The 72,089-nt window shown below is 37.7% G+C and overlaps 1 protein-coding gene across 1 annotated transcript; it reads left to right on the top strand.

Moving 5' to 3' along the window:
- Positions 1-21,465: 21,465 nt before the first annotated feature.
- On the top strand, positions 21,466-52,159 carry LOC149799906 (pleckstrin homology domain-containing family B member 2-like). The gene is made up of 6 exons (XM_089959359.1): positions 21,466-21,562; positions 29,416-29,507; positions 30,784-30,929; positions 35,841-35,947; positions 41,385-41,530; positions 46,763-52,159. Exons 2-6 carry the CDS (start codon positions 29,465-29,467, stop codon positions 46,957-46,959), a joined length of 639 nt encoding a protein of 212 aa, XP_089815485.1. The 5' UTR covers positions 21,466-21,562; positions 29,416-29,464; the 3' UTR covers positions 46,960-52,159.
- Positions 52,160-72,089: the final 19,930 nt, after the last annotated feature.

Below are 72,089 nucleotides of genomic sequence, written 5' to 3'. Positions count from 1 at the left end.
AAAGGAAGGAGAGTAGTCCGTAGGCTGGTCTGAAGGGAATTTTCTAATGACCCCTCGCAAAGCTCTGACGAAACGTTCCATCTGGTTAGTCTCTTCCATCGTTGTGCTCGGCTTGAGAGTGAAATGAATAGTGAAAGGACAAGACACACACCCTTTTATATACGCTGGTCTGCTATGACTATCAAGTAGCTTATGGTGTTTGAACTTGAGTCATTTGACTTTTTGCTTTCAAGATGAAACGATCCCATTCATTCGAGAAGAAAGAAGAAGAAAGAAGTAAGAGGCAGAAACGTGATCTATCGCCTCGTACCAGGGCTGAAATCTTGGCACAAATTCATGCCAGTGATTTTGAAGAGGACATGAGTGAACCAGAATTTGAAACCTCTAAACCAAGTCCATCACCCTTTGACAACCCTGAAAAGTACTATTCCATTCGAGAGACGGAAAAGCGCTCCTCTAGAAAATTTAGAACCACGGCTTACAAATACACGGTGAAGTTTAAAGATTTCAAGGCTGAAGTACCCTTAGAGAAAGCAGAAGTGTTCATCACCGAGGTGTGGGATTCTTTGCTCACCGCACTCAAGCGACAATGTCAACCCAAAGAAGACGATCGCTTGAGACTTTCCATACAACACGACGGTTTGAAATCCCCTGTTTGGATCGAGTTTAGCACCCCTGCAGAATTGACTGCTTCCAAAGTCATGGACAAGATTCAACACGTACAACAATCTAATGATCAGTTTGACATCACCGATGGTAAAGCCACACTGGACATGACCCACGTCTCTCCTCCTCAAGGGACAGGACGCAAAAAGATGTTATTGGTGGACGACCTTCGCAACACCAAAACAAGTCTCGTCCGAATTGACAACCCTCATGACCAGATGTGCTTAGCCCGTGCCATCGTGGTGGGACGAACCTATGCCAACAAGAACGACACGGTAGAATGAAAAAGAACCTGGGACACTATTCAATGTTCCGACCGAGCCAAACAACGAAATGAAGCAGAACTCCTGTTACAACAAGCCGGACTGCCCAAAGACACACCCTGCGGCATTCCTGAGATGCAAAAATTGCAAGATGTCCTAGCTCCACGATACACCTTGAAAGTGCACCCTCAAGAAGTGCGCGGACCTCTATTGTTTCGAGGGCAAGACTTTAAGGACGGAAAATACATTCATGTCTATTATCACGATGACCATTTTGATACGATTACCACTATCACTGGATTCCTGGGATACAGTTATTACTGTGAGAAATGTGACCATGGTTATAACAATCGAGAGCAACACAAGCATTGTGGATCGAAATGCACAGGATGTTTGGCCTCTTCACCCTGTCTGAGCGAAGAACCAGTGCCTTGTTCAACTTGTCTGCGCACGTTTGTCAGCCCTACCTGTTACCAACAACATTTGAAGACGCAAGGTTCACAGAAGAAATGCGCTTGTCAACTGCTGAGATTGTGCTCTACGTGTGAACAAGTCATACGTACCAATAATACCAAGGCACACGTATGTTCAGGAAAGAAAAAATGTCACATTTGTCACCACATCGTGGACTTGGAACACCAATGTTACGTGCAAAAATACCAACCCCCACCAGAGAAAGAGGACGGTCACAAGAAGAAAGGCAATTTCATCTTTTTCGATTTCGAATGCATGCAAGAGACCGGCATTCACATTCCTAATTTCTGCGTGGCTCATCGAGCGTGCGAGAAGTGCATTCAAGAACCTATCTTCAGTCATTGCCCTCATTGCAGCAAGATTCCCGGAGGGCGTGAAAAAATCTTTCGGGGGCCGAACACGTTAGCCGATTTTGCCCAATGGGTCTTAGACCCCGTCGACAAGACGTGGAGCCAAGAGGACATCGAACGTTACGGAGATTGTCATCGTCATGCCACGGTGATGGCTCACAATTTCTCCGGATACGATGGACAGTTTCTTTTGAGGTACTATACGGAACAAGGCACCGAACGTCCTAAAGTGACTTTGAACGGAGCCAAAATCATTTTCATGCAAGTGGGACAAGTACAGTTTAAAGATTCGATGAGCTATTTGGCCATGCCTTTGAGTCGAATGCCTAAAACGTTTGGAATGACAGAAATGGCTAAAGGGTACTTTCCACACTTTTTCAATACGGAAGCCAATCAACATGCCGTTCTACCCCATTTACCTGAGGCTTACTATTACGACCCCGACAACATGCGTACCGAACAACGAGAAGCTTTCTACGCTTGGTACCAGATTCACGCCTCGGACCCTTTCGACTTTCAGGAAGAAATGCTAAAGTATTGTCGTTCCGACGTGGACATTTTACGACGTTGCTGTGGAAAATTTCGAGAACTGTTCATGGAACACGGAGGGGTCGATCCTTTGAAAGAAGCTTGCACCATTGCCAAAGCGTGTTCCTTAGTGTATCGACAACGATTCATGCCTGAAAAGACCGTGGCTGTCATCAGTCCTCAAACGACCCACTTTGTCAAACGTCAATACTCGGTCAAAGCCCTACGTTGGTTACATTACTTGTGCGACAAGGAAGACAAGTGGATTCAGCATGCCCGCAACGGAGGGGGCGAAAAGACCATCGGAACGTATTCGGTCGATGGCTGGGACTTAGAAAACCCCAAGATCGTGTACGAGTTTAACGGTTGCTTATTTCACGGATGTCCCGTCTGTTACCCTGACCGTGGCACCAAGAATCAGTTTTTGCAACGAACCATGGAAGACCTGTACCAGGACACTTGTCAGCGACGCCTAAAGTTAGAACAGCAAGGATACCAAGTGGTGGAAATGTGGGAACACGAGTACGATCACCGTATGAAAACCGATCCCGAGTTTAAACGCCTCGTGGAAAGTTACCAGTTCGTGGACCCGTTGAACCCGAGGGATAGTTTGTACGGAGGAAGGACCAATGCCACCTGTTTGCTGTACCAAGCCGACGAAGAGAAAGGAGAAGAAATCAAATACTTGGACGTGTGTTCGCTGTATCCCTACGTGTGCAAATATTGTCGCTTTCCTGTAGGGCACCCGCAATTGCTGACGGAACACATCGACCTGGTCAACATTCGACAATACGAAGGCTTGATCAAGTGCAAAGTTTTGCCTCCCACGAACCTCTACCATCCCGTCTTACCTCACCATTGTCAAGGCAAACTGATGTTTCCATTGTGCCGTACTTGTGCCGAAACGTGCAACCAAGACCAACCTTGTCAGCATACCCAGGAAGAACGTGCCTTGACGGGAACCTGGGTCAGCGTAGAATTGTTCAAAGCTCTGGACATGGGATACCAACTGTTAGAAGTGTACGAAATTTGCCACTTTCCCAAGACACAACAGTACCACAAGGGTGACCCTACTCAGAAAGGCATTTTCGCAGACTACGTGGATGCCTTTTTGAAACTGAAGCAAGAAGCCAGCGGCTATCCTTCCTGGTGTCACACTCCCGAAGACCAAATAAAATTCAAAGAGAAATACTACGAACAAGAAGGCATCACTTTAGACCACATCGAGAAAAACGAAGGCAGGCGATCGTTTGCCAAAGTGATGTTAAATTGCTTGTGGGGCAAAATGGCACAACGACCGTGTTTACCCAAGACGGAATATTTGACAGAACCTTCCCGCTACTTCCAGATGATTCACGACAAAACCAAATACATGAAACACGTGGACGTCGTTCGAGAGAATTTGATCTTGGTCAATTACGAAGAAGATCTGGACTTTGTACAAGACGACCCTTTTGGAAATGTCATCATTGCGGCTTACGTGACAGCCCATGCTCGCTTAAAATTGTACGAAGCTTTAGAACTGTTAGGAGAACGCGTCCTGTACTTTGACACGGACAGTTGCATTTACATCCATCACCCGATTCAACATCACCCTAACATCGAAGGAGACCGTTTAGGAGCCTGGACAGACGAACATCCTGACGACAAGATTCTAAGTTTCGTCAGTGGCGGTCCCAAAAATTACGGCTACGAATACCGGGACAAACAAGGAGAAGTGCACACGACGTGCAAAGTGAAAGGACTGACTCTGAATTATCGTACCAGTCGAGTGGTCAACTTTGGGGTATTGAAAGAAGCCTTGCAATCGGGAGAGGATGGAAACTTTAAAGTGACCACCTATCAACCTAACAAGATTGTACGTTTACCCACTCACCACATCGTCAGTCGACCCTTGGAAAAAGTCTATCAAATTGTATACCAGAAGCGAGTTCGACTTCCCAATCATTTCACCTTACCGTACGGTCACGTCGGTATTGGTCTGTATATAAAAAAGGAACCCTAGGCAAGATCGATAGTTCATTGTGACTACCAAGACCGAGCGAACAAGATGAATACTTTGAAAGAGGCATCGTTCCAGTTTGGGGATTGTAAAAAAGTTGTATCTTCCTCTAGTGTGACTAATATTGGATGGATAAGACCCATGCATTGCGACGGAAAATGTCCGGAAGGAAACTGCGATTGTCCATGTGGTTACCATTGTAATTGCGTAACGGAGTTTGCAGACGAGTGCGATTGTGAGCCTTGCGATGGATACGATGCTGTACCTTGTGACCTGAGCGATGCCGTAAAGCATCATGGGAACTTTGTTCTCACTGCCCCTATCATGGAAAGTGATGCTGTGCGTGTCAAACCTGAGGGATGCGAAAGCGATGCCGCTCGTCCTCTTAGACATTTTACCGGGTTTAAAGGGGAATGTCGACCTTCACGTTTACCTCCCTACGGATGTCATCCAGCCCTGAGCAAACTCCTGTTCATGTCACCCAACCCTCATCGAAACGAACCTGTGAAAGACGAATATTCGTTTCCTGTGCGTTTGTCGGAATACTGCGACTTTGAAAATCGTCTTCAATCGTTCAAAGGAAAATGGCCAAAGTATCTGGGAGGACCGACCCCCGAAGAATTAGCCAGAGCCGGATTTTTCTACTTGGGCGAAGGAGATAAAGTCAAGTGCTTCAGTTGCGGTGTGTCACTTCACCACTGGGAACCGCAAGATTCGGCCTACGTAGAACATGCTCGATGGTCACCGAATTGTCATTACTTACCCTTAGTGGGACCGAGACATTGAAGTAACTTCTTACCATAATAATCTGTTCATGGATACTTTACAAGAGAACATTTGTGCTTTGCCTGTGGAGTTGAGAGAACGCATTTATCGAGAACTGGTCAAAATACAAGTGAAACGTAAAGAACAATTGCATCCGTTACGTCACCGGTGTTTGAACCACTGGTACCTGAAAGCTATACAAGGATTGATTCAATTGAAAGTGTTCCATCGAACAGACATTGATCAACGATCCTCTAGTTTTAAAAAGGATTGGTTTGGTATGGACTATTGTAGTTACATCATTGTAAACGTACTGCATCGAATTCCAGAGGAAGAGTTAACGAATTACCAACATCTTGAACACAATGTCAACTTAGTGAAAGAGGAAACTTCTGAACGAATTGTAATGTGTAGATTAGTGACTCAACGATTTAAATTCGACACTGAAGTGAAACCATGTTTGTGAAAGAGTACATTTCTTGTGTCAGACCAAAGAGGATTTAGTATGACCTATTCATGGATACTTTACAAGAGAACATTCGTGCTTTGCCTGTGGAGTTGAGAGAACGCATTTACCGAGAGCTGGTCAAAATACAAGTGAAACGTAAAGAACAATTGCATCCGTTACGTCACCAGATCTTTAACCACTGGTACCTGAAGGGTATAAGAGAACTGATTCGTCAGAAATTGTTTCAGTGGTCAGACCTTGTTCAATACTTCCAGGCCCCCGATGATTCACGTGTTGATCATTTTGGTTACTTCGAGATTCACCTAGAGCAACCCATTGAGGAAGACGAGGTAAAGGATTACCAACATATTTTACGTGGAATCTACTTAGCGGAAGAGGAAACTTCTAATCGAACTCTGACGTTTCGGTTACAGTATGCAAGATTTACATTCCCCACTGGAAAACGAACATCACTGGCTAGAAAGTACGTGTATTCTTTTCGAAACAAAGAGACTATAAAAACAGGCAGCTATGCCACGACTTATGTCGTATGTAATCCAACAGATTCCGTGGAAGGAACTCAATGACCATATTCGAACCGTGGATCATTACCATCGATTATTACAAGAACTTTATCCATTCAATTTGGGACGACAAGTGGTGTGTGTCTTAGTGACTTGTTTTCTGGGATTTCGTTTACCAGCCGATTCTTTGTGGACTCTTTACGATCAGTACTTACCACCTCCATGGCCTTAAATGGTCACGAAAAACTCCTTTTGCTCAAAGCCTTGCGGTTTCATCTGGATACTTCTCGACCTCAACAGGAAAAAAAGATTCGTCAACTTTTAGCTACCCAAGACGTGTATGACGATGTGTGTGTAGCTTGTGACTTACACCCTCATTGGACAGATGTTCGTGACTGGAAAAAGGGGGGTTTTGAGGCTTGGACCCAAGAAGTGGCCCAGTATGCACAAGAGTTGTTCAAGGAAAAAAGTTACTTTTCAACCTGTGTTAGTGACGGTGCCAGAAGAACCCGTCACCGAGAACAACCACTCGCTTCAGGACAGGACTGTCATGGACATTCCTGAAAGGTCATTCCGGGAGGACACTTGTGTGACAATACCTCATGTAGAGACTGTAAGAACATTACACACTGTCCCTAGGACATCTTGGTTACCCAAAACATGTTGTACAGACACTTGTTTATATTCCACTTTGATCGCTTTGCTGTGTTTTATATTCCTGTACATCACTATTTGGGTTGTATGTATTTTTGTCTTTCGTGTTCATATTTGAAACATTCAATAAACGTGTTCTGAAAAAAGTATATAAACTCTTGTCTTGTTTGTTTTTCGTGTCACAAGTGACATTTCTCACACCATGGCTACCTCTGCTGTCTCTGCTCCCTCTTCCTCTACTGTCAAAGTCATCGACGAACACTTAGATCGTGCCAGTTGGGAGGCTTTGTATCTTCGCCATCCCTTTAACATGCTCATTGCTGGACCTAGCGGTTCTGGCAAAACCGAATTCGTCAAACGTTTGATCGAACATAAACATCATTTGATCGATCGACCACCTCAACGGATCGTGTGGTGTTACAAAGAGTGGCAATCGGCGTACAGCCTTTTGCGAGAAAGTCAAGGCGATTCCATCGTGTTTGTGGAAGGCATTCCTAAAGAAGACGACGGCATCGTCTCTGACTCCCGTCAAACCCATTTGGTCATTTTCGACGACATGTTAGGAGAAGACGAAGAAGAAATTAAATTGTGGTTCACGCGCAAAGGGCATCACCGTAATGCCAGTGTCGTTTACATCACCCAAAATTTGTTTCAACAAAGTAAAGCCCATCGCACCATCAGTCTCAATGCGCATTACGTGGTCTTGTTTAAAAGCCCTCGAGATAAATCGCAAGTGCAAGTCTTAGCCAAACAGTTAGGAACGCCTTGGCTGACTCAGGCGTACGACGATGCCACTCAAACGCCACACGCCTATTTACTCGTCGATTTGAAACCTACGACTCCCGAGGATTTGCGATTTCGTACCCACTTGTTTCACCACTGGTGCCAAGACGGAGGGCCTGTCCTGTACACGTCTCCGTCCTCGACTTCATTTCACTTCCCATCAAAAAATCTATAAAAACCTCAGACCCTTTTTCGTCTGTCTCACACTCAGTGCGAACATGACGTCCCTTCAGTCGCATCTTCCCGTCAAATTGATTCGTGCCTTGTATGGCATCAGTCGAGAAAAAGATCCACAAACACGAGCTCGTGTCTTAGAAGCTAGTCTCAAAGAAGTCTTACGATGGTTCACGGTGACGGCACGTCTATTACTCCAAGGAATCATTCAGATTCCTCATCAAACCCAACGCTTTTTCGATCGAAACAAAGTCGCTTTGGTCCAACTGGCCGATCCCCGCATCGACACTCAAACCAAAAAACAAATCATTTTGAAACCTGGAGGGAGCGGTACTCTAGGAGGGGTCATCATTCGCTCACTCTTAAGATGGGATCCTAATGCCCCCAAAGTTATCCCTAAGACAAAAGTTCAACGAAGCCCCAAGAAGAAAAAGACCAGGTCCCCAAAGAGAAGAACTTCTCCAGTGGCGGGACTCTCCTCTTACCAGACACCACCCCGAAAAAAGAAAAGAAGCCCCCAGAAAAAGAAACAGAGAAAAAGTCCTCAGAAAAAGAAAAGTCCACAGAAGAAGAAAACTAGTCGCAAGAGAGGCACTTCGGCCAGGACGCAACCTTACACTCGCAAACCACGACCTGCCACGGCAGTGACTGCGTCTCCGGCATCCTCACGTTTGTCCACTTCTCCGTTGATGACACCAAGAACTGAAGAGTACTTGGAGACGTTGATCACACCAAGAACATCTCCGTTGATGACCCCCAAAAGAACTTCCCCAGTGGCAGGACCTTCCCATTTAGCGGCAGTGGCTGCTGCTCACAAAGTACCTTCTCCCAAAATCAAAGTCCATGAAAGATCGGGCATGTTACAAAGTTTACTGGATTTGTCCAAGCAAGAACTGGCTCGATTTAGTCCGTTACGTACCCCTGCACGACGTGTCATGCCTGTCCTCAAACTGATACGCCGTAAAGACAATCAGTGGCGACGCGTTCCAGTATAAAAAAGGCCTGTGACCGAGTAGGATATCAGTGTTTTTTGGTGCTCCTAAAGACTCAAAGATGTCACCCTCCAGAAAACCCCAAGGAAAGAAAAGGAAAGGACTGCCACCACGTTTAGCCAAACATGGGGACATGTTATCTGTCCTGTCCAAAGCTTCTCCACCCCTACGAAAAAAACTCATTCAAACGGCCTCCAAAGAGGTCATCGATACCGTGTGCGAATGTTGTTTGAACGTTTTGAAAGGCACGATCCCTTTGTCCAAACACCAGAAACAATGCTTAGGCAAACATCGTCACGTTCTTCGGAAAATGGTTCAAAAGAAAATTCCCATTCGTCAAAAAAAGAAGATGTTGGTCCAACGTGGAGGCATTTTGCCTCTCTTGTTAGGCCCCATACTGAAAGGAGTCTTGGGAACCATGTTGGGAGGACTGGTGGGAGGAAGATAAAAAGGCCCTCGGAAGTCCCAAGATCTCAGAATCGGCCGCTGACAACCCATGGAAGGACGAAAACTAGCTTTAGTGCCTTACAAACGATGGATGGAATACCATCGGTGGCAAGAACAACGCACCCCGCATTTACCTCCCAATCCCAATTTGAGCGAGATGTCCCAGTTACAACACGAATTGCAATCCTTGATGGATCGCCAAGATTTGTCCGAAACAGAAAAATCGCAAAAGTACGGTCAACTCTTGCAAAGACTGCAACTCTTTCACCAGAAAGCTTTAGACGAAACAGCTTTACCCACTCTGAAAGATTTTAAGACCTTGATGAAAAGTCCAGCACCATCATCATCATTACCACCACCACCACCACTACTGTCATCCCCAACCGTCACCAGAGATGCTACCCCACGAAGACCTGAGGAAGAAGAGACGCGCGAAGTGTTTCAAACACCGTCAGCAGCTCCCATTTCGAGTAAGATTGCAGCATCCTTATTGACCCCGTCCCCCACACCCCAACGAGAAGAAATGAAAGCTTGGGTTAAAAAGATGATGTCCACACCTCCTTCGACAGAAGTGAAAAAGAAAGAAGGAAAACTAGAAGCGAAAAAAGAAAAGAAAACCAAAGCCATTCCATTGCCACCTCCACCACCACCACTACCTTCGACTTCTACTCCCGTAGCCCATCGGACACGTAAATCCGTTTCCAAACCACCCTTTCGACCCACCCAAAGTAGCATCACCGAAGAGTGGGTGACTTATTAACACACCAACCAACACAAAAAAATGGAAAAAGTCTTAGCCAGCATTTACTACGATCCCTCCCATCCTGCAGGTTACGCAGGAGTTCAAAAATTGTATCGTGCTGCCAAAACTCGACTGAAAAGTCTCCGTTTACCTCAAGTGCAACGATGGTTACAAGAACAAGCTACCTACACTTTACACAAACCCATTCGACGCAAGTTTGCCAGAAGTCGCACCCGAGTGGAAGGCATCGATCATCAATGGCAAGCCGATTTAGCCGATGTCTCTCATTTGGCCAGCTACAATCGTGACTACAAATATTTGTTTTGTGTCATCGACGTCTTTTCCAAATTTGCCTGGGTCGTGCCCTTGACTTCCAAATCGAGCAGCGAGTTAGTGCGAGCCCTGCAACGGGTGTTGAAACAAAGCGGTCGTCACCCTCTTCGATGGCAAACGGACAAAGGCACCGAATTTCTGAACCAAGCTTTCCAAAAAGAATTAAAGAAACGTGACATTCATTTTTTTACCACCGAGAATCCTGAAACCAAAGCCAGCATCGTGGAACGTTTTCAACGCACTTTGAAAGAACGCATGTGGAAATATTTTACGCATCACCACACTCTGAAGTACATCGACATCTTACCGCACCTGGTGCAAGCGTACAACCAATCTTACCATCGAAGCATCGGACGTGCCCCGCAAGACGTGACTCCCGACAACGAAGTGCTGGTGTTCGAGCGCCTGTTCGGTACGTCCCCGACGAGGGCTGTCCCCAAGAAAAGTGGAGAGTTGGCCGTAGGAGATTGGGTGCGCATTGGCAAAACCAAACGCACTTTCGACAAAGGTTACTTACCTAACTGGACGACCGAACTGTTTCGCGTTACTGGACGAGTGCATGGCCGTCATCCTGCCGTCTATAAATTGGAAGACATGAACGGAGAAGTACTCAAAGGAACGTTTTATTTGCCCGAGTTACAACTTGTCACCAAAAAAGAAGACGACGTGTACGACATCGAAAGCATTCTCGAAAGCAGAACCCGTAAAGTGGGCAAACGACGTGTCAAAGAAGTCAAAGTACGTTGGAAAGGATATCCACCCAGTTTCGATTCTTGGATCGACGCTTCGCAAGTCATCGACTATAAAAAGAAGAAGTGACCATCATGCCCTTTCACACATCAGACGCAGCTACGTCGACCACTCCTTCTTCCCCTAGTTCTTCTGTGCAAGATTTACAAAAACAACCCTTGTGGGTGTGGTGTGGAGAACGTGTGCCTAAAACGCAAATCGTCTTTTTCTGCCAAATCTTCGTGGTGTATTGTGTCATCGGGGCAGCCATCGCCAATTTGAGTTTGCAACAAGGAGACAAACAATTGTGGACCATTTTATTGAGCAGTTGCATCGGTTACCTGCTTCCCAATCCCTCCCTGAAATTCTCCTCGAACGGGAACGTTGTGTCCAGTGCCAGTGCCAGTCACCACTCCAACAACAACCACAACCAGAACCCCATTTTGGGCGGAGACACACCTCTGACATCCACTAATATTCCCTCGGACAGCCACAGAACTCTGGAATTATGAGTCACCAAAATCAATTTTACTTAACCTTACCCAGTGACAGTTCCATGGAGGTGTTTCCCAACAACACGTTGTGCTGTTACACGGCCAAATTACCTCAAGCCATCCCCTTAGATCACGAAGCCCATTGGGAAGTGGCTTTGGTAGAAATGATTCACCCGACCCAAGTCCTCAATGTCATTCCCCAGCAAAATTGTTTTAAGGTGGAAGTTCATGACTCACATTTGCAACAAGAGTTGGATAGGACTAGTGGCACATATACCAATAAAGCCTATGATGACAGAACTAAAACGTGGACCTACAACTTGTTGATTCCCCCAGGCTATTATTTCAGCGGTCAACATTTGGTCAACACCATAGCTACCAAGTTTAATAGTGTGTTTGGGGAAGCTTTTAAGAGTTCCAATGTCAATGTCAAGAACAAAAGTGTCACCATGGAGTACCACAAAGTAGCTCGTCGCTTCTTGATGAAATTTGAACGGACTAAAATCGTAACCATTGTATTTTGTCCTGGATTGTTTGACATGTTGGGCGGTGACACGGAGATGAGGAAGCAAGTAGAACAAAAAGGCGAATCACCAAGCATTCATGACAACGAGTCTTTTGCGAGGTATTTTCGTACCCCGGTAGAACTGAACCAGGGACTGAATTTGATGTTCGTGTACTCCGATGTGGTGGAGTACAACGTGGTGGGACACACCTCTGTGCCGTTACTGCGTGTCATTCCTTTCAAAGTGGATTCTGCCACGAACGCTGACGAGGAAGGTGGAAACACTTACCACGTCCACCGCGAATTTGTCCATCCTCACTATTTACCGGTCAGCAAGTCGTATTTGGACACGGTCAACATTGCTATAAAAGGAGATTTGGGACAAGATATTCCATTCACCAAAGGAAAAGTCACGGTGAAACTCCATTTTCGAAAACGGTTCTCTCACGATTAGTAAGTAAGTCATGTATCCAGTGTACCAAGGGATGGCTCGACAGCGAGGACACGGTTTAGGAGACATGTTAAAATCGGCCTTTCGTTCGGTGGCCCCGGTGTTGAAACCGATGGTGACACGCGGATTGCACGCCTTGAAAGATGCGGCACTGACGCAAGGCAAAGAATTTCTCCAAAATGTCATCATCGACAAACAAAACCCTAAAGAAGCCTTCATGAGGGCTGGCAAAAATGTCTTGCTGCAAACGGGCAAAGACATTTTGGGCCGACGAGAGACACCTATAAATGCCCTGCACGCTACCGAGTCTGGCATTCAGCAAGGACAAGGCAGAAAGAGACGACGAATAAGAAAACACCCTTTCACCAGACTTCAAGCGAGAAAGGCCAAGAAAAGAAGAACCGTTCGAGACTTAGACGTTTTCGATTATTGAGAAAGAACAGAACAAAATGATGCACCGAGAGTCTTGCGCCTGTTCCAAGACGGAACTGGATCTGTTTGCCATGCCCCCTACCATGATGACGATGCAAGAATCCCAATGGGTGGAATTTAATCCCGTCTCCACATTGACCGATTCCGCTCTCATCGAGTTTGAAATCAAAGGACAGCCCGAAGATTACATCGATCTGAATAGCAGTTACTTGTACTTGAAAGTCCAAGTTGTAAAAAAAGATGATAGTGGAGTAGAAGACACTGACGAAATAGCTCCCGTCAACAATTTCATGCATTCTTTGTTCAGCTCAGTGGATTTGTACTTGAATAACAAACTAGTCAGCAGCAGCATGGATACATACCCTTACCGTGCCTACTTGGAAAATCTCTTGACGTACGGAATAGATGCCAAGGATAGTCATCTCGATGCCTGCGTGCTGTGGGTAGCTGACGAAGCGACCAGGTTCGACACAATAGATGGAAGCAATTCCGGCTTTGAGGCAAGAGAAGACAAAATCTTAAACAAGAAAAGTTTAGAACTGATGGATCGTTTGCATTTGGACATGTGGTTGCAAGAGAAATATTTGCTGAACGGGGTGAATGTCCGCTTGAGACTAAATCGCAGCAGTGCCGCTTTCCATTTGCAGGCTGCTGATCCTGCTAAGGCTCCTAAAAGCATAATCCAAGAAGCCAAACTCTACGTACGACGCGTAGAAGTGTTACCCAAAGTAGGTAACGACATCAGTCAAACGTTGAGCAGAACGACCGCCAAGTATCCCATACGACGTGTGGAAGTGAAAACGTTCACCATTCCCAGCGGACTGCAATCCATAACCGAAGATCATCTGTTCCAAGGACAGTTACCCAAGCGTTTAATCCTTGGTATGGTCATGAATTCAGCCTTCAACGGAGCCATCAAAGAAAATCCTTTCAACTTTCAACACTTTTTAGTGAAGAAAATCGAAGTCAGTCGTGATGGCAAGACCTTGTGTACCCGACCTTTCGAACCTGACTTTGAGAAGAAGAATTACTTGAGATCGTACTTGTCCCTGTACGAAGCCACCGGCCAGTTAGGAACCAACACCAGTCACGGCATTGAGTACAAGGATTATGCAGGAGGCTATGCTTTGTGGGCTTTCGATTTCACTCCAGACCAAGGCAGCGACGAGGGACATTTCCACCCTATAAAATCTGGCCAGATTCGTGTGGAACTTCAGTTTGCAGAACCACTGAAACAGACAGTGAACGTCATCCTGTATGCAGAATTCGATAATACCATAGAAATCAACAGTTTGAGAGAAGTCATTCTAGATTATTAGAAGCCATGGAAGACTGTTATCCCTCTTTACCTAGTGGAGAAACTTTGGAGATGGAATGTGAGGAGACTGTGGAAGAAGAAGTGATCATGATGAAATCGAGATGGCCAGAACAAGAAGCCCATTTAGTCTCCTGTTTTGCCAAACACTTGGTCGACAAAATAACAGAATTGATCAAGAAAAATTGCTATGGATGTCAAAACGATCATCCCAGTCAAATTCAACACGATAAATGCCTGATGTTAAGTCAAGAAGAAAAATTGGACGAGTATCTGGACGAAGCTTGGAGTCTCATCTCGAACAAAGACGTGTTGCACCAGTGGTATAAAGACTTGCGTGAACATTCTTGTCCACCATTAACCACTCAAGAGATCCATCGTATCGAAGCTCTCCTGAATCAGAGTGAGGAAACAGAACGAATAACCGTTTATTCGTCAGACATTTTCAAGCAAAAAGTCAGGATCGAATTGACGACTTATTATTACCTGTGAAGAAAAAACACAAAACAATGGATACCTGGGAACTTTATTACCTTTTGAACCACAGTTCGTATACGGCTTCTTGGAATCCTGTCGTCTGTGCTAAAGATGAACTCCCTCATCGCAAACCTAAAGACCATCAAGCTTACGTGATCAACACGGACGACAGTCATCTCCCAGGAACCCACTGGGTAGCCGTCTACTTTCCTCAAGAAGGATGTGTGGAATATTTCGATTCGTACGGATTGCCCCCTTTGGAAGACGATATCATCGACTTTATGAGAAGAAATGCTCAAACCACCCGATTCAATAATGTGAAATTACAAGGCACAGATTCCTTGGTGTGTGGACAGTACTGTGTGTATTTTCTGCATCATCGCAGCCTGGGCTATTCCTTAGAACATTTAGTGACTCATTTCGATCCTCGTTCTTCTGCTAGAAATGATGTGAAAGTAGATCGATGGTTTTGTGACCATTATGCTTATCTTTTGTCTCAAGCTAGGAAACGTAGTGTCCATCAATGGCCTAATGATTTCCAACAGTGGAAATCACAATTTCATTCACAACGTTGTCAGCCCTGTTCAAAGTAGTTAGTAATTGAAGAAAAAAATGTTTGTGATTTGAAAAAAAATTGTTGGATGTTATAGTGTTGGATTATTGTTAAAAATGTTGTTGTTTAGTGTTAAGTGATTTTTGAATAAAAAATGTTGTGTTTTGAAAAAAATGTCTTTGTCTTTTGTTTAGCTAGAAGAATGTTGGATTGATGCTCTTTCATTTCTTACTGTCCCTCTCATGACATTCACTGAACGTTGCGGATCGAAAACCGTGTGGGGGATGTTTTCCTTCACGTCCGCGCTTTGACTTTAAGAACCGGGGTTGTTTCCAGTCTAACCATCCATTGTCGACTCATCCTCCTACGAAGATGTGCTCCAAACTAGCTAAGCTCAACGAAGCCTACGTGAATTTGCATAGGGTCAGACACAGTCTGATACCGAAGCCAGAAGAAATAGAGAATGTGAGAATGTTAAAAATCACTGAAGACCTAATAGAAGAGCTCTTCAGAGAAGAAGTGAACAGGGAAAAAGAAGAATGGACAGAGAAGTACAGACTTCAGAGACAGCAGCAACAGCAGCAACAACAACAACAACAAGAACAACAACAACAGCAACCTGAAGCTGACAGAGGCTTTGTCGATTGCCGTATCGACACCAAAGAGTTCTTCTTCTCTTTCCGAAGAAGCAGACCTATTGCCAGAAAGTCTATCCTCAGAGGACATCGCATTCTTAGAAACTAAAAAAAGAATGCCATAGCAAAACAAAAAAACAGCCCTTTTCAGGGCTACCCAATACTCTAGAAAAGAAATAACTATTAATTTGCCAATGTGAGTAGGTAGAGTAGTGTGAAAATAAACACTAACTCTTTCTTAAAAATGTGAGGGTATGTGTTTGTATTTGTAAGAGCTAACATAAGTTGGTGTGGATAGTAGATTAAAATGATGTTTTTTGGTGTTTGAGGTGTATATTTGGAGTTAGATTGGATTGTTTTGCTTATGTGGATAGTCTATTGAAGTGATTTATAAAAATTTTACAATAGTGATGGGTAGCATAAAAAAGTGAGTGAGTGTTTCTTTTAGGTCCGCGTGTTGTTGTTTTTACTTTTGGTCATGATCTAGGTAAGATGAATTTTATGTTATTAGGGGATGTTTTCCTTCACGTCCGCGCTTTAAGTATAAATTGAAACTCGTTCGGCAGTCCAGCTACCCTTGTTGATTGATCAACACCAAAAAATGAACACGAGACTTGAGAAACTGGTGGAGCTTCATGTGCATCTGGAATATGCCAGGCGCATATTAAATGAACTGGCCGCGGAAGCCATTGTCGAGGAGGGAAGGATAAGAGAGGAGGAAAGAAAAAACAAAGAAGAGGAGGAGAGAAGATATAAAGAAGAAGAAGAAAGAAGATATAAAGAGGAAAGAAGAAACAAAGAAGAGGAGGAGGAAAAGGAGAGAAGAAATTTCAAAATCCCAGAGAGCGAAAATTGGGATTCTGAAGCGACATATCCTGCCTCTGCTCTCTCCCCCCAAAAGGTAAAAAGTAACTGGGGGATAAGATGCGTATGTGGCGCCAGGCCTGGAAGGTGCCACCATTAACCAGGTGCCCATGAAGTTCCAAACAAAACAGCCCTTTTCAGGGCTACCCAATACTCTAGAAAAGAAATAACGATCAATTTGCCAATGTATGTAGGTAGAGTAGTGTGAATATAAACACTAACTCTTTTTTTATAAAAATGTGAGGGTATGTGTTTGTGTGATTGTGTGTTTGTGTTTGTAAGTGATAAAGTAGGTTGGTGTGGATAGTAGATTATGGGTTTCTTAGAGTATGTGAAGAGTATAGTTGGGGTTATATTATATGAAATGAAAAAATAGGGGGATGTTTTCCTTCACGTACGCGCGTTGATGGGTCATGATCTAGGTAAGATTAATTTTATGTTTTTAGGGGATGTTTTCCATCACGTCCGCGCTTTCACTATAATAACCCACAGTATTCGTCGTTCAAACCATTCTGCAAAGAATAAAAAGAAGATGGCGTCAAACCAAATGGACAAAATACAAACCTTGCAAGACGTTTTAGACAACTTAGGAATAATGGAACAGATGCTAATAAGACTGGTTGAAGACCATTATTCCTATAGTCCCCATCGTGTGAAGATGGAAATTAATAACTTAAGGAAAGCAAAGGACAAGATTAGTGGTGTAATGAAAGAGATCAAGGAGGAGAAGGAGGATGAAGAGGAAAGAATAAGAATACGCAATTGGAACGAAAAAATTGAAAAAGAAGAAGAAAATGAAAAGAGGAAGAAAGAAGAGGAGGAAGAGAAGAAGAAAGAAGAGGAGGAGGAGAAGAAAAAAAAGAAAGAGAAGAAGAGTGTAGGAGATAAAATAAGAACTTGGTGGAGGAAAAGAAGAAATTAGAAGAAGAAAACCCAAAGGCCCTTTTCAGGGCCAGCCATATTTCTCGAAAAGAGATAGTCTTTGAATTGCCTACCCCTTTTTTTAAAAAAATTTTTAAAAAAAATCCCATGTTAAATTCCCCTTGTCCGTAGAGTGACCCACGATTTATCGCCATGTTAAATTCCCCTTGTCCGTAAAGTGGCCCACGATTTATTCCCATGTTAATTCCCCTTGTCCGTAGATTTGCCCACGATTTTTCTCCATGTTAAATTTCCATTGTCCGTAGATTTGCCCAAGGGGGTCTGTAATGCTAATTCCCATTGTCCGTAGGGTGCCCCCCCTTCACTACTGATATAAATGGAAACCTACGTAACTTCATTAACTTTTACCTATCAATGAAATGCATGTTCATGATTCTGAGACCACGTACAGTCAAAATGTGTGGATTAAAAAAATCAATAAAATGACGACTGGGCTTCGCTCGTATAATTTTAGTACCTTGCAATGCCGTTTTTTGCAATCTTGAGGACTCCAAGTCAGCGAAAAATCAAACAGATATGTTGTGCTAACAGATCTTCAAGTTTTTAAGTTCTACTGTAATTTTAGGGCTTTAGCTCTGTGCAAATTTATTCACAAGTACAGATTCACTGCACATGTCCTGATAAAACCTCGCTTTCAGTTTCAGTATGCATGTTTTATTCAGTACTGTTTGTATATAGTAAAATAGACAGTATAAAAAATTCAACAAAAATCTAACAAATCTTAAAAAAGGCATAACATTTCCAGACCATCTATGTACAGACAAAAAATTATGTCAAGCTTTAACAAACTCTGACTAATGTGTGTGTGTGTGTGTGTGTGTGTGTGTGTGTGTGTGTGTGTGTGTATATTGTTACTGTATGGACTATGTTTTCACGTTTTCTTCCAGTTATTTGCATACAATTAAATGATTCAATATGAATTCAAAGAAAACAAATAAAATAATGTGCTTAAAACAAATACTTGTTTACAAATATATTTCATCTTTCAGCAAAGATAACACCGCCATTTTCGTTAAAACACATTTTGCTGCATGCCCTCTATTTCCATATTTGTATTGTGGGGGGGGGGATTTTTGTCAGTGTTTGTAATTTTATTATTTCTCAATAAAATAAATTATTTACATTTTGCATAAAGTTGAATGAGCTGCTTAAAAAAAATAAAATACATTTCACTATACAATTGCCGATGCAAGATAAACATTCTTACACTATATGATCTCATCATATATAATAACTCCATTGTCACGAGTCCTATCCGGGTTTTGTTGCCTTAAATGCTTATTTGAACTGCTCAACGTACATGGGAAATATCGAGAAAAATCATATTTACAACAAATTTAAATGTCAAATTTAAATCCTGCACGAAGCTTAATGTGCTCCAACCTTAACTAGGGCAATATAACTGACAGTAGCAATGTGTCACAGCAGGGCCGTCACAAGTTTGCGTATCACCGTCCCTTACAACAGCCATTTGTTTTATCATTCAACACCATTAGCTGTACACAACTAATTTTAGGAATATATTTCCAATAATGCAAATGCGTTTAGGAGCATTACAGGTATGATATTTTTCTTTTCTGTTTTCGTTTTATTTTATTTTTTTTATAAATGAGATATGTTTTAATACGAAAGTGACTATACGTACGGAGGCCGTGTACTAAACCAGGGAACACATGAGAGACGAGTCCAAAATAGCCCCAGTTAAGTCGAATTTCCCGCTATGTTCGACTTTCTTTTAAATAGCACAGCAAAATGTAATTATTAAAGAATATTTTTTTTTAAATACGATCGTGCGGTAACTGGTTAAGTTATATACCTCCCCGTTTGTTTGTACCTCCCAACCGATTTAAAACACGCAAAAACACAAATGAGATAAAAGATGCACAGAACTTAGTTCATTTATTTATTTATAATTTCAAATCCAAGCGGGACCCTAACACGTTATTGCTTGCTTGTTAAATTCCAAACGGAAGTTTTCAGTGTTGAAGACGACCTTTTTCGCCAGTCATTTCCAGTTCCTGAACAAGTCCATTTTCAACGAAGGGGTGTTTGCACAACTGCATATGTATGTACATAGAAGGAAAATTGTTGTTGTTGTTGTTGTTATTCTAGGGTTTAACGCCATTTTTCAGCACAAGATAGTCTATACATGGCGGCCAGTATAACTGGTGGAGGAAGAACCCTGGAAAAGCCAGGGAAGAACCACCGACCCACGAGAAGTTACTGGCAGGCTTTCCCACGTAAAGGAAAATAGTAGGTCGTCTGCTTCCAATATTTACAATGTTGAATCAAGCAAAGGAAAATAATGACATCTACATATTTGCCTTTCATATGGAGTTAATAAAAGGTATATTCAAAGAGATGTGACTATAGACTTTCAACATTATGGTATTTTACAGAATTATTCGACAGTTACCAAATAGGATTAAGAACGTCACAAAGTTGTCTGAGGAAATCAACTCGTCCATAGTGTACGCAACATGGAGCCGTGTTTGTACGGAAAATCTGTTAAGCGTGAAAGGCGCAGACAATGCAGGTGTTAGGTCCACTCTGGCCTGTTGAGTTAAAAATTATAAATCAATGAATTAATTGGCTAAGTTCTGTCCATTCTTGTCACATTGAAGATTTCCGTTTTTGAAATTGGTATGGGGGTACAAGCAAACGGGGAGGTATGTTACGACTTTATAGAAGACGATAGTAAACGTGAAAATTCCTGTACAGATCAGCCATTATTTTCTAGTTGAGCTCACTCATTAACAATAATATTAACATTATAATGTGGTTGGTGTGATTAGTGAAGGCACATAATTATGCTAATAAGGTATTAAAAAAAAAACAAAAAAAAAAACATTGTAATAATAGCTAGTATTCTCGCAAATGCTACACAGACGTGTGAATAGCTTTACGTAAATTACGTCCACAGCGGCAGCGCGAATCGCCTTTTGCCGATCGTGCATATAATCACCGTACGAATAGCCTTTCCAGATTTAAGTACCCAGCAAATGTGCGACTAGTCTGATAATACAAATCCGTTTGTTTGTACCCCACTACCGATTTAAATAATGGAAACCTTTAATGTGACAAAAAGAGCAAGGAACTTAGTCAGTTCATTTATTGATTTATAGTTTCTAACTTACTCTGAGTAGAGTGGCCCTAACACCGTTATCTTATGCGGGTCTCATGCTTAACGGAACTTTTCCGTTCAATAGACGGACATGCTCGGATCCATTTCCAGTTTCTGACAAGTCCATTTTCAGCAAAAGGGTGTGTCACGACTACATATGTACTTACATAAGTCGTCTGCTTCCGATATTTACAATGTCGATCAAGCAAAGGAAAATGAAAACTTCGCTTTTCACGTGGATTTAACAAGCGCTTTAATTTCTATGTTCATGTATGCAGAGGGATATAATTCCAAACTCTCAACGTTATGTAATTTACGCAATTATTCAGCATTACCGAACAGGATGAACATACGTCATTATGTTGTCTAATGGAAATAAACTAGCCTATAGTGTACGCAATATGGCGCCGTGTTAGTATGGAAAGTCCGTTAAGCATGAAATGGTGCAGGGGATGCCAGAATTAGTGCCATTCTGGACTTAGTCAGGTTAGAAATTATAAATCATTGATTCACTTGACTTAGTTCTGAAAACTTTTTATCAAATAAACTTTCTAGTTTTTGAAATTTTTAGAGGGGTACAAACAAACGGAGATGTATAGTCACGCTGTTGGGTTCGTTTTTTAATATATCACCATAATATGTCATGAGAAAGATCAGTATTATTTTGTGCCTCCCTCTCTCCAATACTTGTTCGAATATTTGCACGTACTATTTTTTTTTATAACCCTTAAACAGTCACTTGTGTCCCCATTTTATTAGGAAAGAGACTTGTGAAAGAGAGTTAAGCTCCTTAAAATCCACGGGAGTGCACAGCAAATGTGTTTGTAAACAGACCACGTGAATGTACTGGTATTACATCCGGTGTTGTATGATAGTGACAATACGCCAATAATTTGGTAAGAACGTTGTGATTGCGCATTTTATTATAAGTATATAGAGCTTTAGTTTATTCTAAAAGTTAATTAAGTAATCGAATCGAGCCGTAAAATACATTTATATAAGTTAAATCCTGTGTTTAAGTCAGGATGTAATTCACGTTTTTGAGTCCAGGATAAGATATCTATAGAACATTCTTGCTCAAGTGTATGTCAACATGGTCATGTAGGCGCATTTACTCAGAGTCGGTTAAATATTCGTTATTGTTCTAAATTTTAATAGCAGTACATGTATTGTTTCAGGAAAGTCATTTCAGTCCTGATTGTTAAAGGCTTTGTACCTTAAATGCGACTTTTAAAAAATAAAACGCGCGACGAAAATTATTGATCGTTATGCACTTATTACAGCGATTGTCGGGTAATAAACTGAGTCTAGAAAAGAGGATGTCAGGTCTGTCATAACATATAACAGGGTCGTTACACATTTATTTTTCAATAAATACAGATTTTAAAATGAGATCACAACGTGCTACAGTCAACCCAGTTTGTAATGGGTCACACCTTTTGCCATTTTTATGTCCTAAATGTCGACGTACTTGAACACATTGTATTTTTGCCTCGTGTATTGCTTGAGGCATGTAAATAATTACTCTCCAAAAGGAATATGGATGTATAAAGATGCAAATAGTACGAATAATTACCATTTAATGGTATGGGTAATTCTAAAAAAAATGAAACACATTACTGGAATTGTCAGTACAAAATGCTTGCATGACCGTTGTGACTTGTAATTAACATCATTATTTTATCACCCATGACATGTTTTGCAAATTGTTCAGGGTAAATAATAATGTATACTATATCAGAGGGGATCAATTGGTCTTGGCTTCAATTCAATATCAATACATATTTTTGTGTGCCCTGAGTCCAAGGAGGCAAAATATGGACATAGAACACAATTCATTTTACTATATATTCTCTGCATTTGTTTGTCAATAATGACCTTTCCACTATGTGACAGTCAGTACAGATCATATGTTAATCTAAAATACCATCAAGGATAACTTCCTGGTGAAGTCCTTGTCAAAGGTTCACCTGCATTTTGTTGAGAGGCTGGACTGTAAACAGAGCAGTATGTAAACAGAACACAGATTTCACTTCCAGATCATCATCAGGACCTCATTATTCAATGTGCACTGTCGCCAAAATACACACAGACAAACACACCCTGAGCTCATGTTCTCAAGGATAAACAATTACCTTTAAATCCCTACCAAAACTGCATAAATCTAACTATTCTATCACCACCAAAATGAGAGAGGAAAAAATGTTCTAAAAATAGACCAGAACTACATTCGTTATTACAACTATTAATTGTGACCTAATTCCATATGAGCAGCTGGATTAATCTTGATCATTTAAGAGCACTACTGCAAATGTGTGGCAAATGATTTGGAACTGAAGAGCAGTGGTGAATTACGTTCAGTGGCTGAAGAACAGAGCACATTTTCAGATATCTTTTATCTAGCTGGTTCATTCCATTAGATATTTGACATATTTAATTGGCCTTTATAAATTTAAGGACGGAGTCTATACACAGAGTGGCCAATGACCTTAACTTGGAAAGACTGTTCATATGACAGCTACATACCTTGTCTGGAAAGACTATCTACATGACAGTCGTGTACATAATCTGCATAAGACTGTTGACATGGCAGTTGTGTATACAGTCTGCATAAGACTTTTCACATGGCTGTCATGTACACAACCTGCATAAGACTATTCACATTGCAGTCGTGTACACATCCTGCATAAGACTATTCACATGGCAGTCATGTACATAATCTGTATAAGGCAGATCTCATGGCAGTCATGTACATAATCTGCATAAAACTATTCACATGGCAGCCATGCACACAATCTGCATAAAACTATTCACATTGCAGTCGTGTACACATCCTGCATAAGACTATTCACATGGCAGTCATGTACATAATCTGTATAAGGCAGATCTCATGGCAGTCATGTACATAATCTGCATAAGGCTATTCTCATGGCAGTCATGTACATAATCTGTATAAGGCAGATCTCATGGCAGTCATGTACATAATCTGCATAAGGCTATTCTCATGGCAGTCATGTACATAATCTGCGTAAAACTATTCACATGGCAGCCATGCACACAATCTGCATAAAACTATTCACATAAAAGTCATGTACATAATCTTCATAAGACTATTCACATGGTCTTATAGCTGTTTTATAAATAACTTGACTAATCCTGACAGCTGTCACGCATTTAGTATAAGATTTGTTTTCACATTTAAGAATTAAACCTGTCACAAAAGCCTACATGCTTAAAAGTATACTTGGTTTTGCTATGGATTGCCTTTGACATCGCATGTAATCTAGTTTGATGCAAGCTTATCAGGAATAGTTTGGATTTTCCCCTAATATATTCACTGGACACTTTGTGGATAGTTTTAGCTGCAGTTAGCACACAGCAGCTATGTGAATAGTCTTAATAAATGTTAGTACATGGCTGTTAGTTAGACACTTCATTTTAAGCAGTAGTAATTTTTTGTAATCCTGACACCTGGGCCAGGGCCAAATCTGAATGAGGAGTCACATCACAGTGTTACATAGTACATTATATGAATTAAAGGATGCATGGCACTAATTTATGTCCGATAGTAAAACCTATGCAGATAATAAAAATTCAGTGACTTCAAATTTCTAATGCTCATGATCAAACCTATATTGCTCACTGTAGACCTTCTATAATGCAAATTTCTTTTGGAGAAAACCACATGAATCCTGACATTGTTTGACCTACAGTTCAGCACTTGACTCTTTTTAACTACTACAGCTGTTGTTCAGCATCACCCTGGTTCCTAGGCTTGATCATAATCATGGCTGACTTCAGAAACTGACAGCAAAAACATGGTTATATTTATTTTCATTATTTCATTCATTATTGCTGGATTTTTCAGTGAAATTCCTGTGTGTCTGAATCTAGCCAACCACATATTTTCAACCTTGTATCAAAATATTGAGTAAACAGCCCTGTCATTGGTTATGACAATCAAAATTATGTAAAGTTTTGTACTTTCAGCCAGTCAACGTTCAGTTAACACTGGTGACATAAGCATCTGTGTGGAACTGGGATTTCAAGTATAAACCTCCATGTGTCAGTGGAGAATAAACAAGTGTAATCGACACAGTATATGTGTGGCAATGGGTATGAAGAGCTGTTTACCAGTGATGCATAGATGCAGCAGTGGTAGATAAGGGATTGAAGAATTGGGTACTATTTTCATGATTGATTGGCCCTTAGTTAAGTCAATTAAATAACTAAAATTGCATGAAATTGATATTGTCTTTTTTCAGTTACTAATAGGATGAAATCCCACATGGTCCTTTTTACTAAAGCTATACATTTCACTATCAATGAATCATAGTTCTCCAAATCCATATGTAATGTTTTCTGTTCACCTGTTTCATGAGTGGGAGCTGGGATTTGTTTGAAACATTTTCAGGTCCCCATGTAGGTTGGAAAAAAAATAGTATTGTTCAGATTTGTAGGAAACAAAGTATTAATGTAGATTAAGTTTGTTTAAAAAATGGTAAATTAAGGAAAACAAAATGGCCTGAGAATAATCTGCCCAGGAGAAAGCCAATCATGTTTTGAATATTTATAGTATACATAGTGATATATGCTTCAAGACCTGCTGGCCCAGTTGTTGTTGTTTTGATTTGGATTTTTAATGTAGCTTTAACAATATTTCAGTCATATCGCTATGATGTCTGCAATGTGGCAGTTTATAGTGATGTCTAGCACTGGAACATCATGCTGCAGACATGTAGCATGACATCCCACCCAGTCACATTATCCTAACACCAGGCCGACCAGTCCTAACACTAACCTTTTAATGCTAAATACCAAGCGAGGCAGCTGTTAGTACCATTTTTATAAGTCTTTGGTATGACTTGGTCGGGGATTGAACCCACAACCTCCTGCATCTGAGGTTGCTGGCCCAGGGAATAAGTGAAACCAATTTCGTGATTACGAACTGCTTGATACAAAGTAGGGAACAAACTTATTACAATTTTAACAGTCATGAACGGATCATTACAATATAAAATAAAAATGTTTGATGTATTTGTTCTAATTGATGGCTAGCAAAATGCCACAAATGTGGCTTTGTAGAGAAAATGCGAGTACATGTATCTTGTTTTATGGCTTTGTAACACATTGGCTATATTATGCCAAGGAAATGGGAGCTAAGGGCCTATTTCAAGAATACACTGTAGCATCTGACCTGGACAAGCCTGGGTATTAAGTGTCTTTCCCACGGAGACACATAGGCAACCAACCTGGTCTGTCATGGGCAGGTATCAGACCTGCAACCACAGATAGATTGAGGTGGATCACATTCCCAAATTTAATTTTTTATATATAATACTATTAGCATTTAAAACTTGTATGATATGGATGTTGTTGTTGTTGTTGTGGGGTTTAACACCATTTTGCAGCACATGATAGGCTATGCATGGCGGCCAGTATTAATGGTGGAGGAAGAACCCAGGAAAACCCTGGGAAGAACCACCGACCCACGGAGAAGCTACTGGCAAGCTTTCTCACATATCCACATTAGCTGAATCCTAGACTCGAACCCACGTAGACCTGTGAGATGGCAGTGATCCATAACAGAGAGCGCTTTAGACCAGTATGATAGGAAAGAATCTAACTCAATAGTATAGCAGTTTACCAAAAAAGAGTGGTCTATTCTTTGTATTGATAAGAATTTTTAAGCATTGTTACTATATTCAATTTGAAGTTATTTTTTGGAATTAATAAAACGTCCACTGCATGTACCTGATATCAAGAGTAAATTGGTATATACCACAACAGTTGTTGACCTACATGAACCATGCAGAACATTTTGTTTTTAAAATAATAAACATCAATTACTTGAATACGCCAGTCATCACTTTCTCCAAATACAGACCCATGTGATGTCCTGTTTGCATATGGAGGTCATTCAGGGTAAAATGCTATTCTCAGTGGTTTGTTAATTCAGATTTGTAAGAAATATTATTTAAGTATCAAAAATGGTAAAATTTGGTCTAAATTAACATTAGCTTTAATTTTAACACATAAAATCTACACACTACACTAACAGCTGGAGCTGATCGTAGTGTTTGTTGTGGTGGGTGAACTGTCAGTGCATGTATTACAGTGTATCGAAAAACACTAAGTCACCTAGTCTGTTTGTTTGTAAGGCTCTACTAGACATAGACCAAAAGATTGTGGGATGGTCTGCTGTAGCATAAGCATGTTATTACTACTCCTAAAATACTTGAGGATTGCTTTGAAATTTTACACATTCATCCCATTGTCTAGTTAGTCTTAAATGAAAATAGTGCTGCTTGGAAATTTAACATAACAGCCACATTGGCCATCTTCAAAACCTTCATTGTTATCACTACACCTCCTGAATGGATCATGGTGATATAAATTTTCACTAAAAGACTTCTTATGATGTCCAGTTGGTCTTAAATGTAAATGGTGCCAATGTGATGTCCAATATGGCCACCATAACAGCCATCTTGAAAATCTTGTGATTGCTACTCATCCTTAACAGACACTGATATCAGAATGGGGTTTTCACTTTAAGATTTCTTGTCATGTCTAGTTGGACCTAAATGAAAATGGTGCTTATTCACTACCACAATGGCCATCCTGAGAATCTTGTTTTCACTACACCTCTTGACAGGGATTTTCAGTATAACACCTCTTGTGATGTCGACTTAAATGAAAATGGTACCAATGTGAGGTCCAGTATGGCCACCATGACAACCATCTTGAAAATCTTGTGATTGCTACACGTGAATGGACTGTGATATCAGCATGGGGTTTTTACTATAAGACTTTATGATGTCTGGTTAGACCTCAATGAAACTGGTGCTAATTCACTATCACTTTGGCCATCTTGAGAGTCTTTTTTTCAATACACCTCCTAAATGGATGGTGATATCAACATGGGATTTTAACTAAAATATTTCTTGTGATTTGTTGTCCATTATGGCCACTAGGGCAGCCATTTTGAAATTTTGTCATCGCTGGTCCTCCTGAATGGATGGTCATATCAGTATAGGGTTTTCACTAATAGACTTCTTATGGTCTTAAATAAAGGGAGCTGCAGTGGCTTAGTGATTAGCTTGCTTGATTCAATACCGAAAGGGCACAGGTTCAGATGCTACCATCGGGCCAGCATAGATAAGTTACTGTGGTGTGTTCTTGGGCAGCAAATAACCTACTTGTGTTGCTGTGTTATAAAGCATCAAACGAAAGTCTAAACAAAGATGATGTCAATCTGATATCCAATATGGCCAAAATGGCAGCCATTTTAAAAATCTTTTTTATTACATCTCTTCTTGAACACAATGTCAAATTGACGTGGGGTTTTCCCCAGGAGATTTCTTGTGATATCTGGTTGGCCTTAAAATGGGGCTGACATGACACCCAGTATGGTCACCACATCAGCCATCTGGAAAATCTTATTGATACTCCTGAACGTAAAGTTATATTTTGAAAATATTGTTATCTCTACTCCTCTCTGAATGGATAGCTATATCAACAATGGTTTTCAGCAGTAGACTTCATATGATGACAGATGGTCCTAAATACAGATGGTGCCAGTCGTGTATCAAAAATGACTGGCAAGATGACTGTCTTAACACATTTTGTCACTGCTCCACTAAATTGATGATTGTTATGACTTGGAGTTTTCACTAAAATACTTCTAATGATGTCCACTTTGTCCTACATGAAAATATGGTGCCCAGCTGACATTCAAATTATATACCACCGCAGCTGATTGCTGAAGACTATCAGAGATGGTTTCAACACTCTACAGCCAAAAGGAAAAAAAATTGGTTTTGATTTCCTGGAAATTTTTTTTGCCCAGTAGAGCAAAAGTCCCTTTGATGGACTCTTGTCTAGGTCCCCACTTTCTTTTACAGTTGTTTCTCAAGTCGTAGTTTATTGTATACAGTCAAAGAGTTTGAAAAAGCAGATCACATTAAAGGATAAAGCACACAATAACAATATGGTCCCTTTCACTCCAAAAATATGTAATGGTGCAAGCATTGATGATGATTAATCTAACCTTTGATTGGCATGATATAAAGACTAACAAATGCTTCTGAGAGACAAATGCAAACATGCATTTGACAACTATCCATGGATAAGTTCTTATCACAGGAACTATTCCAAGTGGCAAAAAATTGAGGGTGGGAGTTAAATCTTAATGTTTTGCAAACAGAAAAGTCTAGTTTTAAAAAAAGGTTGCTGCATGTTGCACTTGACCATGTCCTGGATAAATGTTATCTGTAAGCCATATTATAATCTTAATTGATTCCAGGGGATGCATGTCGGGAATAGAGGTAGTACTATAATTATATACATTGAGTGCAGGTTATCCTTAATTGCATGGTGAGTGCAGGTTAGCCTGTAATTATACCGTGAGTCCAAATATTATAATTATACAGAGAGCTCAGGCAGTCCTGTAATATACATGGAGTTCAGATAGTCCTGTAATTATTTCAGGGGTGTATGTAGTCCAATAATTACACAGGGAATGTAGGTAGTACTATAATTATACACAGTGCAGGCCATCCTGAATTGTATAGTGAGTATCTTATCCCGTAATTATGCAGTGAGTTCAGGTAGTCTTTTAATATACACAGAGTGCAGGTAGTCCTGTAATCATACATTGAGTTTAGGTAGTCGTGTAATTATACAGAGATATACTATAAATCTAAAGTGTTTGTTTCTAAATCAATTACAGCTCAACTCTTTCTTTCAGAAGTTCTTCATCTCGTTTACAAACACTGTTTCCAGACTTACCCGTAACCATGGCATTATCAATTGCCAAGGCAGGCTGGCTTTACAGACAAAGTAAGTACACATATTCTGCTTCAGAGATAATTATATATACATGTATTTCCTTGGACTGCTCTGGTGGCCTTCTGGTTAGAGCATCAGCCTCAGATGTGGGAGGTCGTGGGTTCAAACACCGGCCTAGTCATACCAAAGTCTGGTGTCAGGATAATTTGACTGGGTGGGGACATCATGCTACGTGTCTGCGGCATGTTGCCTCAGTGCTAGACATCACTGTAAACTGCCACACTGCAGACATCATAGCAATATGACTGAAATTTTTTAAAAGCTGAGTTAAAAATCCAAAACACACACAAATATATATGTGTACATTAAGGAATTATCAACACTACCTGTGCCTTTTAAAGTGCCCACTTTAAATTACATATGTACAGCACACACAAACTTTACTGACCATATTTCACTTGTGATGATGGAGGGTACTGTTGGGTGTGTCATTGAATCCGTGAAATCTCCTTTTTTTAAATGTAGTCACAGCATTCAGAAAATCAAAAATTCTCTTTTTTTCTCAAAATTTTAATTTTAAAATAATGTATGGTAGGAACATTTTATAGTTGGCTGGCAGAATATAGAATTGATCAGGAACTCATAGCCAAAGCTATTTTCTTTTATTCCAAATTAATTTACATGACTGAAAATTGTTGATTTGTTTGAAGAAAGTCTGCCAGATCTCCTTTCTGACAAACTGATGTGCTGTATCAGTATCAAGATCTTGTGATTTAACTTGCAAACTTACAGTTATATTATCAGGTAAAATATTTCAGTCATATCGCTACAAAGTTTGCAGTGTGGCAGTTTATAGTGATGTCTAGCACTGTAGCATCATGCTGCAGACATGTGGCATGATATCCCATCCAGTCACATTGTCCTGACACCAGGACGATCAGTCGTAACAATAACCTCTTAATGCTGAGTGTTTAGCAAGGTTGGTACCATATTTATAAATCTTTGGTAAGACTCAGATGGTGTTCGAACCCATGACCTCCCATATCCATTGCATGCAAGAGAAAACTCTTCCCCAGTTTCATAAATGGAACACTGTTGGATTTCTAGACTGGATGTCTGTTTCAGATACTTATGAGAGAAACATGGAAACAGAAAAACTATTACACACACACACACACACACACACACATGTATGCACACACACCATATGTGGGACTAATGCATAAGTGAATTCTATGATGTTATCTATGCAAAAAGTAATTTATCACTTAATTTGCTCAGTTTGCCCACCCACCAGTCCACCAATTTGAAATTGGTTATTTTCCAGGTTCCATTTTAAGGAGATGGAAGCATAATTGGTTTGTGCTGTATCAGAATGGAGATCTGGCCTTCTTCGAGAGCCAGGACTCGCTGCAATATGAGGAAAGATTCTTCATCAGCAGAGACTGTGTCGCTATAAAGACAGGGGTCAAGGTGAGAAGTTTTATCATGTAAAGAAGATAGAAAGCTTTCTCATTTACTTGTTTCTGATTGATGTTGATTTTTCATGTATCACAAGATTGGAAATATGTTATTTTTTTTTGTTAATTGCACAGGTGTACTTGCCATCAAAAGTTGGTTGCACAAGTAATTGTGATTATTGCACTGATGCATTTTGAAAGAACGTCATGACATCATGTCATACATTGTTCAGTCAGCTGTCCATTCATCCAATAGTCTCTCCCAGAGATGTGAATCATTCTAGATTTTATGGAATATTACAGATTTTTTGTTACAATTCAGTATTATGAGCTATTAAAGTTCTGGAAAATCACAAATTTATACAATACAATTTAAACAGTAAGGGAAATAGTACTTCATGAACATGATAGACTGGTATATAGAATATAGTTCCTGAACCTGGAAGACAGAGTGCACTGAGCAAAAAATCAGTCAGTAACACTAAACAGGTTTAAGATTTCAATAGAATGAAGAGGAACTTAGATGCAGATCATCTTGAGGAACACTAATGTTTCTGCATTTTCTGCCAATGTGTGACCTGATGGATTTGAGGAGCGCCAGTTAATGCTGAATGCCAAAAGCTCCCAATTAAATTATCGGAAGTTATTAAAGTTTTATACAGAGGATCTATTTCTTGTACCCTAGACAAATAAGAATCATCTTTAGCAATTGTGAAATATTTAACCTCTCTGTAAGATTTAAAACTTCAGGATAGGTCATTGAGTAAATTGTTTAGAATACTGCTTTGTCTGTATCCATTGGCAAAGCAGAAAAATCTTCATTTGATCATGTCAGCAAAGAAACAACACTCCACCTTCACTTCAAACCAGTAGCTTCTCATGGGTTGGTGGTTCTTCCCGGGTTCTTCCTCCACCATTAATACTGGCTGCCATGCATAGCCTATCGTGTGCTGAAAAATGGTGTTAAACCCCACAACAACAATCTCTTCAAACCAGTTTCTTGGACCGTGATGAATTATACAGAGTATTTGAACATAGTGGTGTATCATTCATTCAGAGTATTTGAACATTGTGGTGTATCATTCATTAAGAGTATTTGAATATTTTGGTGTATCATTCATTAAGAGTATTTGAATATTGTGGTGTATCATTCATTCGGAGTATTTGAACGTTGTGGTGTATCATTCATTTGGAGTATTTGAACATTGTGGTGTATCATTCATTCGGAGTATTTGAACATTGTGGTGTATCATTCATTCGGAGTATTTGAACATTGTGGTGTATCATTCATTCGGAGTATTTGAACATTGTGGTGTATCATTCATTCGGAGTATTTGAACATTGTGGTGTATCATTCATTCGGAGTATTTGAACATTGTGGTGTATCATTCATTCGGAGTATTTGAACATTGTGGTGTATCATTCATTCGGAGTATTTGAACATTGTGGTGTATCATTCATTCGGAGTATTTGAACATTGTGGTGTATCATTCATTCGGAGTATTTGAACATTGTGGTGTATCATTCATTCGGAGTATTTGAACATTGTGGTGTATCATTCATAATTCTAATGGACTTCTATTAAAGTTATAAAACTATCTCATTCCTCAAATGTTTCTTGTGATGAGAACAGTATTTCTTTGTAAAATAACTGAATTTATTTATGTGACAGGATGTGATGTTCAGAAGGAATGTATATTGTTCAGCTAATTCTTCATTCAGTACATGTATTGTAAAGAAACATAATAGCTTTCTAAACTGTATGCACTCTTATACACAGTGCTATCATAAATTACATTCTATCCTCCCAACATCTCTCTCTCAACTTATAGAAAGAGACTTTTTTCACATTAAAAAAACCCTCAGTAAAACCTAAGACTTCTTAAAACCAAACATTTCATTGGGTCCCATGTTTTTTAAGTTTTGAGGTGTTTCAGTGTACATGCTTTATTGAAGTGACAGATGTCATTAGATTGTATTTACTTAGTTCATTGCAATGGTATGTTTTATTTAAGTAATGCTTCATACAGTGGTCCCCCTCATATACGGCCATCCCTTCTGCACCAGGAAAGTGGCCTTATAAGACAGGTGGCCTTTCCAGAGGGAGACTGTATTTGTGAGATGTGTATGTATATGTGTATATAGTAGAAAAGCTACATATAACTTAAAGCAGTTAATATCTTTTAAAAAGAGCATTGATTATTAAAATATTCTTGTCTTAAAAACAGATTTCTTTCAAGGTAACATAAATTAATAGTTCATATTCGTAGGCATGAAATGTGAGTGGGGTATTGTTGACATGCGCATTACAAAACGATTCAAAATCGTTATTTGAGTCTTGGTACATATGCTGTTTCGTATTTAAAATAATTCTCTTTCCATTTACTCCATTTTCCCACTGCTACAGAATGTTCTTCTTATTTTTCATGCTCTCGTTTATTTGAGTCTTCCCAACATAAATTTTTCAGTGTGTGAACTCGCCCCATTGTCGTCAAGTCGAATAACTTTTATTTTTCTTCTAAAGTATTATTTCTTCGTTTATATGATGACATATTAAAGTTTTGTAATGATTTATTCCTATGTGGCTAATCGTACAATACTGCAATTTAATTTTGCAGACGAAACATTTGTAAAGAAAATGCCTTATTATGCAGGAAGTGATACATAAACTATTACATGATCTTTGCTTGGTACCCCGTTTTGTTTAATGTTAATTGTTTCTCTGTGTGTGTGTGTGTGTTAATCCACAAAATTTATTTTTAGCCTATCTGACCATGCTATGATCTTGACAATTACGTGGGTCAAAATTGGCTATTAAAAAAAAATGCTGTGTGAAGTCCAAATCTCTATCAAAACATTGCTGACCCTATTTCCTGCAAATGTCTGCATTCATTATATAATAATAACCTCAGTGGTACATATTCATTAGCCAACACTTCTTTCAGTAACAAAAACCTGATATCTGGAAACAGACATTGGGAAAGATAATTGGATTTCTTACCTCACCATAATTAAATATTAGTTCTGGACAAATTAATAATAAAATGTGGACGCTTGTGAGGGGTACATTTTACTTTTGTGCACCAATATGGTGGCCGCTGGTCATGTTAGCAGGGTGGCCTTTCTTGAGGGGTACATTTAAACAGAAACTCGTCAGTGTCAAGGGATTCTAGCCATAAAGAGTGGGTAGCTGCTGGTCAATGGAGGCATTCATGAGGGAGACCACTGTATTTTGTCTCATTAGATGCTATTGACCTAAAACATCACAGCTGTAGACTTAACTGAAGTGATGACCTACTGTATCTAATTGGAATCAGTCAGTTGTGGTAAATTGCATCTGTATATTTTACTTTTAAGTGACAGCCTTCTGTATTTGGTTGGAATCTATTTGTGTAGTATAGTGTAACTGTATATTTTATTGGAATGACAGATTACTGTATCTGATTGGAACCTGTTTATGTAGTATAGTGTAACTATATTTCATTGAAGTGACAGATTACTGTATCTGATTGGAATCTGTTTATGTACTATAGTGTAACTGTATATTTTATTGGAATGACAGATTACTGTATCTGATTGGAATCTGTTTATGTAGTATAGTGTAATTGTATATTTTATTGGAATGACAGATTACTGTATCTGATTGGAACCTGTTTATGTAGTATAGTGTAACTATATATTTCATTGAAGTGATAGATTACTGTATCTGATTGGAATCTGTTTATGTAGTATAGTGTAACTGTATATTTTATTGGAGTGACAGATTACTGTATCTGATTGGAATCTGTTTATATAGTATAGTGTAACTGTATATTTCATTGAAGTGACAGATTACTGTATCTGATTGGAATCTGTTTATGTAGTATAGTGTAACTGTATATTTCATTGAAGTGACAGATTACTGTATCTGATTGGAATCTGTTTAAGTAGTATAGTGTAATTGTATATTTTATTGGAATGACAGATTACTCTATCTGATTGGAATCTGTTTATATAGTATAGTGTAACTATATTTCATTGAAGTGACAGATTACTGTATCTGATTGGAACCTATTTATGTAGTATAGTGTAACTGTATATTTCATTGAAGTGATAGATTACTGTATCTGATTGGAATCTGTTTATGTAGTATAGTGTAACTGTATATATTATTGGAGTGACAGATTACTGTATCTGATTGGAATCTGTTTATATAGTATAGTGTAACTGTATATTTCATTGAAGTGACAGATTACTGTATCTGATTGGAATCTGTTTATGTAGTATAGTGTAACTGTATATTTTATTGAAGTGACAGATTACTGTATCTGATTGGAATCTGTTTATATAGTATAGTGTAACTATATTTCATTGAAGTGACAGATTACTGTATCTGATTGGAACCTGTTATGTAGTATAATGTAACTGTATATTTTATTGGAATGACAGATTACTGTATCTGATCGGAATCTGTTTATGTAGTATAGTAAAACTATTTTATTGAAGTGACTGGTTACTGTATCTAATTGGAATCTATCTGTATAGTTAGTGTAACTGTATATTTTATTGAACTGACAGCCTACTGTATTTTAGATCCTATTTACCCTGTACATTGCAACAAAGTCTTTACTGAATTGACTCTTTACTGTAAATCATTGGCTTTTACATACCCTGTACATTGCAACAAAGTCTTTACTGAATTGACTGTTTACTGTATATCATTGGCTTTTACTTACCCTGTACATTGCAACTAAAGACTTTATTGAAGTGGCTATTTATTGTATGGATTCCTTAGATCCGGTTTATGCAGGCTTTATTAATTTTCAAGAAGTACTCGATATTTTCACCGATGATCAATTTATTTCCTTTAAATCATTTATTTTTAGTAAACAAAAATAATTTTTTTCCTCATCAATTGATTGCATTCTGGCATTTGTTTTTGCAGTGTAACTTCAATCCACCTGAAAATGGCAGTAAAGAATCTCTCTTGATGATCGAACTGCGTGACAACATTGAGCTGAGACTTTGTGCCGAGACACCTGATGATATGAGGTAATTTTTATGGTCAAACAAATGCATGGAGAAAATCGTAATTTTTTCAGGTATTTATATGACTATTGGTTAGTGGTTAAGGAGAACTATGGAATTACTGTTTTGAAATGCAAAGAGCTGAAGTTTACCAATAACATGATACATCTCTCCCGTGCACAATGGTTTTAAAAAATTGGCAGTTTAAACAAGGACATGAATTGCTGAGGAACCTTTGAAAATTTAAGAAGGGGTGCTGTCCCAGCTCTACATTGTCGATGAGAAATGAGGGGTGAGGAGGCTGTTAATTGTTTAATACTCATTTTATATTTGCATTCTGAATATTTGTCTATAAAATGATGTTTATTCTGAAGTTGTTCACTTCTCTGTATAAATTACCTTTTTCTTCAAGATAACCAGCCATGGAAAGATTTTTATAAATATTGCTCAAAGAGGTTTTGAGACACATCATGTGTACCTTTGAATAAATTTTGTATTATGTCACTGCTTTTTACATGTGAATGAGAATGTATTCAGATGTTATTGTTGATTCACAAGAAAACAAGATTTCCTTTTTTCAAAATTAGGGACATTTATTTCATAAAATGACAAGCATTAACATCAAAACTTGACTTTTTAAAAATATTGCTCTGTTAATAAACATATTGATGCCATGATTTCATTGCAAGTAATAGTAAAATTTCTGCTCATCCTTCAGCAAATCTCTGGGTACCAATTCAGGAATTATTACAAAAACTTTAGACGTTGCTTCTTCATAATGAACCATATCTGTGAAACAAAGCTTTCCATGCACAATGTACTCCATTCACTTTACATCTCTTGAATTCATTGATCACATTTGCAAATTAGGTGGATAAACCACTAATCAATGTTAGATACTTTAATTATGTTACCTACATGAGTTTATTTATAACAGCATTCAACTGGTCCATTGAAATAAGTTGACCTTACACACTATTGTGACCTCGAACTCTTATGTGAGTAAGATTTGCATGCCTTTTAATATTTCACTTTATTTACTTGATTTGATACAAAAGATGTAATAAACATGATAATGCAAAGCAGGTCGTCTTTAAATTGATTGTAACAATACAACAGAATGCCAGATGGCACTGAATTAGGTTCTCAGAAATGCTTGTGGACATAGCTGTGTATATTGACACTTTTCACATTTGAATACAAGATGGTATGTAGCATTTACGACTAAACTGAAACTGAATAAAAAGATGGAACTAAAACATGAATTTAACAAAATTTATTTAATTGGTATTTATTTCGTAAAGTGCTATCTTCATTAGTGTTGCTGATATTTTCATGGATTGAAGTATCATCAAATATTATTTACAATTTTATGATAATTTGTTTGTATGGAAACTTAAAAAATACATGACTTTGTACTAAAAGTTGGCAATTTGATGAGTCAGATTTTCAGGCACTATCTGCTATTTCCTGCTGTTTTTAATGATAATATAAGTAACATAACAGTTTTGTTTGCTAGTTTTGATCATGATTTTCTACATCTTCGTTTACAGTAAATATGGGCCAACTTTGGAGTATTTTGTAGGAGCAAAAAACCGGATACACACCTAACGCCAAATTATATACAAGTTCACAAGTTATCTCTGGGCAAGTTGCCAAGGGAAAGATGAATAGTTATTACAAAACGGAATTGTAAATTTATTGCTTTTATGAAACAAAAATAATGTTTCATGTGATTAGGTATCAGATCGCTTTATTTATCACATACATGCACTTTTTGCAAAACCACGTAAAGCAGCTGACTTTGAAAAACAATACTCACAGAAACAACTGCATACTATTTTATTTGGTACATGTGCTGAAGTTTTCAAATATTTTATGATATTAAAATGGTTAACCACATGTACTCACTCGTGACTTGACTATTAAGTCAACACACACAATTATAAAAACACACATACATGTGCCTTTCCACGGCTACAAAAAGCTAATATCTCTTTGTCCCTTCTCTAAGTCAGGGTGTACTTTATCAAATTTGTCTGTAAAGGGTTTCTTCTTGTTAGTGAGTCAGAGTTATTCTTTGGGGGGGGGGGGGGAAAGCAAGTCAGAAAGGATGGATATATAGACAGACTGCTAGCTAAGCAAAAATAATTATACAACCACTGTAAAATAAATTTATATTATTCAGTTGAATATGTCACATATACATTGACAACATACATTTGTTTTTCTTTATATAATAAAATCCATAGAATCCATAATTCCTTGAAATTTTGAATCCATTTATATGATAAATCCATGTATGCTATTATAGGTCACATACCAGTATATAATAATACTTGTATATATTGGGACACAATAAAATAATTTTTAAAAATTCCTGTCCCAGAACTTGATGTGAAACTTTTTTTTTGCCAAGGTCATATGTCTCAAGACTTGAGAAACTAAATAAATTAGTGTTGAATTTGAGTCAGCCTCCACCCCTTCAATAAAATAAATAAACAGAACACATTTTTGATAATGAAAGAAACTAAACTTGCATTATTATCATTAATTCCTCTTTTTTTTTCATCATAAGCATTAAAGGAAAAAAATATATATATAACTCTGTGTAAGTAACATTGGCATCCATTCTTTGTCCAATAACACACAACACATTGTTCATTGACATGAACGTAGAGAAACAACTTGTGTTTGGTTGTACTTAAAGATTTAGGTATGTTATCCAACTGAAAACTGAATCCAACAAAATCACAAACAAGAGAGGGAAATATCAATCAGTTGTTTGAAGGCATTTGTCATTAACGCAAATAACCAGGATTGTATTATATCCAGGTTAACTATTTGACCGTATCTCGCAAATAAAACTCACCATTAGAAAAGAAGTTCTCTGAGTGCAAAGAAAATGTTTTTGTTAGAATGGGTTTCAAAAGTATTATTTAAGAAAGTCATTGCTCTGTATACTATTTATCCACAAACATCAATGCCCATTTGTATTAATTATGACCACATATGCCAAGCAAATAAAAGCCTGGGTGGTGAATAAACACAACCGAGAATGAGCAATAAATGCATTGTTTGAACTTACCGACAGGATATGAAATACAAAGCTTATTTTATTACAAAGTATGCCAACCTCAGAAGCCAACTTTTGATTCTTTAAAGCGTGCAGGTTTTTTTATTATATTTTTTTATGCAGAGTTGGCTGACATAGGGAAGCCAACTTTGGTTCATTTATACTTGTATTCAAGGGAATTATGAAAATAAAATGAAACAATAGAAAAAAAATGAAAGTGACACAAGATAGTGCTTTGTGCACAGACGACAATGATGCAGTGTCACCCAGAAGATTTAGAGCAAATACAATGATTCAATGAATTCTTGAAGGCCAGAAAAGATGATTTCACTGACAATATGATCATTAACTTGGATGAAGTTCCATTGTACTTTTGATCTCATTCCTGGATGGAATGTCAATAAGATCGGGATTGAAAGTGTGAGAATTAGCATGACTGGTGCAAAGTTTAAAAAAATCTGGCTTGCAGTTTATGCTTCAGGAGATTTGTTGCCTCCAATGATACTTATTTATGAGAAAGCTAAACAATATTATGCATCGAAAGGATGGATCTTGTATGAGTAGGAGAAGGGTTGATTTGATGATGCTGCAGTGTGTATATTGAAGAGTTTTATCTCAAGTACACAGTTTTAATTTTTATTTTAAAAATAAAATTTAAGTTGGAATGCACTTTCCAATACATAATTTTCTATTGATTTAAAAGTTGTCCCACAACATTTGACTAAAAAAAAAACTCAATATGTCCCAGAATATATAGTGCACAAAAAATTTTACTTCAAAAACTAATTTAATGTTGTCTAGAAAGATCGAATTCACAATATCCCATATGTCAGTTCTACATGTCATACAAATAATCAATGAAAATAAAGTGCACACTTGTGTGATTTACATTTTCCTGTAAATGTCACTGTTTAAAAGCGTCTGGTTCAAAGTCCAAGAATTATCCTTATCTAAGTCACCAAATAAAGTCCTGACTGATGCCAACTCTGGTCATCATAAACATCATTTGACTCAATTTCCTTTTCTTTACTGTCATCTGTGGTACTCACAGGAAGACCAAGCTTGGGCTCTGTAAGCAGCACTTAAAATAAAGACTGAAATCTGTTAAAGAATATGTCACAACAGAAAATGTGTTCAAACAAGCACTCACTTTCATCAAATATGGAATCGACACTAATCAAACATCAGATTCACAGCTAGATTAAAGGGTTGTCAGCTGGGGAAATGAAGTTGGGCAGTCTTTACAAGCTTAGGTTTTAAGATCAGATGCACATAGGAAATTGTTTGACTCTGCTTGGCATTAAACAATTATCAAATTTGCAGCTGGATCAAAGAATTGTTAACTGTGAAAATAAAATAGGTGCTGCCTTTACAAGTATAACGGCCCAACTATATCAGTTGGGAATTAGATCTAGCTTCTGGATGATGCTAATACAACCAAATCAAAACTTTTATTTGCAACAAATACAGATGTTGTTTGGACATGTATGAAAATCAAAGTGATATAAATATTAGTAATCACCCTTGGTAAATAACATTGATGGACACTTCACAGTGAATAATACTTAATGTAATATTTTCATATTATTAAAATCCAAATGTAGGTACAATATTTGTGTAATGAGTACAATTATGAAAATGATGAATACAGTGCATACAATATGTGCATTTCTGGATGGGAATGGTGGCATGCAAATAAATATTTGAAGTTCAATATTTTTTATGTTCTGCAAACATCTAGTGTTTACAATATTATCCCGTGATTTATGATTTTTTTTAAATATGACCCCTATTCTGCATGAATCATAATACAAGTAAAAAAATCAATTGCTTATAAGCAAGTATTATGGTCTGCATGAATCATAATACAATTAAAAAAATCAATTGCTTATAAGCAAGTATTATGGTCTGCATGAATCATAATACAAGTAAATAAAATCAATTGCTTATAAGCAAGTATTATGGTCTGCATGAATCATAATACAAGTAAAAAAATCAATTGCTTATAAGCAAGTATTATGGTCTGCATGAATCATAATACAAGTAAAAAAATAAATTGCTTATAAGCAAGTATTATGGTCTGCATGAATCATAATACAAGTTTAACAAAATTGCTTATAAGCAAGTATTAGGGTCTGCATGAATCATAATACAAGTTGTAAAACAATTGCTTATAAACAAGTATTATGGTCTGCATGAATCATTATACAAGTTGTAAAAAAATTGCTTATAAACAAGTATTATGATCTGCATGAATCATAATACAAGTTTTAAAAAATTGCTTATAAGCAGGTATTATGGTATTGTAAATGGTATTGAACAAATTTAACATGTCATTGATTCAAAGGATTAGAACCATGACTTGTAAATTTCTGTTTCTTTCAGAGCTTGGCAAATAGCCATTGAAGAAGCTCGTGTTCTGAGACCACACACATCCCCACCGCCAGCTTACCATGGAGGAGATTTCTCAGGACGAACAGTGTATACCCATCCAGGACAAATATTCTATGGACCACATGCACCACCCTATGGTAAAGATAAAGTATCAATTATACAGGCTACTGTGAAGACTCAACCCGAGACCCGCATGCACTTCATGTCCACTGCGTTAAACTAGGCATACTGCTTAAGAAAAAAATTAATAATTGTGCATGACATGCATTGCACTTTACTTCCTATTTTAACCTCTTAATGTCAACAATGCATGTGTTTATATGAGTTCAAGAGCTGTTTATTGAATAAATCCTAAAATAATAATAGAGATATCAGTTCATTCATTTATTGCAAAGCATTACATAATTCTATATGAAATACATGTAACATAAAATACCATTATAAGGCCATGTAATATAACAAGTGATGGGTCATTATTTGCAGATATTATAAATATTACTATTTTTCTATTTGATTTCAATCTTAATGTGTTGACAAGTAAAGATTTAATATTTAAACAAGGAAAATTATATTTATTTTAATTTTTTTCTATCAGATCAAATAAGCTGTTACAATATCTATAATCAATGTGTAACAATTTGCAGTTATTTTTAAAATGTAGTTTTTTTCCTACCTGACGATTTTGGTATAGTCGGATTTTGTAGCAATAATTTTAGCAGAAATCGCCATGTTTATATTTTTATCTTCTACATTACTTAATACATTGTTGTGAATTTTTGTATCTAAAACATATCAATATATTATCAGAAGCAAACATCCCAATATATTATCTAAAACAAAGATCTTAGTACATTATGTGAAACAAATATTTCAGTACATTATTTGAAATAAACATTTAAGATATTACCTGAAACAAATATCTCAGTATATTTAAAAAAATCTCAAAATATTATCTGAAACAAACATCTCAACGCATTATCTGAAACATACATTTTAATATGTTATCTGAAACAAGCATCTTAATATATTATCTGAAACAAACATCTCAATATATTATCTGAAAGAACCATCTCAGTAAATTGTCAGAAACAAACATCTCAATATATTCTGGAAAACAAAACATTTTCAGCAGTGGAGGGAAAGCTATTACTGATGTGAAATATATGTAGATAGATTTATGTAAAAACACAAGCCATATGCAAAAAAAGACTTTAAGAATTTAATAATGAATGTATTTCAGAACATTATTAATCTCCTAATATAATTTTTTGTATTCATTTTAGGCTAATTACTTTACACCACCATCATCAAAAATTTCTCACAATTGTGGCATCTGATACCTTAGATATCGTAACTGATTTACATTTCTTATCAAATTTTATCCCAGCACAAACTCTCTTTATTCCCATTGTCTCTTTGCGCACATGAGTAAAAACCTTGCCCCCAGATTCCCATTTGAATGTACATTTGTGGAAACCTTTGATCTCGAGGTTGGAGCAAATAGGATACCAAGTACCTTTAAACTACCTTTGTTTATGCTCTGATGTTTATCTTGCAAAGCATAATTAGCAGCCCATTGGCATTTCTTTAATAATTTCATCTGAAAGGTTGAAATCTTGCCAGCTTGTTGTCTGCCTTAAGTTCTTGCAAACTAGATCCCTGCTGTAAATGACCTCATCTCAACTATGTCAGATAGTTCTCTGCAAGCTTTCTAGTGACTACTTCATAGAAATGTAAGAAATGATGTAATGGAAAATCTGTCCATGCAAGCTTTCTAGTAACTACTTCATAGAAATATAAGAAATGATGTAATGGAAAATCTGTCCATTCAAGTTTATGTATTGTTTGGTGTAATTTTAGTAAGATCCCAAAGAATAATCTGAAACATTGTATAGTCTGTGATACAAAATCTAGAAACCATGCATTTCATATGTTATTCTTTTTAATGTCATCAACTTTAAATTTGCCTTTTTTGTTTTTCATTTTCCTTCCAATCATCTGTTCATAACCAATCTTCCAGTTTCTTTTTATGCCAAATATTACAAATATCTGATCATTAAAAAAGTTTACTGAAAATAGCAGCATACAGAAATTGTATAGTTTGTTCAGTTGCCCTTACAGATCACTCACACATCTCATTCCTGCATGAATTCCAGTCTTTGCTCAACCAATGTGGGTATGTGAGAAGGCTTCCCCCAGGTCAGTGATTCCTGAAGGGGTCTTCCTGGGTTCTTCCTCCACCATATATACTGGCTGCCATGTATATAGTATATCATGTGCTGAAAATGGCATTAAACCCCACAAAACAAAACCAGTCAAAATCTAAAACTCTTAACCTCACAAAACCAAACCAGTCAAAATCCAAAACTCTTCTCAATACTTAATAGATGATGACATATCAAATATGTGATAAAATGTAAACAAACAAATGTTGATCAATGTAGCATATTTATGTTATGTCTTTCCATCTGACACCGGTTTCCAGTTTTGTAAATTTGTTGTTTCTCCATTTTCTTTAAGCAATAAAATGATATCTTCTGGTAAAACTATGTTATATTGTATTTCTAAGGCATTATTTCTGTTTCAAATTCTGGTTAAAAGTCTGTAGTTAAACAATCTGAACTTTGGGATTTTCCTTTATTCAGATGTTTTATTGCTTCCTTGATTTCACTATTTCTTATATTGCTCCAGTGGCCTAGTGGTAAGAGTGCCCGCCTTGGATGCGGGAGATCTGCCTCGCTAGGCGCTCAGTATTAAGAGGTTAGCATTAGGACTGGTTGACATGGTGTCAAGATAATTTGACTGGGAGGGACATCATGCTACATGTCTGCAGCATGATGTCTCTTCCCCTCCGCAGTACATCACTTTATACTGTCACACTGCAGACATCGTAACAATATGACTTCAAACTTGTTAAAGCTACATTGAAAATCCACATCACACACTCACTGTTTCTTATCAAATAATCACATGATTTAGAATATTCAATTATATGTGTAAATTCAGCACCATTACAATGTTTACTTACAGTATATTTTTGTGTATCTCATTTGGTATAAACATCTGCATGAATTTATGTGCATATTTAATAATTTCATTTCCATACATCATCTCCTCCTATTAGATTTTTTGAAAGATGTTTCTTTACCAGACTGGTTCAGATTTATTCTTTTCTGTATAATACCCCTTGTGGTAAAATCCTAATATTTAGCTCATCCTTGTTAGATTTGGATCCAGGTTTCATATTAGATTTGGTGGAGTTAGTATGGGAACCAGACTTAGTGTTGCATACTTGTGGAATTTAACATCATCTCTTGCTTCTCTTTTGGTTTGACACTGTTCGTGATACTAATACAATCTTTTTCCACAGTTTCTTTCTTTCATTTCTTATCTATACATATATGTTTAGCTAGTGTTTTAATCTTAAATTTCAATTCTTGCCATTTTCATTTTATGATGCTGGGGAATTGTTTAATATTTGTTTTAACTGGATACAATAATATTCATCTTCTAATACAGAATTTATACTAGATTTTAGGATTCCTCGTCCAGTTTCAGTCACTCCAAAATATTACAATTGACATTTATTAATTTATTTATTTTCCATTAATTTGTAGGTCTTTTACAAACTTTTGTTATATATGATGTATTAATCCAACATCCTTTCCTTGTCTGTTTGAAATGGTATATTCTTGTTTTATGTGTTTATCAGTGTGTTTCTGTGTGGGCATGCACATGCATATGTGTGTATGTTTTTTCCAGTTAGATCCTAGCATATTTCAATAGGTGCCTAAACATTTTCATTAAAACATGCTTGTATATGGGTTTGTTTCAATAGAATAACAATTCCATCCTATAATTATATTTTATTGAGTAGTTATTTAAATTGTTCATGAATTTTAATTTAAATTTACCAGATTTATTTGGTATAATAGTGTCCCTTCAAATATTTATTCTATATTTATATTTTGACATTGTAGCTTTATTTATTGCTCAATAATATTGCTATTCCTTCTTTTCATTCTTCATCATATTCATTTTTGTACAAAGTAACATTAACATTTTCTTCTCTCTTTTTCTGTATATAAATACACACACACACACACACACACGTAAATCTGGTCATATAGTGAGCTTCTTGAACAAAGATAACCATGTGATTTTTGTTAAAAAGAAGATAACCTTAGGATTTTTGCATTTACTGTTTTTCTTTCATTTCATTACCATTATTATTTATAAAGATTATTTTTATCATGCTCCTTTTCAAATTAAAAATATCAACTTCATTTGACTTTTTCAAAACATCTTGGTTATTCCATGAAAACTTACATGGTACCCAGGAAAGGCATTTTTAAAATACATATACATTGGTACTATGATTGCTCAAAGAGTGATATGAAATGTCTTCCCTGAATCCCAACTATATTTTACTGGAACAGCTCTTATAAAGTTAAGCTACCCATTCTGTTTTAACGAGTGTAAAATGCTTTGTGATGCATTATACTGTGTCTGTTTCTTGATGATGCATTTGCTTTCATTTGTTTGTGTTATTGGTTTGTTGGTTTTAAAAATGACAACATGGCTTCAATTTCTTGCCTCTAATGAAAGTGTTCTATCATTTGATTTTCTCAAAATTTTTCTCACTTTATCCTAAATGGGTTGTTTACCCATGGGGTAAATTCTTTTCCTTACTTGTCAGAGAGAGATGTGCTGCACATCTGGAGTAAATTCGGGTTCACTCTCAGATTGCATTCAGATTAGAAGTTGGGTCTCCAGAATTTCCTGTCTTTCTGTTTCCATTTCTGGTTTGAGAAAACCATGTTCCTCTGGAGTGTATTCGTGTTTATTTTTCTTTTTTTATGTTCTTTTTTCTCACTGCTTTATTTGCAAACCTTTGTCTCACTTTCTAGTAATCTTTCTTGTGTTCCCCTTCATTTTTTTCTTTCTTCTGCAAATGATTGCCTGTCTTTGTAGGGCTTCTACACACATAAATACACTGCATCTATGTACAAAACTACTGACAAGGTACCCTATTTACTCACTTATAAGTTGAGTCATGCTGTAAACAACAAAGATCCTGATCTGCCATTGCATAATATGCCTGCAGACCAGGATCTATGTAGTTTGTTCTACTAATTTCTCCTAACACATTGCACAGATCCAGATCTGCTGGTGCATTATGTAACAACAGATCTGGGTCTATGCAGTTTGCAATTGGACTGAACTTATAAGCAAGTAAAGATGGTATTGAAGTATGTTTATAACTGTAATAACTGCTGTGACATTGGCTTTCAAGTTTCATTGCATGAAACTATTTTCAGCAGAATCCAAGACAAACTGCTTCTGATTATTTTCTATTTCTATTCCAGTGGTCAATAGTGCATCTGGCAGTGATCAGCGAATAATCGTTCCTCAAGATCCAAATAATCCCAACTCAACACAAATTGTCTATGTGCAGGATTACCCACACTATTATCGTGGTTATAATGGCACTGATGTTGCCCTAGGAATGATGGCAGGAGCAGCTGTTGGGACCATGATGTGGGGGCCACTTCTCTGGTGGTGAAATGAAGTCAGCATTTTTTTTATTGCATTAGCTTGCCAGCTAAGTTGCAATGTCAGCAATTTTAATGATATAAAATAATGTCATTTTCAACTGACATGAGCTTTCGATGTTTAAGAAATCCACATTATTCAAAGTAAAATATAACTTACAAAGGAGGAACTAAAAAAAACAGCATCAAACTTGAAGCATGGTGCGAGTCATATTTAATGTTTTAAAGATAACTACTATCAAACCTACATTGTAAAGGCTTTTGTAAATGGTATCAGTAGAAAACATTCTTTTGAAACTCGGAGGAAGTACTGTTACTGGCTAAGCCGAAAATATTCAAAAAGGTATGGTAGGATACTAAAAATAACGTATTTTTCCTATTATCTTTATAATTTTCAGCAATTAGTTAAAAGATTTCTTTATTTAACATTCCATTTAAATGAACCAAATGTTAAAAAGAAACCACCACCAAGAAAATGTTTCTAATTGTTTCTCAGAACAAAAATGTTACAGCAGAATATATCTGAGAATTATCATACATACTTTATAAGTTGAGCCCAAGTGCAAACTGCACAGACCCAGATGTGCCATCACATGATGACACAGGCAGATCTGGGTTAATGCAGTTTGTTAGGAGTAATCAGTAGAACTAACAACATAGACCCTAATCTGCTGGCACATTATGCAACATTTGATCAAGTCTGTGTTTTTTGCAGTTGGATTCAACTTATAAGCAAGTATACAGGGTATGTAGTTGTAAGTGGGACAAAATTAACTAGTTTTAGAAGGAATGTGAAGGCATTGATCCAGAAAAACAAACACAAATGTTTTGATTTATCTCCCACTGATTTGAACTTATCACTCTGGTTCATATGTATGAAGAATGTAATTTGTCATATGCTTACATTGCTCCAATATTTGTGGATCTATGGTAGTGGTATTACTCCTTATGATAAATTTATTACAAAGAAAAACTTTTATCTTTAACACATATTGGGAAATACTCGTGTTTTGTTTAGGTATAAATTATACAAGGAGCACTATTTGTCCAGCATATGTTAGTGGAAAATTGAGACATGGCGGTCTGTTTTCTGAGTGGCAGTATTGGCATGGTAAAAGTTTTTTTGCTCATCTTTCTTCAATCCTTTAATGGATTTGATTCAGCGACATTCCAGATCCTGTAAAAGAAAGCTCACAGTCCTTAACAAAAACAGCTGTGCATGTGTGTTTCTAAAGATAACCATGCACATGTACCAGAGTTCAAAGGGCATGCATAGCAAGTAAGCGGTGTGCATTTCAGATTCAGATGAAACATAATAATAGTTTTTTGCACATGTTTACAAAGTTCACAATTGCTTATTCTTGGCATAGATACCCAACAAGTGGTCAAAGACAAACCTAGAAAATTGTATTGTGGTACTTGTAACAGTTTTAATTTGCATACATTTTCCTACCCCTTTTTGGATTCTGCTCAGACTCATTGTGGAGTAAGAATCATTCAGTCTGCAAAAGAAGCCCACACCCTGACCTTTGGTCAAAGGCACAGACAGAAGATTTAGAGGAAGCTTTTGGTTAGACTTGGTAATTTCTTTTTAATTCCTTGTCTCCTGAATGGAATCTGTTTGAACTTTGGATGGCTTCTTATAAAGTAAAGAAAAATCAGTCTACAAGACAACTGCTAATATTTATGGTAGTTTGCTGCCAGTATTAATAGCTTCAAATAAAAGCATCATTATTGCTCATTTACAACTTTAGTTCAACTGCAGACTGCATAGACCCAGATCTACCATCACATAAAATATTGGCTCATCTAGGTCTGAGCTGTTTGGATTCAACTTATACATTTTAGTTCTGAGTGGGCTTCCCCTTCATGTTTCTGTTTTTATTGCCTTATTTTGAGGGGAGTTCAAAAGTCACATGCTTTGGTCTGTAGTCAAGAAACAAAATAATTTTTATTATTAATTGCAAATCATTGATTAGTATTTAAGGCTGTCGGATGATGGTTGTTGGATGACAGAATTTATATATAATCTGCAAGTATTTTTTGATGCATTGTCATATCCAAAATCTGTTCCCATGCAAAATTAGTTTTTGTATCTAACACTGTTACATGGTCATTGTATGTTTTACTACATGTACTTGCATTGTAACAGAGCTTATGGCTTATGATTAAATGCAGCTAGGTAGGCATAATATCAATCTCTCTCCTTACAATGTGGCTAACGAGGTTTATAAATGCTGGCTGTATTTTCTAATTAATAACATAAAAGATTGAAATGTTGGCATGTTTGTGAAGGTGGGTGGGTGCATCAGTAAATAAAGTGGCACCAGCAGCATATTAATAATGACATAAATGTAAATAAAATAATTAATTGTCCAATAATAATAATTGTGCAGCAAAACTGATCAAGTAATCACATGTATGAAGTAAAGATAATGTGTTGAAACTTGGTTTTCTTGAATCTATAATCATTATGCATTTGTCAGATCCACATCTCAAGATAAACATTACAAATTAGGTAACATTGTTTTCATAACATGGTGAATGTTCATTTCTAATCTATTTCCACCTTGCATCAGCAAAAGCACTAACTGGTCAAAAGTCACTCTGAAAAACCAAACTAATTCCATCTGTTTCTATGTCTAAAAATTTGTGCTTTGCTGAATGACTAGCAGATGATGATGCTTTGATCTTATGTATGAGTGATATAATTGGATTCTTCTGAGGCAAATCTGGAATGGAGTCTTCCATTCATTTATGGCAACTTTTTCACTGAGTTGCTGAACTAGGCTAACCCCACTACATAAGCAATTTTGCTGCTTAGACTGATGCATCTTTATTCTACATAGATCATCTGCTGGCCCATATAGGTAACTGTGGTTGTACATACATTTTTGGATTTTTCCTATGTTGCTATTATGTAGGTACACATGTACAGTCTGTGTACATGTAGAATTTGTGTAGTAATAGTCATGCAGTTGGACCCTTTGTGACTGAAGTACATAATACCAGTCTGGTGATGAATTAATCCTAGCAGGCTGTATTGGCTAACTTCAATCACTAATTTGATGACATATAGATAAGATGATGACTTGCTAGTCCATTGCCACATTAGTAACTACTAAATGCTGAGAAGTACTTGTAAGTGATCAGGAAGGTATTGATATACAAATTAGTCAACTGACAAGTCTTACTGGTGTCAATGACCTTATCATGTTTCCGATAGCTTTTTATCAAAAACAGTTACTTATAGTGGCTGAATTCCATGGTAGCTAACAAAGACAAAAAATAAATTGCAGTAATGTGCTTTAGGGAGTTGCAGCTTGAAAAAAATAGTTCCATGAATCTTCCAGTTAAATAAATTTTGAAAAAGAGGCATTATTTGTTTGAAATTATTTAGTTGGGGTCCATGGTGCAACCACATTGTATATAAAATCGCATTATAAATGTATGTATAATGAAGGCAAGTTCTAGTTTCCAAACAGGTAAATAGGAATGGTAATTAGAACTAATTACCATATATAATCACTTATAAGTGGAGTCAAACTGCAAACAACAAAGATCCTGATCTGCCATAGCATAATGTATGTGCCGATCAGGGTCTCTATGTTGTTTGTTCTACTGAGTACTCCTAACAAACTGCACGGTGCATTATGTGATGGCAGATTTGGGTCTGTGCAGTTTGCAGTTGGAATCAACTTATAAGTGAGTACATATGGTTTATATCCTTGAATTTGTCTTTCCTTCCTTAAAAAACTTGATGAGCTTTTGTTGTTACTTGTTCTGTTTTTAATTTATTTATTACTATTACTTTTTTGCTTGCTTTGTTATGATGTTACCGTCTTCCTTTTTATGTATCAGTATTAAGTATTATACATGTATTATGATTATGCACATTTTTAAGACAAAACGTTTTGTTCTGATACACGTCAGACGTTAATGGAAATTTTTTTTATATACAAGTGGATAAATAGGTCAAGCATAGCCACATATGATGGAATAATTTTATAGCCAGAAAGATATTGTATATCACAAAAAATCATGCAAGCAAGTAGACTGATATTTTCTATACGTTGATTCACATTGAAGTCTTGTTGGATGAAAAAAAGATCATTATATATAATTTACAAACTCTGCTAATTATTTAGATGTGCAGTTCCTTAACAAAGGTAAAAGCACCATACTTATTAGAAAGAAAAGTGAATGTGCATGTAGATGCATGTTTATTTAAGAAATAATGGAATCATTTGGTCTTTAATTTTATTTTTAACATCCATCATTGCCTGCATATTTTCATTTTATTTTTTTATAAACTTTTGTTGGAATAGAGTTACCATGCTTAATTTCAAGGTCATGCCTTCCTTGGCAGTAGCTGAACATGATGACTGCTTTGACATCTGTGTTGAAGTGAGTCTGTTCATCTACAGGCTAGATTATCCTCAGTACTAATATTTTTTTGTATTCTCCTTTCTAGCTATTAAAGTAAAAGGCAGGCTTGACAAAGAGGGAATTCTTGTTTTCTCTACTTGTGCAATAACTAGTCACACATTGCTTTTATTTGTATAGCCATTTACATAAACTTGTTTAAATTTTCTGCCATAATTTTGGCTAACATTTTATTTGGCCTAAATGCAGTGTTGCACCTTGAGTATGTTCTGCTGCTCCCCCCCCCCAATCTTGACCCCTGCATGCCCAACAGGCATGCTTTTCCATCAGGAAGAAAAAGAAGAAGAAAAGATGAATAAATCATTTCTGTAGTAGATTTCCAGTTTAGCATTAGCAATGGGAAAGTCGCTTAAAGTGCTAAAAAACTGTTTGATGGCATATTGTATTGATTTTTAAGCAATATATCTTGCAATGAAAACATTCAAAGTTTCTGGTGGTCAGCCAAGTTCTTTTAGGGATGGTAGTGTAACATATTTTTTGTTAAGGTCACATACTGTGACAAAGATTTCATTTATTTTGAGGTTTGAATTATCAACAAATTTTATGCACATGCACAAATTGTCATTTAGTCAACGATCTATTAATAGGACAAGAAAAGTAATATACATGTATATTTTGTCATTTGAATAAAATAATGATTATGATTTCAAAGATCATATCCATTATTATTGCAGATTGTGAAAATTGTTTTGTTTGTAGCTTGCAGTTTTAATGTAATTATTCTGAATGTTTCATTAATTATGGACATAAAATTGTTTAAAAGTATATGTGTCGAATTTTATAAGTATATTAGCACATTTTCTTCTTAATCAGAAGAATTTGTTTTCAAGCACTTTTAGCTTACCTGGTTGTAAGCTTGTGGTTTGACCCTGTATTCATCATGCACCATCCATCCTGTGTCATAAATCTTGCATTATACATTTGTCTGTCAACAGTTGCTTGTGACCACTCTAGAGTCTTCACAGCATTGTCAAACTTGGAATGTGGGTTTATATCATCCAGATCTCACAAGAATTTGATGATGAGTGAGATCCATGCATATTTATGAGATGATCTTGCATCTGATTTATTAATCTTGATTCCAGTCTGGAGGCCAATTTTCTGATTGATTTTGATCAGACTCTTGTGATGGTCTTATTAAGATCTCAGATGATATTGAGATCCATATTTACCTGATTCTGATCTGATTTTGATAAATTTTGGAATATATGCTTTTTAAACATTATTATCTCAGAAGTGAGTATGATCCATCCATACTAATGAGGTGATCTTAAATCTGATTAGCTAAGCGGGTTACCCGTCTGGAGGAAGAATTTCTGTTCCAATTTTTATCAAACTTCAGTATATGCTTATGGTGGCGCTATACAGTTTCGCATTTTGCATAGGGTTAGGATTTTAAAGAAAAAGAATGTCCCCGGCTTTCCTCACTGGTTATACTGGCTATTTAAAAAAGACCTTGTATATCTTAGGTCTAATGCAAAGAACCTTTAATTCCCTTTATTTTGGTGTATGATTGATGGGTGTACTATGGGTTATAGAGTATACAGCTTGGCCTTACTTCAAATGTGCACCTTTCAAAAAAGTGCTAGCTCTACTTGGTCATTTTCACTTCCTGAACTTCAGAGGTAAATTGTATAAAAAAGAGCCGATAACTTTTTTTACATTTTATATATTTGGTAATTCATTCATTGCACTTTCAGAAGCTGGTATTGTCTAGTCTGGCAAAATTCATTTTCCCTATTTTAATAGCTGCTATGTATAGTGTACTTTAGACTAATTCAGACTGATTTTTTAACACAAGGGAGCAGTCATTTTAGTTAGCAGTGTGCTTAAATCATGTAAAATTTCCAAAAGTACAATATCCAAAAGAAATATCATCCACATTACATTAATGTAGCATAGAGGTATGCAAACATTCTCTCCACTGTGCATGTTTTAAATGCGAACTACTTCACCTTACATATGTCACCCTCTCAAAAGTACATATTATCTGGTGAGCGCCACCTATATCAGTAAGATCTGAGAGAGAGAGAGTAGTTTAGTAATTAGTGAGATACATGCATACTAACAAGGTTATATTGCATCTGATTGATTGATCCTGTTTTCCATCAGGAAGTCATCTTTCTGACCTGATTTTGGTCAAACTTGAGATTCATTCTTATGTCCTTAGGCTCTTGGACAGGTTCAGCCATGTTAAAGAATCCATGCATATTAATTAGATGAGCTTTCATCCAATCTGCCAAGTTTGTTATCCCTCTGGAAACCACAATTTTCTGATACGACTTTAGACTTAAAATATAACCTTATACTGTAAAGATGTTGGACAATAATAATAATAATAATCATAATAATGAGGACTTTGTATAGCGCCTAATCTTTAGAAGCTCTAAGCACTTTACAACATTAGACAACACCTATAACATAAAACAAAGATATAATGATATTATTTCAACAAAAAAAACACCATGAAATTAAAAACATATGCTGAAAATATTTAAGGTAGGAAACATTATTATGTCTTTAGGGTTTGTTCTTGCAGTCGAAATAAGCGAGTTTTAAGAGCACTCTTGAATGGGATCACTGTGTCTTTGTGCTTGAGTTCAGTGGGCAATTCATTTCACGTTGCTGGACCCTGGTATGCAAAAGAACATTGTCCATATGGCTTCATTTTTGTAGTAGGAATAATGATAAAGCGTAAGTATCTTGCTGGTGTGTACACATGGGTGAGGTCAGATAGGTATGTTGGACTGGAGTCCGTCAGTGAAACATAGCACAGAGACCAAATTTTGTGTTTGAATCTGGATCGAATGGACAGCCAGTGTAGGGTACAGAGCAGCGGGGAGGTATCCTCTGATCATGGTACTCTAAGTATGATCTGAGCAGCTGTGCTTTTAACTTTTTGAAGTTTCTGAAGTAGATATTGAGATGAACCAGACAGAATTGAGTTACAGTAGTTCAGTCTTGAAAGTACTAATGAACATACAAGTGTTTTAGTGGCATCAACTGAAAGATATTTGCGAATGGAGCTGATGCGTCTCAGCTCAAGATATGCAGCCTTGCATATGTTCATGACATGTTGGTGCAACATGAGAGTACTGTCCAGAGTGACACCTATGTTTCGTACCAACTGTGTGAATTTATTGTTGGTGTTACGGATATTTATTGTTTGAGTTAAAGTATGTGACTGAGAAAGTCTTTGTGTTGTGATCAGAATGGCCTCAGTTTTATCATCATTTCGTCTGCAGCTTGTTACATGTCATATATGATTTCACATCAGAAATGTACCTCTCTACACCTTCGATGGTAGCATCAACTTCAGTTGGGTGGCTAGATTTGTATATTTGGGTGTCGTCAGTGTACAATTCATGAGACACTGGACGATGATCTATGACACTTGACAGTGACTGAGTGTATATAATGAACAGAACGGGTCCAAGAACAGACCCCTGTGTAACACCACAACATAGATTAACTTAACAGAATCCACAGATATTAATGAGGTGATTTCCCATTTTACTGGCCCAACCAGGTCAATTTTAGATCTTCAGTATTGATATGTTGCATCTGATTGACTGAGCTTGTTACCTCTCTAGATCTGAAGACTATATTTCTCATACTATGCCAGCACTGATTACCTTTATACAAAAAAACACATTGAGTCAATTGAACATTGATTACCTTTATAAAAAATACATTGAGTCAATTGAACATTGATTACCTTTATAAAAAAAAACACATCGAGTCAAGTGAACATTGATTACCTTTAAAAACTTCACATCAAGTCGGTTGAACATTGATTACATTTAAAAACACTACAAAATGGTGCCAATTTGACATTCACTATATCAGCCATCATAAAATTATTGTCTTTACTACTACAGAATGAATGGCGATATCAACATGAGGTTTTCAGCGAAACACATTTTAAGATGTGCAGTTAGTTTTAAATGAAAATGGTGCCAATCTGACATCCAGTATGCTGCTAGTACCATTTTTATAGTCGTTAGTATGAATCGGTCGTAGTTCGTACCCGCGACCTCCCGTATCCGAGGCAGATGCTCTAACCACTAGGCCATTGGATCGGTTTTGTGTCTAGGAGAGAGAGAGAGAGAGAGAGAGAGAGAGCGCTGTTTAGTGCTTATTCACCCTTTGGTAGGCAAAGTCTGATCTCAGTTTTACAATACATCTGAGACTTCAAGTTCCCCAACAAAACTAAACTCTTCCACATATTCTGATTTGACAAGTGTTGGTAAGGAGAAGCTATGCTCAGCATAGACAACATCTTCAGTATTTAACACAACCGATGTATCACCACTGAAAATGTTTGCCCTGTATACTAGTCACTGGTAGTAACATCAAGTTGTCTATTGCTTGTATGGATGAGCTGAACACGTACTCTGCCCTTTCAAATTTATGACCTTATTTTAAAGAATAATAGACACAGCCATGAAGTATGGGCAAGTTTTAATGGCCATGTCTAGCTTATATGTTCCATGTGTAAAATGTTGTACACGCACAGTTACTTGAAATTAGGAATTAATTAATATCCACGTGACCTTTGTCGGATGAATGGCAAATGGGAACTTCAGTTTGAATGAATAATGGTCCATATATGTCTGCACAAGAGTCGTTCCAAACAAGAGTAATTATTTTCTGGAGATCTTGCTATCAAACACGCATCAGTATGCACCTATGCATCATTTTCGGACCTTTAAAACATGCATCACTACGCACCTATGCATCATTTTCGGACCTCTACAACACGCATCACTATGCACCTATGCATCATTTTCGGACCTCTGCTGAGCAACATCGGTGAAAATCAAGAGCCGTCTTGATCAAAATGATTCGTGTTCCAAAACGTTTGTCAAATGAAATCACAAGTGTGCAATCGTGAACTACTTATCTGCAGTTGTTCATTCAAAAATAATTCACCTAAACAAAACGAAAAAAGAAATATTGTAATCAAGCTGTGTAAAATACTGTTTTTCTTTAAAGATCTTAAAAATAAACGAGGCAAAATTATCATGCCACGATTTATTCAAACCAAAATGAGCAGTTGAAACCAACATTCGTATATTTACATACTTATTGCACGAACCGATAGTTACAAATTCAGCTTTTTTACGAGGAACAACAAAGACTGGAATTCGTTACCACATCTGCTGAATCCTCAGAAAACCATATTGAAAACTTTTTCAAAATTAGTGGAGACACGCGTTTCTACAATAAGATCTTGTTGCAAAAGTTGACGCTCTGCGATGCAATGATGACGTAGCACCAAACTAATTAATAATCATGTATAAAACTTGCCTCGTGTAATAGATTTTATCATGGTTAAAGAGAAATGAATATTTCACAAACTCTGATCCAAAACGAAGAGAGCACGTCGTTATTTATTTGTTACCAGCGTAATGAAAGCCCCCCAAAACGATGACGTCAAAAGGAAGAAACGACGTAACGTCGAAGTGACGCTCATGAAACCGCATCCTTCAATGTATAGTTCATTTCTGTTTCATGTGGAAACCCGCAGGTACCCGGCGGTCATTAAATTTTTTCCCTGTATGTTTATATGGGCAACAATTAGCGGTTCAAACAATAATTAGAGGGTTGGAGACGCTAATTCTTGTTCATATAAATATATAGTTTCATGATCAAAGAAGATGAAGTTATAAGTATGAACATCACTGTCGTCTCCACAACCGCAACAGAAGGACTATTTATTATTTTTTAAACAGATGGTCGCATCGGGGACCGCTGCCTGTGGAAAACGAACTGGATGAAAATCTTGTTTCAGCTGTAACAACCCCTTCATCTCTCCACCGCCCCAAGAATCTTGTGAATTTAAAAACGATAACAATCCTTGTATGACGTCGTCAGAGCCATAGGCCAATGCAGGGTCGAGTTTTCTGAGGCAAATGTTGTCAGGTTTAGACGAGGTTCACTTCTTATATACGAAAATCACCGAATCGTATCGTCATCGATAATGTGATGGTTCGTTTGGCAAAATACCCTCGAGTAGGTGGCCAGTGGGAAAACTGTGACACTAGTTTTATTTAAAACTATTAAACATGTGTTTTTCGGGAAGTGGATTGTGCCCACACACATCAAAATAAAACAGCGATGATTTAATTGCTGATCCCAGGGCCAGCTCACCGACCTCCAATCTATTATTTGCTGTACCACTTTCCTTAAGACTACATACAACACTACAAAAGCATTGCATTGCTGAGCCATTTTTTGCGTAACTTCATTATCAATGACGTGGTTCGGGAAATTCGCCAGAACGTGACTTATCTTATTATTTAAATACTGCCACTATTTGAAACGTGACAATTAAATTAAATTGAGTTTATAAATTCTTATAATTCTGGTAATTAAAATCACCAATTGAGATGGCACGAAGGAGGAATCACTACAAATAATGTAAAAACTTAATTTAGAAAACAGATTGACTTTTGGAAATCAACATCATATTGAAACAACCTTGCAGAAATTGATATTACACATTTGTGTGTCCTTGTGGTAGGACTATAAACTACACGTTTTTTCATCAGCATACTAATATGCAATATAGACATTTAGAACATGCAAATGAAAAGTGTATTCAGATCGTGATAATAAGAATGACAGGCAACAATAGAGGGAAATACAACGCCTTTGTTCCTCCGGCGATAATATAAATCAGCCAAACCAAACGAATAACCGCATGCTGAGAGTAAATGTGTTCTGGTTATGATCTCATCTACTCGAGCGATTGACTTATATACACCTCTATGTCGCTCTAGGTGCATGGCGTTGCCGCCGTGCAGCAAGGCTTGACACACGTTTATATATGCGTACAACGTCATTGCCAAGCAGAAAACATGGAGCTTTTTGTATGAATTACACACATATTTGTCAGCTATTCTTTGTTTCCGTCGACTGATCCATCCGTTATCATTTCTTTTCTATACAATTTATCTTCAAAATGCTTACTAAAATGTCAGCATTGGATTTTTTTCATATGTTGTCGTAAAAGTTAGGTTCTTCTGTTGTAGTAGACTGTGTTACATTCTGAGCTTGTTACTTGGTTAGCGTCACCAGAACTACAATAGTACAGCCTCACCAGAGTTGTTAAAACGAAGGTGAGAGTAGTGAATGGGGTGAGATTAGCGACAATGGGAATTAGCATTAAAAACACCCCCTGGGTAAGATTAGCGACAATGGAAATTTAACATTAACCACCCTGTGTAAGATTAGCGACAATGGAAATTTAACATGGGCAAAAACCCTGGGTAAGATTAGCGACAATGGAATTTAACATTGGAGAAAGGAAAAAAAAGGAAATATCCATTTTAGCGACAAAGGCATTCGAACAATGGAAAAAAAAAATATCGATTCTAGGGACAAAGGCAATTAAACATGGGGAATAGAGTTTGGGTCTGTCTAGGGACAAGGGGAATTGAACATGGGAATAGAGTTTGGGTTTGTCTAGGGACAAAGGGGAATTGAACATGTTAGAAGAAAAAAAAACTACTTTAGGGACAAGGGGAATTGAACATGGGATTTTTTTTTAAAAAAAAAAAATTAAAAAAGGGGTAGGCAATCGAAAGGCTATCTCTTTTCGAGAAATGTGGGTGGCCCTGAAAAGGGCCTTTGGGTTTCTTCTTCTTCTAACTCCTCCACTTCTTCCACCAAGTCCTCACTTTTTCCATTATTCCTTTCTTCTTCTTTTTTTTCCTCTGGCATCCAGTCTGGATGGCCCAAGGCTCTAAACTTTTCCTGGACTTTGATCCAATTTTGATTTAGCCTTTCAAAATCAGCCTGTTTCTTTTTGTTTTCCTGATCTTTTCTTTCTTTATTCCATCTCTCTTTAATCTTCTTTACCTCTACCTCCATCACTTTTCTCATCAACTCCTCTCCTTTCCTCAGTCTTTCCTGACCTCTCTCCACAAAAGAGCTCTCTGTCCCATGTGACATATTTTCAAGAAAGCACCTGACTTTGCTTGCATTGTCAAGTGCTTCCTTTAGGCTTCCCACTCTGACATAGGTGGGATTTATCATACCTCTCAATCTCTTTTCCTCCTCTTCTATCATTTCTGCTATCACTTCTTTTGCTACGTTTAGGCATTTAGCGTAGTCCAGATACTCTGCTATCTTCCATTCTTTTTCTAGTCTCTCCACTACATAGATACCATCCATTATCCAATTGTATATATGTACCAAATTGTTGAACAACTCACTTGCAACCACCATCTTCGTTTTTATTATTCCGTAGAATGGTTCGAACATCAAACCTTGTGGGTTCTTATAGTTAAAGTACGGACGTGAAGGAAAACATCCCCTAAAAACATAAAATTGATCTTACCTAGATCATGACCAAACAACGCGCGGACGTGAAGGAAAACATCCCCCTTTTTTCTCATTTCATATAATATACTATCCACATAAGTGAAGCAACAATAAACAAACCCCAAATCTACTATTTACACACGCAAATCATTAAAACAAAATCCATAATCTACTATCCACACAATCGTACGTGAGCGGTTACAAAACCCAAACTATACTCTCCACATACGCTAAGAAACAATAAACAAACCCCAAATCTACTATTCACACTAACTTACGTGAGCGGTTACAAACACAAACACACAAACACATACACTCGCACTATTAAAAAAGAGTTAGTGTTTATATTCACACTACTCTACCTACACGCATTGGCAAATTGATGGTTATTTCTTTTCTAGAGTATTGGGTAGCCCTGAAAAGGGCTGTTTTTTGGAACTTCATGGACACCTGGTTAATGATGGCACCTTCCAGGCCTGGCGCCACATACACATCTTGTTCTCCAGTTGCTTTTAACTTTTTTTGGGGAGAGAGCAGAGGGAGGATAAATAGCTTGAGAATCCCAATTTTCTGTCTCTGGGATTCTGAAATTTCTTCTCTCCTTTTCCTCCTCTTCTTTGTTTCTTCTCTCCTCCTCCTCTTCTTTGTATCTTCTCTCCGCCTCTTCTTTGTATCTTCTCTCCTCCTCAGCTTTGTTTCTTCTCTCCTCCTCTTTCATCCTTCCTTCTTCCACAATGGCTTCCGCGGCCAGTTCGTTCAACAGGCGCCTGGCATAATCCAGATGCACATGAAGTTCCAACAGTTTCGCTAGTCTGGTGTTCATTCTGGTGTTGATCAATCAACAAGGGTAGCTGGACTGCCGAACGAGTTTCAATTTATACTAAAAGTGCGGACGTGAAGGAAAACATCCCCCTAAAAACATAAAATTGATCTTACCTAGATCATGACCAAACAACGCGCGGACCTAAAAGAAACACTCACTCACTTTTTTATACTACCCATTCCTATTCTAAAAATTTTTTTCATTAATCACTTCAATATACTATTCACATACGCAAAGCAGTCCAATCAAACCCCCCAAATCTACTCTCCCCACACCTCAAACAGCCAAAAAAACATGATCTTAATCTACTATCCACACCAACGTACGTGAGATGTTACAAACACAAACACACAAACACATACACTCGCACTATTAAAAAAGAGTTAGTGTTTATATTCATACTACTCTACCTACACACATTGGCAAATTGATGGTTATTTCTTTTCTAGAGTATTGGGTAGCCCTGAAAAGGGCTGTTTTTGTTTTGGTTTTTTTTTGTTTGCTATGGCAATCTTTTAGTTTCTAAGAATGCGATGTCCTCTGAGGACAGACTTTCTGGCGATAGGTCTGCTTCTTCGGAAAGAGAAGAAGAACTCTTTGGTGTCGATACGACAATCGACAAAGCCTCTGTCAGGTTCAGGTTGCTGCTGCTGCTGCTGTTGCTCTTGTTGTTGCTGTTGCTGCTGCTGTCTCTGAAGTCTGTACTTCTCTGTCCATTCTTCTTTCTCCCTGTTCACTTCTTCTCTGAAGAGCTCTTCTATCAGGTCTTCAGTAACTTTTAACATTCTCACATTCTCTATCTCTTCTGGCTTCGGTATCAGACTGTGTCTGACCCTATGCAAATTCACGTAGGCTTCGTTTAGCTTAGCTAGTTTGGAGCACATCTTCGTAGGAGGATGAGTCGACAATGGATGGTTAGACTGGAAACAACCCGGTTCTTAAAGTCAAAGCGCGGACGTGAAGGAAAACATCCCTCTACAGTTTTCGATCCGCAACGTTCAATGAGTGTCATGAGAGGGATAGTAAGAAGTCAAAGAGCATAAATCAGCATTCTTATAGCCAAACAAACCACAAAGGCATTTTTTTCAAAACACAACATTTTTTATTCAGAATCACTTAACATTAATCAACAACTCTAACATTTTTTAACAATAATCCAACAATATAACATCAAACATTTTTTTCAAATGACAAACATTTTTTTCAATTTACACTCTACTTTAAACAGGGTTGGCAAAGTTGTGAATGAAATTGTGATTTCCACTGGTGCAAGTCATTGAGTCATGGATGGACACTACGTTTCCTAGCTGAAGACAACAAAATAAGCATACTAGTCACAAAATCAACGATTTACTTTCTCATCGTTTCTAGAAAAATCACGATCAAAATAAGTCACTAAATGTTCTTTTGCTGATAATAAGTGATCAATTTCGATCTCGACTTTCTCTTTGAATTTGTCAAAGAGGGCTTTGATGTAATGGATGTCTCGAGTCGTTAATGGAGGACAGAAATGTTCACGCAAGTCTTTATACCACCAACGTAACACGTCTTTTTTAAACAGTCTCCAAGCTTCCTCCAGATATTCGTTGAATTTTTCTTCTTGACTGATGTTTTGACATCCATAGTAATCATGCTTCATCCATTTCGTAATTGTGTCTGCCAGGTATGTAGCACAGTAGGAGACCAATTGCTGTTCTTGTTCTGGACATCTCGACTTGATCACGATGTCCTTTTCGTCTTTGTGTTGGGATTCTCCTTCCACGGTCTCCTCACATTCCATCTTCAAAGCTTCTCCACTAGGTAAAGAGGGAGAACAGTCTTCCATAGCTTCTAATAGTCTAGAATGACTTCTCTCAAACTGTTGATTTCTATCGTATTATCGAATTCTGCATAGAGGATGACGTTCACTGTCTTGTCCAGTGGTTCTGTAAACTGAAGTTCCACACGAATCTGGCCAGATTTTATAGGGTGGAAATGTCCCTCGTCGCTGCCTTGGTCTGGAGTGAAATCGAAAGCCCACAAAGCATAGCCTCTTGCATAATCTTCGTACGTAATGCCGTGACTGGTGTTGGTTCCTAACTGTCCGGTGGCTTCGTACAAGGACAAGTACGATCTCAAGTAATTCATTTTATTAGGAGAAAAGTTAGGTTCGAAAGGTCGGGTACACAAGGTCTTGCCATCGCGACTGACTTCGATTTTCTTCACGTTGAAGTGTTGAAAGTTGAAAGGATTTTGATGGAAGGCTCCGTTGAAGGCTGAATTCAGGACCATACCAAGGATTAAACGCTTGGGTAACTGTCCTTGAAACAGATGATCTTCGATCATGGAATGATGGCTAGCGGGAATGGTGAACGTTTTCACTTCACGCGTCGTATGGGATACTTGGCGGTCGTTCTGCTCAACGTTTGACTGATGTCATTTCCCACTTTGGGTAACACTTCCACGCTTCGTACGTAGAGTTTGACGTCCTCGATTTGGCTTTTAGGATTGCCAGTAGCAGTATCAGCCAACAAATGGAAAGCGGTACTCCTGCGATTCAGTCTCAAGCGAACATTTACCCCGTTCAGCAAATATTTCTCTTGCAACCACATGTCCAAATGCAAACGATCCATCAGTTCTAAACTGTTCTTATTTAAGATTTATTTTGTCTTTCCTCAAAGCCGTCGTTGCTTCCATCTATTTGCCCGCTTCGTCAGGTTTCCATAGCACACAAGTATTGAGATGAGTATTCTTGGCATCTATTCCGTACGTCAAGAGATTTTCCAGGTAGGCACGATAAGGGTAAGTATCCATGCTGCTGCTGACCAGTTTGTTATTCAAGTACAAGTCCACTGAGCTGAACAAGGAATGCATGAAATTGTTGACGGGAGCTATATTCTCAGTGTCTTCAGTAGTTAAGTGGGATACCCTACGTACAAGGGGAATTAGCATTACAGGGACCCCTGGGACACTCTACGTACAATGGAAATTTAACATGGCGAAAAATCGTGGGACACTCTACGTACAAGGGGAATTTAACATGGCGAAAAATCGTGGGTCACTCTACGTACAAGGGGAATTTAACATGGGAATAAATCGTGGGACTGTCTAGCGTCAAGGGGAATTGAATATGGAGAAAAATCGTGGGACTGTCTAGCGTCAAGGGAAATTGAACATGGTGGGATTGTCTAGGGACAATGATGGTAGAGGGTCAAACACAACAGAGACAGAGACATACATACACTAGTACAAGCGTGAGATTTATATATAAAGCATTACCAAGACCTGAAATCTTGCTGGGGTGTTCAAAAATTTGCATAATTGTAATGATGCTATAAATAGCTATAATCAAGGAAATGCTCAACGACAAAATGGATGTGACTAAAAGTAACGCTAAAATGACGAAATTGTCCCAGAATTTAAAGGAAAATAAACATATCCCCGAAAATTAAGTTACAATGGTTTAGACTAAAATGGATAAAATTAGTAACTACTTACAATATCAACTTCTGTGACGATCGTGAATAAATACCTATGTATCTATAATCAGCTGCAATTCCTATGAAATCCCACTATCTATTTATAGCTCCAACTTGTGGGTTTTCCTTTGGAAAATCCCACTATCTTTTTATAGCCTCAGCTTGAGTGACGTTCCTGTTTATGAATTCTAGTATATATGTATAGCTACAAAATGTGGAAATCCCCAAGTCGATATTTATAGTCTCAAAATTTCCAGCGTCAGTGACGTCACTGTACTGAACACTAGGGGATCAATGTCAACAGTGTTGCAAGTGGCTGATCTGAATACACGCTACGGCAGGTAGGTAGGTAGAGTGTATCTGATAGGGATAAAGTGAGTTTTTATAGGGACAAACAGAGACCAATACACACACACACACACACACACACAACGTACGCGCGCAGACATACGCACACACACACACACACACACACACACACACACACAGAGGGAAGAGGAAAAAACAAATCCCAAATATACTATCAATACAGAAGGGAGATAACACAAACCCCAAATAAACTATCAACACAAACGTACGCGAACGCATACAAACCCCAAATATGCTATTCACACAACGTCGCTAACGCATACAAACCCCAAATATGCTATCCACACTCGGGAGGAAGAAGAAAAAACAACAAAATATACGATCTACACAACGTACGCGAACACACACACACACACACACAGAGGGAAGAGGAAAAAACAAACCCCAAATATGCTATCAACACAGAAGGGAGATAATACAAACCCCAAATAAACTATCCACACAAACGTACGCGAACGCATACAAACCACAAATATACTGTCAACACAGAAGGGAGATAATACAAACCCCAAATAAACTATCCACACAAACGTACGCGAACGCATACAAACCCCAAATATACTATCAACACAGAAGGGAGATAATACAAACCCCAAATAAACTATCCACACAAACGTACGCGAACGCATACAAACCCCAAATATGCTATCCACACTCGGGAGGAAGAAGAAAAAACAACCAAATATACGATCTACACAACGTACGCGAACACACACACACACACACACACACACACACACACACACACACACACACACACACACTCACACACAGAGGGAAGAGTCAAAAACAAACCCCAAATATACTATCAACACAGAAGGGAGATAATACAAACCCCAAATAAACTATCCACACAAACGTACGCGAACGCATACAAACCACAAATATACTATCAACACAGAAGGGAGATAATACAAACCCCAAAAAAACTATCCACACAAACTGTCACGGAATGGTGTAAATGTTGTTAATTAAATACATGTACTCGGGTTTCGTTTCTTTTTCTCTGTACAACGATACCCGAGGGTGATTATAATATGGTCTATGTATTTCGAAATCGTGAGTACGATTCGTCCTGTGCCACACGTGCAAGGTGCCTTTGATAAAGAATAACGAAAATTCTAAAGGTATAAATACGTTACTACATGTAAAGGACCTTTACAATACTAATGGTTTTGTCAGCAAGCGGCCTGCTTAAAGGATTCGCACAACTCCAGCTGTAGGGGTAGGTAATGTTTTGGGTTTTAAGTGATAACTAGTGTATTACCATATTTGCCTTTGCATGTTTGTTATAGTTTTCTTTACATACCATAATGCGTGCATTTTTTATTCTTGTTGCGACGTAGTGCAGGACTTATATTGGTAATGTAAAGCTACATTTTTTAAAAGAATTGTTTACTATTGTCTTATCAAGCAGGGTTAGGTTACTATTGAACCTCTGTTTTGTAATTGCCATTATAATATAATCTTTTTTTAACTTACCATGTATAACGTCCTTACGTTATGTCTGTATCAAGTTTAGTACACTGTATCGGGTATATTTTCAGCTGAGTTTTGATGGCGGGAATATCCGGGGTGTCCGGTGTTGTCCGAGGGTAGAAACGTCCGTGTGTCCGGAGCGTTTAAGGTGCCGGAGCGTCTAATGTCTAGCGTCCGGAGTGTCCAGAGAGACTAAGGTGACCCAGCTGTAGAGCCGTCAAAGGACAAAGGGGTCCGGAGGGTCTAATATTTCAAGTGATCATAGTATTCCGAGGGTCCGGAGTCTATATTGGTTGTGAAATTGATTCGGAGGAGCTGTGGAGCGGATATGGTGCACGGGTGACGGAGTGCATCTCCACACATGTATTTTTAGCTGTATGCTAATTTTGGGTTAGTAAGACCCAGTGTATTATTCAGGACTGGAAGGATAGATTGTATATCCGTTCTTGTTTAGTGACATAATTTCGCTACCTGAGCGAATACATTTTTTTGGTTTACTATGTGTAGACTTGCATCGTTTACTATTTGAGTGAACTATATTCATCTTTCCATTATTGAATCATTTGTGAAATCATTTATCCTGTGTTTTAGGGTTACTGACCTAAATTTATTTGTACATTTTTTCCATCTTTGAAACTGTGCGGTTTTTTTTTGTTAAATAGATCCAATATTTGGATTATAAATACGCACACATCTTCATAATCCACTACTCGTATAAATCGCCACATTAAACCATATATGTGTCGTCAAAACGTGTTCTGTTGTTAATCCGAAATATCCCACCCGGTTATCTTGTACGCGAACGCATACAAACCCCAAATATACTATCAGCACAGAAGGGAGATAATACAAACCCCAAATCAACTATCCACACAAACGTACGCGAACGCATACAAACCCCAAATATGCTATCCACACTCGGGAGGAAGAAGAAAAAAACAACCAAATATACGATCTACACAACGTACGCGAACAAACACACACACACATACACACACACACAGAGGGAAGAGTCAAAAACAAACCCCAAATATACTATCAACACAGAAGGGAGATAATACAAACCCCAAATAAACTATCAACACAAACGTACGCGAACGCATACAAACCCCAAATATACTATTCACACAACGTCGCTAACGCATACAAACCCCAAATATGCTATCCACACTCGGGAGGAAGAAGAAAAAACAACCAAATATACGATCTACACAACGTACGCGAACACACACACACACACACACACACACAGCGGGAAGAGGCAAAAACAAACCCCAAATATACTATCAACACAGAAGGGAGATAATACAAACCCCAAATAAACTATCCACACAAACGTACGCGAACGCATACAAACCACAAATATACTATCAACACAGAAGGGAGATAATACAAACCCAAATAAACTATCCACACAAACGTACGCGAACGCATACAAACCCCAAATATACTATCAACACAGAAGGGAGATAATACAAACCCCAAATAAACTATCCACACAAACGTACGCGAACGCATACAAACCCCAAATATGCTATCCACACTCGGGAGGAAGAAGAAAAAAACAACCAAATATACGATCTACACAACGTACGCGAACAAACACACACACACACACATACACACACACAGAGGGAAGAGTCAAAAACAAACCCCAAATATACTATCAACACAGAAGGGAGATAATACAAACCCCAAATAAACTATCCACACAAACGTACGCGAACGCATACAAACCCCAAATATACTATTCACACAACGTCGCTAACGCATACAAACCCCAAATATGCTATCCACACTCGGGAGGAAGAAGAAAAAAAAACAACCAAATATACGATCTACACAACGTACGCGAACAAACACACACACACACATACACACACACACACAGGGAAGAGGCAAAAACAAACCCCAAATATACTATCAACACAGAAGGGAGATAATACAAACCCCAAATAAACTATCCACACAAACGTACGCGAACGCATACAAACCCCAAATATACTATCAACACAGAGTGAAGAAGAAAAAGTTTTTTGAAAGCACCTAAGCCCTCACCTGCAATGACCAACTCTGTCAAACACCTACACCCCACCCCCACTCCCAACACTACAAAACCCATTTAACCCGTTATTTTATGGCATCAGTGTGTGATTTAGGAAACATCAAGACACAAAATGATGGATGAATAGACTGACTATTGTTTACCGACTTGCATGCCTAAAGAGCGTGCGTGAAGGAAAACATCCTTCCATTTCAATTCTAACTAAAACATGATCCAGAGGGATAGAGAGAGGTGAAAGAGCACAATTTCATAAAGTGTGAGTAAAAACAAAAGACGCCATCCTTATTATACAATGTCAAGACCAAGAGACACTTACGTTTTCTTTCTGGTCTATTCTCTTTTAGAAGGTAGTATGAAATTTCACATCAGGGCCAACGCATCGGCTCACATTGTCAATTTTTCCATTTCCATGTCTTTACTGGCATAAGTTCTTCATCATCTTCAATTTCTCCTTCTTCTGAATCCCTCTTCTCTGTTTCGTCTTGTTTTTGTTTCTTCTCTTTTCTCGTAGGGCACTCTGAATTCCAGTGTCCTTTCTCCTGACAACGATATTAGGTATCTTGACTTTTGTCTCTCTTTCTTAGACGAAGCAGGTATTCTGGAGACAAATACCCATTTACCTTTGCAGATATAGCAAACTTCATTAGCACTTACACACTTTCGTATGACTCTCATCAAATCAACGATCAAAAGAGTAAGTTTTGTTGCCACTTTCGCATGTGAATTATGCTTTCGTATGACTTTTAGCAAATATTTGACCAGCAGGTCGATCTGTGCTGACTCTTCCATCTTCTTGATCGTTTGAGAGCGGAATGAATACTCTGACGCTAAGACACTCTCCTTATATACAGAGACCTGCTGCGTATGAAACCTAGTCAAATGTAATTTTGCAATAAGATGAAACGATTTCATTGAGGAAGTAAAAAGCAATGATGTACCGTATCGCCTCACACAAAACCTGAAGTGTTAGTTCAAATCCGTGTCAGCGATTTCGAAGACGACATAACTGAGCTTTAATCAATGCTCTTCAATTATGCCACAAAACCACGAGTCCTGATTCACGCCAAAAGAAATTTCGTTCGGTCCATAAAAAATAGTATCATATCTGAGAAACGCAAAAAGGAACTTCCAGAAATCTGAGAAAGACGGCTTACACCTACAACGTAAATGTATGAGTTCAAGTAGTGCGTAAAACTTAGTCAAATTAAATTTTTATAGTCAAGACGAAACGATCTCTTTTCGAACAAGAAAGCAGACACCAAGCGACAATGGCGATCCGTGTCACACAACACTTTTCAAAATGTATATTATCAGAGGTTTGTTCTAGCGATCTGCACGGTTAAATTAAATGTTGATGTATTTTGCAATAAGACGGACACAATTTCCATGGGATCGCCCATGGTACGAATGTTCGTGCATTAGTTTAATTTTCAAAAATATTTTTTTTATATAAATCGCCTATAGGATAGACCCAGTAAAGCATGGCCATTCTCGTCACTGTCTGAATAGCTACTCAAGTCAATTCGAAGCGAACGCGGTAAGAAAATAAGTATAGCCAATGAAATGGCTTACAACAGGTGATGCATTGTTTTGTTCTAGGACTGTGTGGCATAATAATCCCTATGTTCTTGCGTTGTTACCATTACAGTGCAGACAGACTGAAATGTGAACTTACAAGCCCTCTTTGTGTGTGTTGTACCATTTCCTCTTACCACATCAAAATACTGAGCGTCACAGTATTGGTTCGCGTTTTCAAACTGACCATTTTTTTTATATCTCACTTAAACATTTCGACATAAACACTCACACTCACATCGGTAGAGTCAGAACAGACGTGTTACAGTATTGAGGGGCATGCTATCTTTTCGTTTTCAAACTAATACATTTGGGGCTTGTATGAAGTAAAGAACCGAAAGTACAGTGAAACTCAAGGATGATGACCCAATCTGTCTGTCTATTGATGCGTGTATTTACTTAAGAAGAAATATGACCTCTAAAACACAAAGAGATACGGCAAGCATGATTAAATCAAACACAACGATGTTTTCCTTCACGCCCGTGTAATTTAGAGTTTCAATCGTCTTTGAAGACAAACTTGGTCTCCTTTTGTAGGGCTTGAAATAATAAAAGAAACTGAAAAATCTTAAGCACTTTGCTATAGATAATTTCATCAACAGACTAAACAACATAAATACCGTTACAACAATAGAAAGCCTTAAATCTTCTATCAAAAAGAAATGCATGAAAAAAATTAAAGATTAACGATAACTAACCAATGAAACCGAATTTAACAAAGGCAATGACATGTGAAGAAATGCCTCTCACTTTGGAAAGGTAGGCGAATGTACTCTGTCATGCACCATCAACTTGAAAAAAATTATAAACAGAGAGAAACCTGAATTCAAAATTCAGTTGTTTCTTTTTCTTCAAAATTGTTTCGTTTCTTTTTTCTTTTTTTTTGGAACAAATCTAAGCACTAATATAGAGTGGAAAAGGGAAAATGCACATACAAGCTTTGATATTTCTGAAAAAATGAGGGGATATTCCTAACGTTCATAACCACCTATATATGCTTGGACTTGTCTGTGACTTATCCACAAAACAAGATGTACATATTTCTGGTCAAGCTGCAAGTGTGTGCGTGTTTTTGAAAATGGTAAAAATGGGATATACAATTTTCTCGTGACACTTATAAAGTGAAGAGTCTGTGCAAGTGTCAAAAGCCAAAGTCATATAAGTTTTGTATTTTGTACGGCTTGTAAAGATTTCCACTTTAGAAAATGTGAACTATCACAAGTTATTATAACAAACAGAAGTGGAACATATGGGCTTGCAAGAAAGAAAATAACCCAGACAGTTGGTGTCATCAAGAGTGCTAGAGACGGTACCCGAACTTGCTTGCTTGCTTACTTGAATTAAAGTGATTTTCGCTCTAATGGAGCATGTATCACTGGTTTAATAACGCACCGCGTGATTTTTAATTACTCCTGGGAAGGAAAGAGAGCCTCATCCCCCCAGGCTTTTATGTACTCACAGACTACTTTTAAATTTAGCCAATCAGGTGTAGGACTAACTAGTCCTTAACAACCTGACTGAAAGGCTTTAAACATGAGTGGGAATTGTCTCACCACACACTCATTTTTCTGTCCGAGCGTGGTAAAGGAGGAAAAATGTGCTCAGCAAGACAGCCATGGATGTTAAGTACTCACCAAAACGCTAGCCCGTACTTATTTCAAATCAAGTCGTGTCACCAAAAAAGACGACGTGTACGACATCAAAGGCATTGTCAAACGCAGAATGCCTCAGTGCTAACTGGCTAGGTCTGCATTTCTTGCTCCCGCTGCTGTTGCGTATATTTCTTCCCTCCACACCGAGTTCTGGGCCTAATTCTTTAAATTTCGTTGTACCCGAACTTACATTATCCATATTATCACCAACAAAAAAAAACCAAAAAAAAAACCGCACAGACCTAAAAGAAACACTCACTCACTTTTTATAGAACATTACTATTTTTAAAATTTTGATAAGCGACGGAAACGAACAACTTAGAGTTACACTTTCTAACCAAGATAAAGAAATCATGTGCTGATAGACTCACTTCTGGATTTTTTCTTCTAACTGACTAACATATCATAGGCAATGGAATGTTATTTCTTTTCGAGAGTATGGGGTAGCCCTGAAATTTTTGGGGGGAACTTGAAGCGATCGCCATAGTGACGAAATTTAAAGAATTAGGCCCAGAACTCGGTGTGGAGGGAAGAAATATACGCAACAGCAGCGGGAGCAAGAAATGCAGACCTAGCCAGTTAGCACTGAGGCATTCTGCGTTTGACAATGCCTTTGATGTCGTACACGTCGTCTTTTTTGGTGACACGACTTGATTTGAAATAAGTACGGGCTAGCGTTTTGGTGAGTACTTAACATCCATGGCTGTCTTGCTGAGCACATTTTTCCTCCTTTACCACGCTCGGACAGAAAAATGAGTGTGTGGTGAGACAATTCCCACTCATGTTTAAAGCCTTTCAGTCAGGTTGTTAAGGACTAGTTAGTCCTACACCTGATTGGCTAAATTTAAAAGTAGTCTGTGAGTACATAAAAGCCTGGGGGGATGAGGCTCTCTTTCCTTCCCAGGAGTAATTAAAAATCACGCGGTGCGTTATTAAACCA

Source organism: Sinohyriopsis cumingii, chromosome 5, assembly GCF_028554795.1.
Source record: "Sinohyriopsis cumingii isolate HCF-2022 chromosome 5, ASM2855479v2, whole genome shotgun sequence".
Lineage (NCBI taxonomy): Eukaryota > Metazoa > Mollusca > Bivalvia > Unionida > Unionidae > Sinohyriopsis > Sinohyriopsis cumingii.
This window is presented reverse-complemented; position numbering and strand designations above follow the sequence as displayed.

Coding starts and splice junctions, on each gene's coding strand:
- LOC149799906 (XM_089959359.1), top strand. CDS start 29,465: ATGGCATTATCAATTGCCAAGGCAGGCTGGCTTTACAGACAAA. Junction 35,948..41,384: donor GAGACACCTGATGATATGAG/GTAATTTTTATG, acceptor TGTTTCTTTCAG/AGCTTGGCAAATAGCCATTG. Junction 41,531..46,762: donor ACCACATGCACCACCCTATG/GTAAAGATAAAG, acceptor TTTCTATTCCAG/TGGTCAATAGTGCATCTGGC.